Raw genomic sequence first — 69,751 nt, forward strand, 5'->3', positions numbered from 1 at the left:
GGTGGATCCATTCCTCTTCGATTGGTTCTTAGTATTGGTGAGGAAAAACAATGTCTTGCGGTATGATATGGCCTAGATCACTGGTCATCAGCCACAGGTGAGGCAGCATGGGAAGGCGTCTACAGACCTCCCCTAAGCTCGACCTTTGGCGAGAAGTCCATGGCCTCGCGGCAAGCGCCAGGGAGGCCGCACGAATCGCCACTTGCGTCGCCACTAAAGTGTGAAAACCTTCCCACTTCCTCTGGCTTTTTCAGCAAACCTGAGATTTGATCCCGTGGATAGAGAGTATAACCCCCTCCACTAATCATGCAAGCAAAGGATTGGTTCTCGATCGTGCAACTGTTCTGGATGTGTGGTTGGGTGCAAAAACGAGTGCAAGTGTCTTGAGTATTAGTCTGGAGTTGGGACGATCGTCTTGGAAAAGAAACAAAACGGCCAAAATGTTGCACTACTCTGAACTGCATTTTGAGCCAGAAAACCAAGCAGGGATGAAAATTGCTCACAAATTGATCATGTATCTCCAAATGAATCCAAATGGTTATGCCATTTCTGATTTACCCCAACGCTTGTGGGTCCAGTATATAACGAACAGTACGCACCCGATGTCTGTTTGTATTTTCACACCGTCACCCATGCTACTAATATCGTCTCACATCTCAATCCTTATGAACAAGTAAACATCCTTATAAACACTGGTCAAGCGAAAAAAGTGATGGATAATTGCCCTTTCATCTGCAGAGCTAGCTAAACTTGTCGCAGCGAAGCGGCCGTGCTCCTCAAATCTGGCCACCCGTTTGCCTATAGCACCCTGCCGTCCATCCCGTCAAAAAGGCCTGACCACATGCCTTTCACCGGCGGTAGCTGCGCCACGAAGGCTTGCCACGGCGGGTAGCCGACGCCGCTGCCGCGGACTCGCCCGTCCATCCGGAGCGAGAGGTACCTACAGCACGAGAGTAAAATGTTCAGAAAGCATGTTCATTGTTCAATAAAAGTGTGCAGAATCATGCGAGTTTTGTGGTGCTCACACGGGGGAATCAGGTGGCACGCCGGCCAGCTTCTTCTGATCGTCTAACCACCTGCATCATGTACACGAAGTGGCATTCAACGCGAGGCTAAGGTTATGGATGTGGCTGTGGTAAGCTCAGCGTGTTTCGTTCGTACTGTGCCCATTCAGCTGTGTACACCGGCGTGAGCTGCCAGAGCCTCCTGCTCTTCTTGGCAACGATGTCGTCTTTGTCGTCGCCGTCCTTCTCCTCCCGCTCACCCTCGTCGAAACGGAGCTCCAGCGTGTTCCCGTCCGTGGCGAAGGGCACCGCCAGCACGGCCCTCTCCGCGAGCTCCCTCAGGAACGGCTGGCTCCTGCGGAACGACTCGGCGACGAACTCGGCAGGGCCGGCGACGATGACGAGCCGCGCGGTGCCCCTAAGCTCGCTGAGCTGGAACGGCCTGCCGCCGCCGCTCTCCCCGTCCCCAGCGCCGACGCGGAGCTTGAGCCTGGACAGGCGCTCCTCCCGCGCGAGCCTGGCCACCTGGGCGTCCTTGGCCTTGCTCTCGCGCGAGTAGAGGAACGCGAAGAGCGAGACCGCGCCGACGTCGATGCCCAGGCCCTTGAGGGTCTCGGCGGCGCCGACGGCCCTCGCGGGGTTCGCCAGCGCGGGTAGGAGTTGCGTGAGCGCGATGAGGCCCCCGAGCGCGCCGCTGGCCATGAACGCGAGGTAGAAGAACATCCGCACCGACCGGAACGGGGACAGGACCTCACTCCTTATCTTCGCCATGGAGCTGCAACGTGCAAGAAATACCCAGTCTCCCGGATGACGGCGACTCCAGAGCCAAGAATTGCTCGGTACAAAGCGGAAAGAAGGAGAGGGGGTGGCTACCTTACCTCGCTGTCCGGAGTGGATGGAGAAGGAGAGGGCTTGTTTACGGCGGAGCATCGGACCCCGCCGCAGCATGCTCTGTTATAGGAGAGCGAGAGCAATGGGTTCCGAGAGATCGGCCGCAAGAAGAGGACAGGAGCGCGGAGGGCGCAGGGGACGGAGACGGTGGACGGGGATGGAAGGGTCGCCGCCATCTCGGGACAGCAGGCTTGGTTTGCTTACCTGCCTGCCTGCAGTCTGCAGAGTGCAGTGCTGACCAGACTACCAGAGCGTCTGGTCCGCGTCTGGCTGACTGCTCGCGCGCTACGGGTGTTAGGATTTCTTTTTCTAACCGTCACTTGATTTGTGGCGGCAATCGCAACAGCGAGGAGGCAGGGAGAGGCTCAGCCGTGGCCTTACGCAGCCGCATCCACTCTTCTGCACTTGTACGGTTGTACCACGGGCTAAATCTCAGGCTGCTTTGCTGAAATGCGATTAGTTTTTTCAGTCCAGTAACCTATTGGAGTCCGGGGACTGGTAGATGATAAGCGTTTTAAGATCAGGTACTCAACTTCGTCAAGTCGTCAAATCGTCAGCAGTCTAAGATGATTAGGTGGGTGACGCTTCCCGCGAGCGTCGACGACGAACGGACATGAACCACCTCGTCGCCGGGCGGTACCCGAGCGCGGCGGTCCGACAGCGCCACTTGAACGACGACCGGGAGTACCGGGACCTGACCCAAAGACGCCAGGACCTGCCCACGCAGCGCGTCGTTGCCATCGCGCCTGAAGACGGCCCACGCCCCGTGCACGAGCTTGTCGCCAGGAGGCAGGAGCCCAGGACGGGGCCTGTGTCATTGGCCTTGAGCTCGTACACCGGGCGGTCAAAGGTACATGGCAGAGCTTGCAGAGGACAAAGCAAGGGAAAAATCACTTGACGTTGCTGCCTAAAATTGTCTCATATCACCCAGTCGCACACTAGCTGCCAGAGGTCTCTTATACAATGGGTAAATTTTACATGAGTCCAACAGTTCATCTCAATGCTTACACTGAAAATACAGAAAACCATGCTGTGATGAACGCCTGCTTCCACACCTGACAGGCAGGCAACATCAAGAACTATAACAATCAAGCTGACGGCTGCACAATAAGATTTCATCAGAACGGACCGGCACACCATAATTTAGCCAAGGAAAATGGGCCAAAAATTACTTCCACAAAGATTCTCCATGAAGCTACACTTCCCTTTCTTTGTACAGTGTATGTACTAGGTAGTACAAATGAAGCCGAAAATCAAAACACCCTCCACAAGCTAACGAAGAAAACCCCGGGGGGTGGGGGGGGGGATACATAATCACACGGATCAAAAGCCAGGATCTCCCTATACAGGGGATGCACATGTTTATACTATACACATACACAAACAACTGGGGAAAAAATAATCAGCCTACCAAAGCGCTAGATCACAAATAATAACAATGTTACATCTCATTGGTTTGAGCCAATTGGTTTACCAGACCTTGCCTGTGAAATCCGGTTAGCGTAGATAGTTACTAGGCGCAACTGCGTGCTGCTAAGCCCTTCCAAGTATGGAGCGAATGCTTTCCCAAGAATGATATAGATATCCACCAAGCAGAACACAACAGTCTAAAATAAAATTTTCAAATGATCAGATATGAATCGCTGGAGCAATGGATTAGGAATTGATTCGAGGTAGATGAAAATGCCAGTAAGCAATTGAAAGGTCAAGTACATGATAAGCAAGGGAAAAACATCATCTTATCAAGAACCTCGATTGTACTCACCTTTCGAACATCTGGACTTTGGTTATTAAAAGCATCAAATAGTGCTGGCAAGAATGTAGGCAATTGATCAATCAGTTCCTCTTGAGAAAGGCACCCAACAAGCTGCACGATTATCAGAAGAAAACAACCATCAACAATGTTTGTATAGATGTGTTTAGTTACTACTTTCTGATAAGCCAGAGCTACTCTAACACTAACACATCGAATTTTAAGTAAATTTTGATACCCATGATTCCTTCCACTGGATTGATTTTCAACTAACATGATTTGTCACACTTGCCTCCAACCAGTAGATGTGACACGTACCCAAATGAGTGTCATATATACTCAAATCACAAGTCAAAGAAATTGAAACACGATGTAACTAAAGTTCAGAAGACTGTGAGGTTGAGTATTTAAACATTCAGATTGGTTGTTGTTAGTTTAACGCTAATACTGACAAAAGCTTGCGAGCAAAGGACACAGTAGGATTATGGAACTGGGAAGAAAAACACGGGCACAACTAGGGAGCCTAATGGAATAAGGGTAATAATATATTCATTCTGGTGCAGCAAAGATAGCTGGTAGGACAATGTTGGGTCCATTTAAACTAAGCGGCATTGTCACCTCAAAACTCCGAATTGAATTCTCAGACAGTAATATATGTTATGCCATTTCAAAATTAGTGGGAAATGCTCAGACAGTAACAAGAAGGAACTGCATATATGAAATACCTTTGTCAAACAGTTGATACACACGACAAGTATCTTCTCATCATCACTGACCAATAGAGGTACTATAACCTGCATTAGAACCAAAGACCATTGAAATCAAAGCATAGTAAATTGCACTAACTAGAAAGGGAAGTAGCAATAATACATAAGAGAATATTTGTACATACAGCAAGACATCTGGAAGGATCATATTTTCCAAGCAGAATATTTAAGCATCGGTTTGCCTCATTTGAAATCTGCACAGCAACAAAGAATATTTTAACACAAAATGATCAAGTTTACGGGTTACAATGGGAAAAATGAAAGTAATACCTTCACCACCACATCTTTAGTCACATGCAGGAGTTTTTCTAGAACAATTTCGATAGAGTCTTCAATGGCATCTTTCTGGGAGAAATAATTGTTAGTAACAAAAAAAAAAGGAGTGTCAATCAGTTAACCTAATCTTGTTCATGTGCACAAACGGTGAAAATCAGACCTGATTGTTGAGCATCTCAGCAATTAAAGATAAAGCAAGCTCCCTCGTGGATGAATCAGAGACATCCAGTACCTCAAGCACAGCCGTTAAGATTTGATTGAAGTACTGTTGAATGATTGAAATGTTGGCATTAGACTGCAAATAATATAGATTGATATGTTCCATGTTTGTCTTACTTTGTACTTAAGCTATGTAATTCAACACCTCTACTACCACAGGTGGTCATAAAATAGTTAGCTCACACAGCTAGACAAAGAGAAAAGGGAAAATGGAAAAGGATAAACACAAGTAGGAAAAGTAACATAATATCCTCTCGTGGGATTCGCACGTGCATCTGGGGAGAAACTATTAAAGATAGTTCAAATAAAACCCTGTCATTCACTTTTCCTCATTCAGGTCCCACTGGAGCACAATTTCTTTCAAGATGAGGCACTTTAGCTTCCAGGTTCAGCCTCTCAGTAGAGCTCGGCCGAGGTCCTGCTACATATGGTAAGGTCCATTGGAGATCGGAAGGGGCCTGCAAAACTCCTACAAGGTCCAGAAGTGACCAAGGTTCATCGACAATCTTGGTCCATGGTAGCGGTACGAGCTGCCAAGATCCAGAGACTGCAGCAACAGTCACTCATGAACCAGTGAAGTATCAACTTTCGACCATCAGGTGCTATAATAGCATGACATGATGCATATAATGGGGCACTCTGGAATAGCATGGCAAATCCCTTTTCGCTTTTAATACAGGCGATATCCCATGATCCCAGAGCCCCATCCTACACCAATTCGAGTAGGATGACTTCAGATGGGCAACCACACCGTTCCTTCATACCCATATTACTATTTTCCATCCTCTCTTTCTACCACCCTCCCTAAATAAGTCATTCCAATTAATACTCAGTAATCAATCTGTGTGCGATGTCTCAGCCATTGCTGAGCTATCTGTTGCTTGATAAGGAAGCTTCGCATGGAGGTCCAAGCGTGGAGCTATGATGGAGGTTTCTTTGTTTCTGTTTGAAGAAAAGGGAAGTTGTGGATTTGGACAAGAGACCAAACTCCATTAAAAAAAAGCGATTGGGGTATTGAACAGATCAGCTTGTACAACAGAATCAGAAGGTCAGTATAGATATAAACCAAATCTGCTCACCTAAACCCAATTACTTTTACATCAAATAAATTTTCAAAAGAAAAACTCAATTTTATAAGTAAACACAGCCTTTAGATATCCAAGCTACATAAAACGGTGAAAAGGTTTTAACGGTTATGTCATATTCGGTAGGGTCCTCCCCTTCTGTTCTCATAAAAAAGGTTTAAAGATTTCATCATGAACTTAAACAGTAGATGGTTCAGGAGAACAAACTCAGAAAACCAAGGGTTAACATAAGGATCATTTTGTGTAAGATAATCAGGTTGCAAACCTTTGCCCAAATGGAGTTGTTGTTATCAAGGGAAGCATTAACCAACTGTTGCAATGCTTCCCGCTTTTCCAAGCTTGAAACTTCAGTATCATTGCTTATCTAAAAAGTTGAGATTAGTAAGTTACAATAATTGACACAGATTTTAGGTACGAAGAGAAACAGTCCCAGGCCAGTGATGGACTGACAGCAAAAGGATTTTTCCATTGGTACCTGATGAAGAAGTTGTGGTATGCTCAGCCCGTTGTCAGTATGTAGGCTGGCCTTTATAGAACTATTGTCAGTATGTAGGCTGGTCTTTATAGAACTAAGACTCACAATCGTATCTCCCTCTTGAACACTTTCTCCAGTGGTTGAACCAACAGTATTATGCCTGTCAGAAGTGAGAAGCCGGCTGAAGTCTACCCGAGGAGTACCAGTAGCAGGTTCAACATCCAAGGAGACATCAGATTTTTCAGGATAGTTTGTCCAAGAACGTGCAGCTTCCACAACTGAGCTACTACTGTTCTTTGATTCTCTACTTCTAGTTAAAAGAACTTCATTTCCTGTGGAGGGTTCCAAGCTTTGAATAGCATGATCTATGCTCATATCAGAAGTTGTTCTACCTATAGAGACATTATGCAGCGTTGATTCCTGTGTTGCACCCATCTTCTTTCCACCTTCAGCATCAAGGGAACTAGAAGAATACCGCCCAAAATGATAGCTCTTCTTGGATGTCAGTGCATAGCCATCATCTGAAGAAGTTCCAAAATCTGCCTGGTCAAAAGATTTAGGGCGTGGACGCTCTTTCTTGCTCTGCAAGTAGTTCACTAGATCAACCTCAATACGTGGGGTGTACTGCTTTAGGGCTCTCCTCACTAGGTTTTGATCTTCAACTGATAAACTCAGAATAAAATTTAGCACAGCTGTTGAATCAAAGTGAGAATAAACAGATATGATACCATTTATAGATGCCTCCTTCAATTTAGCGTTCTTTTCATTTACTAAGGGTGCCAATTTCGAAAGCCATAGTTTAAGGAAGCCGCTGTTACTATAACCATCAGAATCTACAGTGTACTTGCTGAATGATTTATTTGCAAACTCAATAACAGCCAATTTTGCCTTTGGGGACCTCTGTTCATCTAATGAGCGTACTAGCGCAGGTAGCAACATATCAATAGCATATGTTCGACCAACAATCTCCAAGGTTGAGGAGCATGGCTTTTTCACCAACTCCTTTGGATCAATAAGCCGGGAAAATACATATGGCAAAATTCTTTCGACGTAACTTTCAAATGGCTTCTTGCAAGCTGGAATAATCTCTGCAAGTGTAGAGAAAGCTGCCTGTGCAACCTTATGATGAGGATCATCCAAATGACGGAAAAAAAGCTTCATGACCTTTTCAAAATTTTGAGTTATTTCTTGAATACCTTTCTGGCCTTGTTGCAGTAAATTCCGAATAAAATCAAAAGCTGAAACTCTTGCTACCCAGTCTGAACTAGGGCTGAGACCCTCAGAAAGTGCATCATTTAGAGAAACTAGAGAATCTGCATAGCCAGACACATCACCCAACGGTACATGGCTATCATCAAAGCTGTGCCTGCCACTTGCAGAAGCCCTTGACATTACTTGCTTCCTTAGGAGAGGTCTCTGGAAATTCGGGACATGGTTATTATGTGAATCTCTGTGGGTGGCATCCCTATAAGGCATATCAACATAGTTTTTCTCCATGTGCATTTGTGGGATTCGCCTAGTTGAGCGGATATCATTACTTTCGTCCATGCGGCCTCCTTCTTGAAGCCTCTCTGAAGATCTTCTAAAGTAAGGCAGAGATAAGCCAGACATGGACTCGGACGATATATTACTCAAATATGGTGATCTTGATCGCTCTTTGGTGGCCAACTGTGTTGTCATTGTATCCAATAAGCGGGAACCTCCATTTCGTGAAGTAGCACCTGTGATGGTAGGAAGGGATGAATCCAACAGTGCTGAGTTCTGCAAGGAGAGAAGATTTGAAGCTGGTGCTGCAAGCGGCACAGGAGGATCACGAGAGGATGGAGGATCAACTCCTGCACTAGGATTAAAAGTAAATAAGAAACTGAAATTCCAATAGGATGATTGGAAATCAAAAACAATTGTCAGGCAATGTCTAGAAAATGCTCCCTCCATTTCTTTTTCAAAGGAGTATAATTCTCATCTTCTTGCATACTCCCTCCGATCCCAAATATAAGTCAATTAGGACATTGGCACGGTCTCCAATATGGCACTTTGATTAATAATATCTACAAAACTACATTACTTCAAATAGAAAGAGTAGTATATTATGAATATATTTTTCATGATTAATCTAGTAACATCAAACTTATGTTGTCAATCTATGTGTTTTTTTAGCCATTGATGATCAAAGATAAAAAAAAGTTTGATTTAGGACAAACCTAAATGGCTTATATTTGGGATCGGAGGGAGTATAATATAAGGTGTGAATGCAAATTTATTGATGTTTTCTCCTATTTCGCCCTTATTTATCATGTCTTCTCTCTCCCTCATTTATAAGTAATGCTCTCATTTAACTATTCTCTCTCCTAATTCTAACGTATTCAAATAGGGTAGCATAGTCATTTTATCTTCTCTTTCTCTTTGTTTCATAACCCCGTTTCTAAAATCCTTGTACTACTGAGAATAGACCTTATAATTTGCAGTGGACGGAGTATATCATAAAAAGAGTAATTCAATTTCTTAAAAGCAGTTTTCAACTAAGCAGTTTAAAGAATACCAAGATCAAAGTTTGTTGAGCGTGCAGCAGAGAAATTTTGCCTATCCGATATGCTGATACCTTTCAGCAAACTTTCAATGGCAGAAACTTTTTCTTTGCTGGAGTTCAGCACACTCTCCAAGCTTCTTTCAGAACTTCTGCCAATTGTCTTTGACTGTGATAAGCGAAGACTGTTTGATGAAAAAGATGAATCTGAAGAAATAGCTGCACTCTTGTCCATTGCAACAATAGCTGAAGTGCCATATCCAGGCATATGTGTACCGCTTGCATGAGATGAAGCACGAGAAGGCTGCACAACCCTATCACGCAACGAGGGAGAAGCATACCTTTTGTGCACACCACCATCTTCATCATTTATTATCTGCATTAATTCCCCAATCAGACAAAGCAATGCAAGTGCATATTTCCATGAAAAAGGAACCTAAGAGGGGAAGAGCACAGAACGAAGAGTGGAATGGCATACCCTCTGTATAGCAGGATCGAATGACATAAAAAGCCGCCGTGAGCGCTCAGGCCATGTCTTCAAAAACATTCTATAGCAAGTTCTTGCAGTTGCGCGGACCTAGAGTTGTGAAAACACCATGAAACACAGGAATGATCCAAAAAAATACAAACTGAATCATTGATCCCAAAGAATGTGTGCTTCCACAAGATCAGTAGCACAGAGAACAAAAAAAATATATGTATATTGAACAAGAACATCCTCCATTAAACAATAAAAAGGTTTAACAGCATTCTTTAACAATATAGTATGGACTTGGAATAGGGAACTGCTGTTTGCCACATTATTCTCCCCCACAACCTTTTTTTGTAGCATGCAAGGCTGGCATGGCCAGTCTGGTCAAACAGGACGGAAGGAATCGTGTACACATGTGTGTGAGGGCGCACGAGTGCACATGTTAATTTTTGAACTGGGTTCTGGGCATTTGATCACTGCATTTCTATATTTCACATTGTGAACAGAAATCAATATGCATTGTTCTTTGCATGCCAAGCAAACTAAATTATTTCTGAATGGATTTCGTAAGCATATCTGCAGGCACCAGGCAAAGTGCAAACCAGGACAGCATACAATGAAAGATCAGGCAGGCGTGCAAACGTAGAGGGAAGCATTGAATAATTCATTTTCAGATAAATGATTCAGTTTTAGTGAGAAAATGAACAAGCCATGATATGCAACAAAGGCCAGAAACCTGATCCTACCTCACTCATCGCATCTGCCACACAGCATTTTATCATATCTTCGTATAAATCAGCTGAACGTTGTATTTCTGGGGCATCCGCCCAATACTCCAATATTAGAAGTGCATACTCACAGCACCTGGTATAGTGGCAAGTAAACTTGAGTACCTTGAAGACACACGGACACTGGACAATGTGAAAACAGTCAAGCACAGGTACCTTGCACGAAGGATTGCACTTCGGTCATTCTTTGCTGTATCAGCTATGCGAGGTAGAATTCGTGCAACCTTGCAGTTCCGTAGGATCTGCAAGATATTCCATATTAGCAAAGAGATGAAATAAATCACAGCCATGAAGTACAAATATATGGACAGACATATAAATAACTCACAGTTTTTATACATGTGTCCGCAGATTCCGCGATTACAAGCACAGTTATGACAACAAGCTTAAAAAGCATCTGAAAAATTCACAAACATGTTAGGTTTATTTAAGAAGTATATGGAAGGATAAAAAACTGCCTTTTTTCAAACAAAAGACAGAAAACTGGACATGCAATTACCGGGATGAATATTTCAGCACATGGCTCAAAGTCACCAAGGAGTTCTTTGGATAGTATATTAAGTAGATGACATGCCTGGGCATAAAAAAAAAAGAGTGAAGAAGTTTACATATTGACGAAATCTAACATATCAAGTATTTAATTCATCTTGGACAACAAAATAGGGGCAAAGGAGCAGATTTTGAAGGGAGGGGGGGGGGCTTCAAAAGCAATTCTTTAATAAAAGAAGGATAATTGGGAAAAGAATAATACCTGTTTTACAATGCTAGAACGTCGATCAGACAGCTGAGTGGACAATGGTTGAACCAGTTGCTTCAACAGCACAAGAAATGATGGGCAATCAATAGCACCTGACAAAAGGCACAAAACAGAATTTAAAAAAAAAAACCTTGAGTATTAAAACTAAGCATACAAAATCATATTAGCAATGATAGAGTGTTGCTCTCAATGGTGAAGGTTCAGACTTCAGAGTTACAAATTTCCCCAGCTTCATTACATGTTGTAAATGGGCGGTGATACTTTATTTTTCCAATTTTAAATCAAGCAGAGAAGGCCTTTTCACAATATTAAGCTTAAACTTGGGTTACGTCTCTTTTTTTTGGGGGGGGGGGGGTGGGGGGATTTCAGTTACATCCTCAAAAATGCAAGTTACACTAGGAAGTATGAATAGATCTTTTCTTCACCAATATTACTACACAAAGGATGTTTACTGAGTGAAGGATATCTCATTGATTCTAAAGATGGAATTCCCATTTCTAAGTGCTTGAAATCAATCAGGACACATATTGTTGTAAAGAAATAGAAGGAAAATGTTGCTGCACTTTCCATTCTAGACTGCCTAGCAATGGGGCTCCCTTTTCTGGCCATATAAACATTTTCTAAACTTTGCAGCCAAGACATACTGCGAAATCTTCTCCATAGAGGTAATTATGGCCTAGCAAAACTGGATAAAGCATTATTTAGGAAATAATGATATAGATGCACAAAATCAACCTCCATAGACCAGGGCTTCAATCCTTTGCATGGCAGCAATACGTAAAGACCAATCCTTTTCTGGAACAAGGGTAGCTGCAATCTTCTCAAACTCCCGAAGTAATTCTTTCTCGGAATGAACTTTCACTGGTTCCACTGGTTTTTCTGTTATATCGGTGTCACCTGTAAATGACACAATAAATTGCACGTGAGAAGCATGTTGTATGTGTGGTAGGGTGTAACTATCAGAAAACACACACCAACTGACCAGCCATAACTTGAGATACAGAATAAAACAGATCAATTATTAACCAGAAAACCACTAATTGCTAAGAAAATATCAATATTTTGTGATAGGATGTGTACTCCATAAAGTTCCAGCAAAGCCAGCTCTACTAGGGAACTCCTGGTTATAAGAAGATATTGTTCCCATGTTCACTAACCGAACAAAGGACATTAAAGCCCTCAACCATAAACCCCCATCCCCTTTGGCAAGAAACGTCTTACAAGGATTATTTCTCAACATGATTCCATATGGAGTAACATGCATGTACTATGTTGCCAAATTAAGAATCTAGGATATATCCTGGAAGAAATTGCAAAATATCATAACAGTGAAGAACACTGTGGCCTTTTCGGATTTTTTTAGGGTGTGTTTTATGAGTTTTGATGCAGTGGGCGCTTATTTGTAGAGGGAGGACAGCAGAGATCATAGTTGAAGGAAGTCGTAGGGCGGGGTTGGATGGCCTTCTTGTGCCCCAAAGTGGCCAGCTGCAAGGAGGGAGAGGAGGTAGCGTGCGGCAGTGCTGGTGGTACTGGTACTGTTCACGCCGGTGAACAATACCTGTGAGTGGAGAGGGTGAAAGATAAGAGATGCAATCTCTTCTTTCTTAATTTCCAAAGGCTAGCCCTGGCCCTGGTGCTGGCTGTCGCCACCTCCCTGCTAGGCCGGCCGAATAGGCCCCCATGGCCTGACCCATGACATCTCCTCCGCCATTGATTTCCAGCGCGTCCTCGCACTAGACGTCCATGCTCCAGCCTTTCATGTCCTGGCGTGGTGATGAAGAGTTGTCTCGAACCCACACCCTGGAGCGCAATTTGCCCAACACTTGTGCATTAGTGAGGTTGCGGATGGTGTGGTCGATGAACAAGGTGAACTCATATGACACATTGCCGATGTAGCCACGAAGAGCTCGCCAGATGCCCACATGGCGGTAGAGCTCGCTTGCCGGTGGAGGAGAATCGAAGAACTGGTGACGGAGAGCGGCATTGGGCAATAGAGTCACGTCCAAGACGAAGAGGAACGTGTCTATCGGAGTCAAGCGGCTGATAGTCCAGTCAATGCAATGACCAAACAGCAGTCGAGTGTAAACATCTCCGAGTGGTGCAAGAGCCAGGATGCCAGAAGAACTGCAAACCCCATAAACGACTTGGGCAGTGGTGATAAACTCACAACCAGTATGATCAGAAAAAATTAAGTCTACGCACGGAAGAATGAGGCATCTCCTGAAGAAGCAAGACGGACTTTGAAAAAACACAATGGGCGCCCACAGAAGAAGGCATATGAACCCCCATAGCTAAGTGACGAACGAGGACCTCATCACCCAAGTCAAGGAGAGCATGTACAAGGTGGTGAAGAAGTGATGACAAAATAGGCATGTAGAGGCAATGGTCAAACAAGATGATATCGTCGACTACTACCCAAGCTGGTGCGGCCTCCTTCTATCATATGCGTGCCCTGAGGTCGGCTAGCTCCAGGTCGGCCCGGACCGTGCGATAGACATCATCGAGAAGGCCCCAGTGATGTGAGAGAACCTCCATGGTTGTTGCTGAAGTACGATTGCCGCCCAGTCTGGAGAACGAGCCCGTGCAGCCACCCGATGGTGCCGAGAAGGAAGCAAGCAAGGCTAGCACAGATGTTGGCGACTATAGTGCATGGACAGGCGCCGCCCAGAATGGCGCCTGAGGAGGTGGAGGTGAAGTAGTGTCGATGCCGAGGAAACAGACAATCCGGTTGCCGCAACGGAAACTCATCTCCAAGCGAGCGAAGTCCCAAAGGATAGGACCCAGGCTGCAAAGCCATGGAGTCCCCAGGATGATGTCGTTGTCGCTCATCAAAGGGAAGGTGTAGCCGTCGATGGAGAAGATCTCTCGCTCAATGACAAACGGTAGGTCACGACAGATAGGGATGAAATCGAATCGGATACGGACGGATAGTGTTGAACACTGTCGAACAGTGTCGGAGTCGGATAGATAGAAATTTTTTACTTCATTTGCATCCTCACACATCACATTAAACAGTATAGAGGTGCAATCAAAGTGAGCATAGGAAGAGAGTGATCAGTGAGATGCGAAAATAAGAGCATTCAGTATTATCTGTCTACAGATGTGTGACAATCTACCTATATATTATCATGTTTTTAAGTGAAATCACAATATGTTTTCTCATAACACCTAAAATTCGAATACTTTGGATATCAGATCGGATAAGGACGGATAGTGTCAAACACTGATATCGGTTATCCCATATTTGCTTCAAACCCCTTCGGACGGTGAATAGTCAAGAAATATCTGTCTCGTTTTCACCCCTAGAGGCAGAGGCCACAACTGATGATGCGATCACCAGTGCCGATAGTAATCCACATCTGAATACGGCGCAGTGGCAGCCCTAGTCGAAGTGCGAGGGACTCGTCGATTTGTTGTGTATCGCGCTAGTATCTACAAGAATGCGGAGTCCGTCCTCATGTAAGGCTGCCAAGAGCCGCACAGTGCGGCCACAGGGGAGACGATCCTCCTGATCGCCCCTCATCATCATGAGGGACACCGCACCCTCGTCCTCTGCGTCCGTATCGCTGTCGAAGAGTTCCAGGAGGAACAAGTGGTTGCACTTGTGCCCCTAGGAGAACTGCTCGTTGCAGCTGAAGCACAGGTTGAGTCGGCGGCGCTCCGCCATCTCCTCCGATGTGAGCTTCTTGAAGACCCTAGGGTTGGCACCTCCAGCTTGGGGCACATCAAGCGAGGCACCACCCCCCAGGGGTACCTTCAGTCATCGTCGTTCCCACAGCCATGGCCGCCGAGGGTGTAAAGCGTGAAGAAGATGGACGGGCAGCGAACTTGGATGTCATCTAATGCTGCTCGGTTTCAGCCATGACATGGGCACGCCTCTCATAGGCATGTGCCAAGCTCATGGCCTCCTCCATGTCCTTGGGCTACGTCAATCCTGCAGTATAGATGTTTACCTGTTGCATTACATCCAAGTTCCCATCGCGAGCAACAAGCGCAAGGAACTTCTCCGTGTACTCATCTATGAAACCTGTCTTCCGCAGGGCAGCAAGCTCTCCCAACAGATTATGGAGTGTCAGAGGGCCAAAACGGATGTTAACGAGGCGAGAGAAAGATTCCCATGTGAGAGGGTCGTGGTCCTTGGGCAGGCGCATGTACCACTACTGCGCGATGCCTATCATGTGGTAAGAGGCCAGCCAAACCCTCTCCACATCCGGAGTGTATTGCTCGACGAAGAAGCGCTCACACCTATTGAGCCATGGGAGTAGGTCGTCCTTGCCATCAAAGGTGGGGAACAACTTGTGGTACTTAGGTACCATGAAGCCATAGCGGGGTGGTTGTCCATCAAGTGTCGTAGTGGAGGAAGAAGTCGGGATAGACATCCTAGATGACGGTGAAACGATGGGCGTGGACAAGCCAGGGAGGATGGTGTCGATCATGTCCGCGGAAGAGCTGTCGTCGGGCACCCCCAAGGAGGCGGCCATAGACGCACAGGCAGCACGTCTGGCTGCTGCCGTGCGTGCGGCCTCGGCCTCCTGTTGAGTGGCAGCCTCGCGTGCCGCAAAGGTGTTGCACTCCTCTTGGCGTTCCATGTGGAGCTGCAAGTTTTTTATCATGGATGTCAAGTCGTGGAGATCCTTTCAAAACCCCCGTGAGTGCTTCCGTCACAAACTTGTTGAAATCCTGATTACCAGCACTGCGAGAACCCATGGTCTCTAATACCAGATATAGTGGGCGCTTATTTGTAGAGTAAGGACAACGAAGATCGTAGTTGAAGGAGGTCGTAGGGAGGGGTTGGATGGCCTTCTTGCATCCCAGAGTGGTCAGCTGCAAGGAGGAGGGAAAGGAGGTGGCGTGTGGCAATGTTGGTGGTGCTGGTACTGTTCACGCCGGTGAACAGTACCTGTGAGTGGAGAGGGTGAAAGGTAATATAGAGAGGATCTATCTTAACTACCAAGCAAACTATGATCTCTTCCTAATTTAAATCCAAAATATTCCTTAGCTACCGATAAACCATTCCTATTCAAAAGATATTTATTTCCTAATCTGAAGATAACTTGATGATGACTATCTCGACGATTTGGTGGCGGCGGCGGCTGGCCCTAGGGCTCCTGCGCCTTCCACATGCGGTGGAGATCAGCGGCAGCCCTAGCCCTAACTGTCGCCACCTCCCTGCTGAGCCGTCCGAACAGGCCCCCATGGGCCTGACCCATGACATATGATCAGCTAGAGTATTGCTAGATCATACCAATGGTTTGATATCAATGGTCTAAAACAAGCCAGCTATACCTTATACAAGGAAACAGGCAGCCCTACATATAACAATATAATTGCATGTTAGCCTGCATAACAGGGCTGGTTAGGTTGTATAATCACTATTAGGTGGGTTACTGAGCAAATGCTTCTTTTAGAGCATCGATCGAGACAAACCTATGTGGTCTAAAAACTCGTCAGTCATAATATTAGGTTGGGCTAGATCGGGACGAGTTGTTGCGTCCCAAAAGAAAACCTAGCTCCGATATCATGTTAGGAATAGCAATTTGTATTCCCTAAAAGCCATAAGCCTGTAAATATACATGTACAAGTGAGCAATATGCAGAAAACCCCTTATAAGATAGGGTATTACACAGGCACAATAAATCACAATATATCTATAACATTAACTACGCGGTTCAAACATATTTCAGTATGAGTACCATATTAAAATTGTAACTCAGAAACTGAAATTCAGTTTTGTCGACAAAATTAAGAGTCGCTAGTACAGGATATGCGACGCAAGGTTGCCTATCTGATTGGTGCTGCTTGGAAAAGGTAGCCTCTTCATGACTGACTTCATCCTATTATCATGATGTGTTGGAAGCATTAGGGGCATTTGCAAATGTCCGAAGAGGTACAAAACAAGAAAAAAAGTATGGACCAATGATATTCTGTCTTGCACTTACAGTTGGATGAAAATACACTCAAATGCTCGTGTGCAAAGAGAAAATTTTAAATAGAAAAGATATAAATTACCACCAAACAATGTACTTTCCCTTGATGAGCTTTTTGTCCTTGGGCTGCCTCTTTTCGGATTAGCACTAACTGATCTAGATTCTGCAACCTTATACTGCATTACAGGATCAGATGATCGAACCTTTGGTTCTATTTTATCCAGCCTTGAATTTATTTCTTTTAGCTGCATGCATCAAACAATACAAATTAGCTTTGCAGACAATTATAAACATGGGCACACAAATCATCTAAAGTAAGGAACTTCTAGCAATAAAAGTACCATGTACGAAGGCAGATTATGGCGCTGCAATTCTTCATGAAACTGTGATCCCATGTGCTTGTACATCTCCTGTAATAAATGAAAAAAATGTAAGGATTACGGTTACCACATAGCTTTATGCTACCAAGACAACAGGTGCATGCCCCAACTAATCAGTGTGACCAGTTTCCACTGGTTCTACCACCAGTTTCAAAACATGGGGCGACCTAGTTAAACAAAAGAATATATGTAATACATTGAAGAAATAAAAAAAATGAAACTGTGCACAAGGGATTAAAAGAAATTAACAAGAAAGATAGGGGCGTGAGCTACATTCAATGTCTAAATACAATAACTTGTAAGAAATAATTCGGCCTCTCGAGCTTCCAAAAGTGGGATGGAACTATTGAGAAATTAAACAAGACAAAATTAAAAAGAGAAATGGTGAACATACAATTGAACACAGAGCATAAAAAAGAAAATCATCAGCTGAAGCAGGTCTATATAGTATGGACTATGGAATCAACTAACCTCAATACAAGAGATAGCAGCTTCTCTAACGCTTTGGTTCGAATCATTCATCAATTGCAAAACCTGCGAAGCCAGAAAATCTTAGGGCATCTACGTAGAGACCACAGAAGGAGATAATATTTGGGTCTATGAATATAAAGAATAAACAGCAACCATCTCAAAGTATTGACTTACAGGTGAAAGCAAAACTCGTTGCAAGGAGATCTCTGTAGAAGCAAATAGCCCAATTGCAGTTGCCACAGTACGTACAAACTCGTCCCGCACCCTCCAACTCTTATGAGTCCATGCATAACTTCCAGCTCTTTCAACAATGATTGTTGGCGAAGAAACCTGAGATTTGCACAAGATAAATATATTGCATGCTAATAATCCAAAACTTTAGGACAAGTCAAACATGGTTGGCTTCACAGTCATAGGATGTAAAGTAGCTAAGTAAAGATTGTTTAATAATGGTAACTTAGCAGTTAGCACTGTAATCAAGCACTGACTGGTCAAAAGAGAAGAGGGCATCAGGATTCAGAAGTTTTTTACATTGCGAAGATTGAAGCACTGAGACATTTTATGAAAAATTCACAGCTTCAACGTACATTCTAGAATCCAGTGGTAGAGGGTAAAAACAGTAAAGAATATCATTATGTGCTCCAACATCAAACTGCATACAGGGAAGCAGCTGAAATCTTTACTTGAATCCCAAATTTATCTTTGCTAAAACCAAATTCACCCAAGAATAAGTCAGACGCACCCCTGGAAGTTCAACTTCGGAACAATACTCGAGCTCAAGAGCACGCAATTCCTGCAAAAAGTAGCCTATTGATCCACTTAAATGTTACACCTATCAATCTATAGTGTTCGCTAGATAGAAATTTTCACTTCAGCTCAGCTCTGCAGCTCTACATCTACAGTGCCGTACCCGAACTAGCCAAAACAAGCCCCAATCTCCAATCTGATCCTGCTCAAGCTATTACGGAGTAACTTAAATTCGCAACTTATTTCAACTTCCAAAGTACACACATTTCCCCGGAGAGATAATAAAATAATGGGAGCACCGACGAAGGGAACTCACCTCCATCAGGGTAATGAGGAGCTGCCGCGCGGCATCACGGACGGGCTGTTTGCCGTCGCCGAGGCGCTCGACGGCGGCGGGGACCAGAGCGTTGAGGTGGATCTTAAAGTGCTCGCCGGCGACCACGGCTGCGGCGGAGAGCGCCTGGAGCCCGCCCTGCGCGACGCGGAAGTTGGCGTCCCGCGTCAGATCCAAGCAGGTGTCCACCAGCGCCGTGACCTCCGTGGCCGTCAGCCCCCGCCGCGCCGCCGCGTCCAGCGCCTCGTGCAGCCGCTCCAACCCGGCCAGCCGCTCCTTGGTGCCCTTGGCGCGCGCCGCCTCCAGCGCCGCCTCCATTCTCTTGGCGCTTCGGGGTCCGGCGGCCGCGCCACGGAGCAGACGCTAGGGTTTCGAGCCCGGGGGCGGGCGGCGAGTCGAGGGAAGTGGCCGGATCTGAGGAAGGAGGGCGAGTGGGGAGTGAGCGAGCGCGCACAGCGAGACGAACACCAGATGCTAGGGTGGTTGGGGCTTTAGGTGGCTTTGTGCATTTAGGCCCCTGACGTTTTGTATCCTTGCACGTCGGGGGCCTTGCCGTGCAAGTCTCCGTATGAACTGGACTCCGGGAGACTGGAACAGTAGAGCCCGCCGCGGAATTGAATCAAATATTGGTGGCGCGCTGAAATTTGGCCATATTTAAACAGTATTTTTTTATCGCAAAAGCCACAATTTAAGCTGATGGGATCTGAAATCACTTTTGAGAATGGTTATGTTTTTATTTGGCGAGAACGTTAGACTACACTGTACATATATACAATCCAAACAAAACATAAACACCCATAACATACAAGGCGTGAGAAAAGATTGCGATCCACTCCAAATCATTCCCACCGTGATGTTGCGGGCTTGTGGCCTCGCTGTCTCCTTCAGTTGATTCATTTGAGTGCAAGCGTCATTTCAAACTTTTTTTTTTTTGAGGTCAGCGTCATTTCAAACTTGAGTGCCATGCCATGCCATGCCATTGTTACGGCATCAGTTACTTCAGTTACAAATGATGTGCCAATATCTTTGTAAAATCTGAAAAATTGCAATATCATCAGATGTTTTCACATAGGTTTGTAGGACACTGTTAGTCGAATTAAAGAAAGCGTATTTTGCTTAGCTTCACGCTCTAGCAGTATGAATGTACGATGATTTCCAATTCATGTGTCCACCCCCAGCATCTTTACGCCCTACTTCGAGGTGATGGCGTCAGAAAACGAGTCACGCCTAGATTTATCACGGACCCAGCAATGCCCTGCTGCGACCACCAAGCGAGACGAGGAAAGCCCGCCAAGACCCAGCAATGCCCGTGCCCGCGAGCCTCGCCTATGTTGATAACAACAGGATGAGATGATGCGCGCGCTCGCACCCGCACCAGCTGTGGCGATGCTACGCCTCAACTGATCCTCTCCTGACCCCAACTCACTGCCTCCGTTTCCGTGACACGAATTGCGTTCGCCTCGCCCAAAACGCAGCGGAACGAGTTCCAAGCGTGCGTGCAGCTCATTCATTGCAGATGCGGATGCAAGGTCCTGGCGCCAGGACCTCTCGCAGACTTGCAATCACGCACCCCCAAGTTCCAGTAGTTCAGGTGCGTTTGATTGCAGAAGAATAAGGTTGCATAGTAAATATATGGTTATTTATATTTGGCCGTATAGGGTGATCTAATTTTTTGATTAGTATAGATATCGTAATTCAATTTCTTGTTTGGTTAGATGTGGTAATTTAATTTTTATTTGGTTAGATGGATAGAACTTAGATTCGATCAATTAAAATCTTGTGGTACCCATTTAGTATATATTTAATTTTTTATTAAAATATAATCATATGAGATCTTATTTATTGATTTAATTGTAATAAATACAATAGTATAATTAGATCGCAGGTCAAATAAATAGTTTAAGAGATAATATAATTTAAAACGTGCTAAAAAAAATAAATTTATTCTAACCAATCAAAATATATCACACCAACAGTGATAAAGCTCATCTAGAATATGGATGACTCCGTCCAATAATTTTTGACGGATGAGTTCATAAAAAAGAATATTAGCTCCAGATGGACAGATGAGTTCATAAAAAAGAATATTAGCTCCAGATGATCATCCATCCAACTTACCCTCTAACTGTAACCTTGAATATTAAATGGACTCTTCTATCCAAAATATCGCTTGAACCGAACACACTCTTATTTGCTAACCTTTCCTGGGATGATTACCGTCTTACTGATCATAATTGACGATTTGGCACGGACGTATGCCGTCGTTTTTTTCTCATCTCTCAATGCCAATATGCAGACAAATGATATTCCTTTGCTGAAAGCTTACGACCGCTTGAAGGAAGCCAGTGTCCTTGCTGGCGAGCCAAGGAAACACTTTCTTTTCGTCCGTTGGGCTTAGCCTTGTCCTGGAACAATGATAATCTTTTGAAGCCTGAGAGGGAGTGGGCCATCAACTTATCAAATCACCTTTTGCTAATAGCGGGGCACTCGTGCTGTCGCACGCCATCACCCCGAGAGCAGAGCACGAGGTCACAGTCCGGACTCTGCAGGAGAGGCACACATGCACGTGATCGATGGGTTGGTTTGCTCTCGGCGTCCAGTCCATTGCCCATCGGCATCGCTGGACTGGGCCTCGGGTTGCAACTTGCAAGGCCACTGCCCAGGTATGGTATGGGACCAGTGCGGCCGGTCACTGTTTAGAAACCAATCCCAGTAGTGCGGCCGGCCTTGTGCCTCACGCACTGACGCACCGTTAGAGCATTGAATCCTGTCAGTTTTTCTTCGTAATGGCCAAATTGCCCTTGTGTTGACCGGCCGAGTGGACCCATGTTTCAGCCTCGTTCATCCTCTGCCTACTGCACGTAGGCCGCGATGTGCGTGAGTGCACCAGCTTGGCCAGCCAAGTCGCATGAGGCTGACCGTCCCGCCGGCGTTGCCACTGTCAGTACATGGCGGTGATCTCCCCCGTCGGCGTCGGGAAGAGGAGCCCCACGTGCACCTCCGGCCGGCAAGAATCACCTTGAGCACAAATCAATACACAAATCGAAGAGCACGTGGACTAATCACGCAGAATCACAAAGAAAGCACAAATCAGCTTGGAGCCCTGGACACAAATTTGTCACGGTGACCCGCAAGCTGCTGCCGCTGAACTGCTTCGTCCACCACGCAACCGGGTACCGCCGCGTTTGGCTTTTTTCAAAATTAATGTCTTGAATTTTGGGCGAAGGGGGTATAAGTTAGTATGCTGACCTCTGACTATTTATGCAGTGCAAAGGCCTAATCAAGAAGTGAGATCTCGCCTACGCTGATGCTTAGTGACATGATGGCAACCCGGCATCTTCTACAGCCAGTGTACGATAGAGTTGTATTTCCGAGAACATACATATCGCCTCTATCCTGTTCTATATACATGAAGCTCAGATCCTCTCGGATCTGCTGCCTCAAGAATTGCAAGGTCTTCCACCCAATTCAGAGAGCAAAGCAGAAGATGACGCAGCTTTCCGCACTATATAATTTATGATTATTGGAATAGACAGGCTTTGGAGCAAAAATTGTTGGTGCTAGACGTTCAGGCTGTTCTGAGGATTCCTTTAGGGCGTATGGACACTGACATGTGGGCTTGGGCACATGAACGACATGGCATGTATATGGTGAGATTGGCATATCGCTTACTCGTTGGAAGTGCAAGAGGAAAGAAGCCTATGGAAAAGGACATAGCATGTTCATCATTTCAGGATGACGATCCAATATGGCAGAAACTTTGGAAACTACAAGTCCCTCCAATGGTTAGAGAGTTTTGGCGGAGAGTTGTGAATGATTTATGCTAGTCAGAGATGTAGCTGACGTATTGAATAAGTTGCGTTCTGTGTTGACTGTCGTGCAATTAAGCAAGCAAGGAAAGGAAACTGTAAACAGTGGGCGGCAATGACAGACACGGTGCAGGTTAAATTAATGCTGCACTTAAATTCCTTCATGTGAGAGATTGTAAAGCTTATAAATACGGGTATTGCTTCCCAACAGACGAAACATGAGAATAGAAGATAAAGTGCCTCTTTATGTTGTGAGGCTTGATCTGCTGACGACTCGTTACCTCCTCTGGCACTGGCAACTGCGACGACTCAACGAACTCTATGTGCTCCAGTGCCTCCTCCTGCCCCTGCCCGATGGCACCCCCTCAACAAAAGATCTTGATTTGGTGAAGCTTCACCAATTAGCAAATCGCAATGTAAACAGTGGTTGCGTATCACAACCCTCCACAGTGGACCACGGGCCCAGGCTAGAACAAAAAGAGCCAGATACGCGTGAGGTTCGAAATGGAAGGCAATCTCTGGCATCAGGTTTCAGGTTTGTCCGCTCGGAGTCCTGTATAAGTCAACCTCCAACTATATTTTTTTCATTTCGTTCTTTCCCAATTTTTCTCTCCATTTCTATTACTTTTATTTTCTCTTATCTTCAACAGCTTATTTTTAAAAAAAATCGTGAAGAAAAAAAGAGAGAGAATTCTGAATGACTTGAAAATCCTTTCGTGGTGGGAATTATGAAGAAAAATCATTGGAACACTGAAGGAAAAAAAATCTCTACATGAAGGGAATTTGGCCTGACGGGAATCGCTTGGAGATTGTCTAAGAGTGTGTCCAACGGTTTCTCTTCAGGGGCTAAAATCCCTTTACGACGGGATTTTCATTCCCTTCAGCGCTCCAACGGATTCACTCCACGGTTCCCGTTGCGAAAGGATTCCCAGGGTCATTTCCTCCAGCCTGGGATTCTCTCTCCTTTCCCTTCGCGATTCTCCTCGAAGGAAAGCTGTTGGAGATGAGAGGAAATAAAGGGAATGAAAATGGGGAAGAGAATCAGAAAGGGAACGAAATGAAGGGAATATTGTTGGAGACAGTCTAATGGCGGCAAGCGGTAGCCGAGGTGGGCAATAGCCGTACTTGCCTTGTAAAAACACTTGACAAGAAGATTAGAGTGGGGTGTGGATTGGGAGTAGTGCTAATGGGTAATTACAAGTGCTGAGCTTCGTGCTGATTCAGGGTTTTGCGGGGGAGGGGGGTCATATGCCCCACGCCCTTGTTTTCATGCGTCACATCAATAATCACGAAAGTATCATATATGCAATAGCTAGGAGATTTTGATAGAGATACAATAATCACAAAATGGTAAGTGAATGGTCAGGTCTCAGAAAATGGTAAGTGAATGGTCAGGTCTCAGAAAACATAATGATCATTTAACAGAAAAATGTTGAAGCAACATCTACTATAACATTGTATAGAGATACAATAATCACAAAATGGTAAGTAAATGGTCAGGTCTCAGAAAATTAATTATCATTTAACCAAAAAAAATTGTTGAAGCAATATCTACTGTAAAATTATTGAATATACACTTTAAAAATGCTGAAAAATAATTCTAAATAAAAAATTGCTAAGAATGTTGAATCCAACTATTATCATGCCCATGCACTAAAAAAAAGGTTGCCGCCCAACTACTGAAAAATAGAAAACAATAAATTACACTTCATATTGATATATATGTATCAAAAAATATGGAGGAAAAATGATAAGAAAAGGAAAAGGAAGAAAGAAGGAAAAGGAACAAAAGAGGAAAAAGGAAAGGTAATATTGACTCAACAGTTTTGTAAGTGTAAATTTGTTGACTCAACCAAAAAATATTGGAAGTCAACCATTGCAAAAAATAAAAATAAAGATATGAAAAGTGTTGAGTCATGAAAAAAATCGAAGCAACATGTCTTGCGAAAAAAGTTGAGTCGCCAACAATAAAAAAAATGTTGAAACAAAGAATGTCTAGCTCGGTATGATGATAAAAATAAATGGGTTGTGATTTCCTATTTTTTATTTGGCAACCAAAAAACGAAATGGCCCACGGCCCAATGCTGAGCCACATAACTTAACCCGAAAATGAGCGAAAATACTATACGCCACACAAAGGTGGACGCACACTCCCATATTTACGTGGCCTCGTGTTCTTTTTCTTTTTTCTCCTGGTTTTTTCCGCATCATCTTCACGCTCCACCTCCGGCATCCCCCAGCCTTCCCTCCCCATGCCTCAGCAACGAGAAAGCGGTGCGATGGGAGGTACGGACGACGAGACGAGGAAGCTTTGAATCCGAAGGAAGCCAGGAGGGATGCTTGTTTATCTAAAACGGTGCAACAATTTATGTGCACTCAGAAAACATTTCTTTTGATGAATCGTAACATTTTGTATTTGCACTAAAACATTAGGATTTGGATCGTGGACTATATTTGTTTTGGGGGAAGGGACTCGTTGCTGCTGAAGGCGAGCTGAGAGGTGGTGGGCGACAAGGGTAGCCATGTGCCGCAGCAAACCATGTGGCGGCGGGCCGTATTGAAATCAAACGAAGCCTTTTTTTAATATTATAGATATTTCATTAAGAGTATAAAGGTAGTCTAGAGGAGATAGGTGCTGTGATGTCCCATTGATGGTTTACAAGTGACAGGTGCACGGAACAGGCGACAAAGTAACTGCTTTGTCTAGTGCAAAATACGTACCATTCGTCTCAGCGACCATCGGTTGTGGCGGATAGCGCACCGGATCAAATTGCTGTTCCAGTCGATTTTCGATGTGGTACCTCGCATCAATGGCATATATGTCTTCAGCAGGGACCAACGATGGAGGCACAGCATGTAACTCCAAGGGTGCCGTGACGTTGACAGTCTTAGGGCCTCTTGTGTGCTCGCCGATTGACCTGCCACCGTGAGGTTGCGGTCGGGACACCAAAGACAGTGCCACCCTGCCTGGCGGGCGCGAGCAGGGATCACTCTACGAAGCCCACTCGCGACTCGCGTCGCCAGATGCAGATCGCGAGGCAACGGTACGGTACGGTACAACTCTGTCAGCTTCCTGCCTGCTGCTGCGGGTCTCTGCATGCTGCTGCTAGTTCGATCGCCTCAGCTGTTGCCGTCTTGCGTACGGTCACCGGGGGACGTTCGACTGTACGAGTACGACCGAGTAAATGCATGCTCGCTATTGCGCGCGCTACGTACGCACGGGCGTACGGGCGGTGGAGCAAGATCCGATCTAATTGATTACGGCTACCTGTTTCGTTTTCGTTTTCGTTTCGACCGAGTTCAACAGGGCGCTGCGTTTGTTTGTTACGAGGTTAATTTCTCTTCAGTAATTTGGTTCTTGGAGAAGCTGCAGCTGGCTGTTCATCGGCGCGGAATGAGGTGTGCGTGGGCAGAAATGACTGTCCAGCGGTCCAGCCTGCGGGGGAAGTTACAGTTCCAAGGCATCAGGATGGATGCACTACTGGCTAGGTCATATGCCAAGAATGCTTTCGAGAAATTAAGAAGCTAAGTACAACGCTACTAGCACATGATTGTTGCTCTCTCTTCCGTTTGAAACTGATCGATCGAGAGGGAGCACTTCACTTCCTCCTCAGAGCGCGCGGTTGTGTGCTGTGTACTAGTATAATGGAAGCTGTACTGCAAGAATGCTTCTAGTAGCTTGCTGTAACCGCAAGGCCTGTACAATTTGCAGGAGCATACCACGAAACGAAATCGGATCTCGGATCTCACCTTGGTCGGCGTCTCTTTTACGCCCCAAGATTTACCTATCCCTGAGCGCGTGCGTCTGCCGTAACCATAACCCCACAGCTTGTTGCCGTGGTAGAGGAGCCCATTGAAAATTTTCTACCCTACACTGGCTTTATGGGTTTCACATGCCCTGCTAACCTGTCGTCGCGTCACTCGCGTGCATGCGCTTCCGTCCCGTCCCGTCCTGCCGTCCTGACACTGCCTCTCGATTCGGCGATATACTATGTGCTTGTCTGGTGTATTTTGGGCTAGTTCTGTTGTAAAAATAGCATTTTCAAATTTAGTTTAATTTAATTTAATTTTTAATATAATATAAATAAAAAAGTACAGATAATTAATATTGATTAGGTTTTAAATGGCACCGATGAGTAATTGAATTATGAACGTGCAAAGCTTTTCCAATGGGAGTTAGGGTACAAAGTTTTGGCTTACCTGCCAACCTCTCCAAATTAAGTTGTAGGTATGAGACGAGTAGCTAGGAGCCTAGGAGGGCTGTTTGGTGAGAATGCTTCGGCGTGCTGAGTTTGTCGCGGTGGAATCCATGATGATGGATGTGACTTGCGAGAGTTCACTTTGCCTGTACGTAGACACGTAGTACGTAGTGATCCAAGTAGGGGATTCAGATCCCGATGAAGGTAGAGGGAACATTATTTTGCGAGAGGAACCATTTATAGAAGCAATGTAACATTAAATCGTATCTATCCATCTTAGATTCAACAGCTCAATAGAGTGAAGTCAGAGTATTTGAAATGGAGTGAAGTCGGAGTATTCGAAAGTCCAGTATTCTACCATGCAAGGTTTCAAAAAAACTTGCATAGAGGTAATAGCTTAGATTAAGTGGGTGATGATTCATAGTACTGACCCTATCATAGAGGTAATAGCTTAGATTAAGTGGGTGATGATTCAGTTTAAATTGGGTACGTGCGTACTCTACCCTTGCTCAGTTTGGAATTAAATAGTCACTAACTCCGGTTTTAATCACGGAATAGCGCTAGACGTCCTTTCATCGGATTACCGATGAGGCACTGAGCTGCCCATGCCTATTGTCTTCATGCTTTCTGCAACGCCATTACACCATTTTTAGTGGAGAATCAAAGTGTGCTAGGAGTGTCCCAGCCAAAGAACACCATTTCCTCACATGGACATCTATATAGAACGCAAATCTAAGGCCCCACTCGACCATGATCGCACCATTTCTTGTACGCACCGAGGTAGTATCTCCATCACGCCCTGACGTTGACACCCCGGGCCCCAGCTGCATCCTGGAAGGGTTTCCATTACCGCGCCGGCTTTGAAGTTTCAGCGACCCTCCTCTGGCACCGCCAGTGGCACCTTCCCATCTCCTGCACGGCCACGGCCGCACATGATCCGAGGCATCCCGTTAGCCAAGTCACGGCCGGCCGCGCCTGCATAGGCGCCAGGCTAGCGCCGCATTTAGCTGCCAACCACCGTGCATCTGGCGCGCAGAGCGACGCGAGCTAGCTTACGCCAGATCTGCTCTCGTGATGTTAGTGCTCCGACCGTACTCCTCCGGTCAGTTTCCATGTGGTCCTCACGCGAGCAGCCGAGCACAACGCAATTGCTCACTGCTCCGCCCGTCTCCGGCCTCCTAACCCACTGCCCCTTAGGTTGGATTTAGTCCAGCAACAAAAATTGATAATAGTAAGTATGACATAAAATGTGAAGGACTAATCAGACTAATTTGTTGAGCTAACTCAAAATCTTAATCGTGGCTCCGGTTAGGCTTTTTTTAATAATAGTCTCATTGATATATAGGCTAATTAGGGGACGTCAACTTATGGGTATAGCGAATTAAACCAGACTGTATGTTACGAGTGAGCTCCTCAACTTATGGATAGAGAAGATTGATCAACTAGGATGTGTTTGATTATCTGCACGAGGTCTTATATAGCTGCATCATATATCCTGGATGAGAGGAAGCATGATGGGGGAGCTGTATTTTAGAAAAGAAGAGTGTTTGGTTAGTTGGATGAGCGGATATAGATTGAATTTGAGTTTATGTTGGTAGGCTAAATCTGAGACTACATGAGAGAGTTCGCTGTCGCTGACGAGTGGGTCTAGCTCCACAGCAGCTGCATCCACTGAGCCTGCACGAGAGTTACGGCTGTTTCCCGTGTAGCTTCCATGCTGCACGAGCGAAGCCAAATGCACGAGCGGGTGCAAGCGCACGAGACTCGTCCTGACAACCAAATGATCATCTCCGGGAGTTTATACGACTGAGCGAATGCGAGCCAAGCGGAGTAGCCCAACCAAACACGCTCCTAGTGGATATAGCCAGTTCAACCAGACTGTTGCACACCCTGACACCCCTCTTCAACTCGGCGCGCGCCCTCAGTTAAGGTGCCGAACGACCGCGGCCTCTGTCTATAAGAGGGACACCGCCACGCCACCTTTCCGGCCCCGTGCGCCACGCCCCTGCCAGAGTGCCACTTGGCCGCTCGTCTCTATCAATTCGATCTCGCCTCTCAGTGTGAGTGTCCGAGTGAGCCCCCCTGCCACACGCACACGATGGATGCTCTGCTCGTGACCTTCCTCGTCGCCGTGGCGGCGCTCACAGGGGCGGCGTCCGCAGCACCGCGCGCCTTCTTCGTGTTCGGGGACTCCCTCGTCGACAACGGCAACAACAACTACCTCATGACCACGGCGCGCGCGGACGCGCCGCCCTACGGGATCGACTTCCCCACCCACATGCCCACGGGGAGATTCTCCAACGGGCTCAACATCCCCGACATCATCAGTTGCGCCTCGACCTCTAGCTCTACCCTCGTCGTTCCAATATCGCGCACTTAGCTCGTCTAGTACGCGCGCAATGCTGCACTCGCACAGATTTCTTAACGTTGCTGTTGTTGCATCTGCACACTATCTGCTGCAGGTGAGCATCTCGGTTCTGAGCCTGCATTGCCGTACCTGAGCCCCGAGCTCCGCGGCGAGAAGTTGCTCGTCGGCGCCAACTTCGCCTCGGCCGGCGTCGGCATCCTCAACGACACAGGCATACAATTCGTACGAAACAATTGAAACTCTCTCTCTCTCTCTCTCTCTCTCTCTCTCTCTCTCTCTCTCTCTCTCTCTCTCTCTCTCTCTCTCTCTCTCTCTCTCTGCGTGTGCGTGTGTGTGTTTTTTTACCTCTATTTCACTTCACTTGTCGCCGGCCTTTTCGTCGGTGGTCTTAGCGTGTGGTTGTGTTTTGGTGGCTGGCATGATGCGTCATCAGGTGAACATCATTAGGATCGGGCAGCAGCTGCAGAACTTTCAGGAGTACCAGCAGAAGCTGGCCGCGTTCATCGGCGAGGACGCGGCGACGCAGCTCGTGAACCAGGCGCTCGTGCTCATCACGCTCGGCGGCAACGACTTCGTCAACAACTACTACCTGGTGCCCTTCTCCATCCGCTCGCGCCAGTTTGCCATCCAAGACTACGTCCCCTACCTCATCTTCGAGTACAAGAAAATCCTCGCGGTAAGTTCCTGTAACTTTAACTTCCAGTCATTCTTCCTTCAAACATATATTAGCCTTAAAATTGTGCAATTCGAGGATAATTTAGCAAAATGAAACAATTAAACATGTTACCTAGTAATATTCCAGTAGAAACTTAGTCGAAGCCGATTTTCGTGCCTCACTTACAAAAAGGAAAATAAGAAACGCTGCAAACTGGGTCTGTGGCACAAACAAAAACACAAATATATGGGTCGGGTAGCTAGTCAGGGCATCGGATTTCGGGAAGGACACACCAACAGTAACGGGCAATCATTTCTCGGTGGAGTGAATTTTTGGGCAAGTATGTTCTGCGTGCTAGACAGGTAACTGACATGGGCTATAGTTTCTCCGTACCAAAGTACTAGACAGTTTCTGCACACGGTTTCAGTAGCTTCAGCCTTCAGGCATCAGCCCATGAGAGGTGACAAAAACCTTCATGACCATTTTGAGTGGCAGTCTCATTTTCCTTATTGAAGCAAGAATCCAAACAGTTTTAGTAAGGGTGTATTTAGTTGGTTAAACAAAATTAAATAGGATAGATTCGTTCGGATGATCTGGATGAGGTGGTATAAGTACGTTGTTTGGTTAGTTGTAGGGATAGTACGCGAATGTGTTTAATTGAATATATAGGATGGTATGAAAGCGTGTTAAGTTGTTTAAAAGTCATGTATTATATCCATGTATAACTTAATTATTTTACCAAAATAATAATTTTTATATTTGTTATTATTGACAAACTATGCTAATTAGTACTAATTATCACTAATTCCTATTAATCATAACTTAAGTTATCACTAATCATCACTAAATACCTACAATAATAATTAGTTATGGCTAATAACATCTAATTGTAACTAATGTTTAATTAAAAATCCTTAATAATCACTAATAGTCATTAACTAACCGTAAGTGATTAGTGGAGTTGACAAAATCTGTAAAGGATCTTTTGGACGATTTTACCGCACGTTTTGATACAACATCTTCTAGATATATTTTAAGAATCTGAACCATCTCATTCTAGACAGAATGATACAATTCAACAAATCAAACAGCTGGACCTACTCAGATCTCATACGACCTCGTATATATATAAATTGGTTTAACCAACCAAACAAACCTTAAGTGATTTAAAATGCGGTTCAACAGAATAAACAACTATATTCGTATGAAATTTCATATATGTATACTACGGAAATAGCAAGAACCACACACACTACTTTGAGATGGAGGAGGATATAATAATTCAGAACTATAGGATAATTATTTTTCCTTAAGCCTCGACATGACTCGGATCACAAGCCAATCTAATAGAAATAAATAATCATATATGATTTTAGTAGTCTTATCGCACAAGACATGTACTCTAACAAGAGCATACAAGACATGAACTGTAACAAGAGCAGAGCAAAAATTAACCAACTCGCTTAATCAGAATCACGAAACCTTCCACAAATAGCATACCAAAAGTAGAGAAATTTCAAAATTCAGCACACGGCGAACTGAAGGAAAAAGGAGCAAGCACATAGTCGTAACAGATCTCGCTGCCGCAGATCTACATCCCATCACATTTATGACGATCCAATCCCATCACATTTATGACGATCCAATCCCATCACATTTATGACGATCCAGGGTCCAATGATTCAAAGCCCTAAACACTTACCGAGCTACTAGTGCCTCCTAGTACAAAAGAACGCACAAAGTTTCCAAAGAGCAGCGAAGTTTTTATTACGGTATGTTGCGTGCTGTGCTGTGCCGGGCCTTGTTCTGGTGCATGCACGCTGTCACCTACCTACCACACTGCACACAGGCAATTAGTAGCTCACACCACCTATCCCTGCTGCACCCGATGGCTGCATTGCAGAACGCTGCTCTAATTTCGGCAGTAAGAACCAGCTGGAGGCTGTCAACGAGTCATAAGTGAACACACAGCAGGCACCAAGGGCCGCGAGTTAGCGTCACATTTACTGGTGTACCCGTGGCTAGTTGGGCGATGTTTACTCCCGCCACATGCAAGAACAGTCGTCCTCCGTTCTCGCCCAGCTGATGCATGCTTCGTAGCTAGGCTCGTAGACTCCTAGTCATAGCATGAGCTGTTATTAAGAATATCAATACAGTCTTTAATAAACACATTTGACTATTAATTTTAACAACCATATTTTAGTAAATATTGTTAACAATTAGATGACGTTAAAGTATTTTTCATAATCAATTTATTACTATCATTTTTATATGTAAAATTCTAATAGTTTTATATATATTATTGATTAAAATTTCTAAAATTTAACGATACATATCCTAAGTATGATATATATTTAACAACAGATGTAGTATCTATATATGTTTCGTTTAAGCTAGTAGCTAATTAGGAGAGGGGACTGACTGGCCGGTCGGCAACTGTACCGCACGATGTGATGTCCTGAGAGCACGGAGCTGTGTGCATGCAGCGGCTGTACGAGCTCGGCGCCCGGCGCGTGGTGGTCACCGGCACGGGGATGATCGGGTGCGTGCCGGCGGAGCTGGCCATGCACAGCATCGACGGCGAGTGCGCGCGCGACCTCACGGAGGCCGCCGACCTCTTCAACCCGCAGCTGGTGCGGATGCAAGCCGAGCTCAACGACGAGATCGGCCAAGACGTCTTCATCGCCGCCAACACCAACCGGGTCAGCTTCGACTTCATGTTCCACCCGCAGGACTACGGTACGTGCGTGATAACACTGCTGCTGCGACAATTCTGGGACCATCTGCCAGCCACTGTTTCAGTCTAGCTGATTAGTGAAGTGAGCTTATGCTGCCCGTGGTGACTTGCAGGGTTCGTGACCTCGAAAGTGGCGTGCTGCGGGCAGGGGCCGTACAATGGCATCGGGCTGTGCACGCCGGCGTCGAACGTGTGCCCGAACCGGGACGTCTACGCGTACTGGGACGCATTCCACCCAACGGAGCGCGCCAACCGGATCATCGTCGGCCAGTTCATGCACGGCTCCACCGACCACATCAGCCCCATGAACCTTAGCACCATCCTCGCCATGGACAACAGGAACTAGGGATCAATCTTCTCCTTGACATTCCTGTACCAGCTATACACATAGCTATATACTGTATGCTTGTTCTTGGTTGCACGAAGAGATTTGCTGTATGCTCCTGAAGGTGGTGGATTAGAGAGTTTTTGCGTTCTTTCCTCTCTTTTTTTGTGGTTTAAGTGAAGTGAAATTAATGGTGAAGTAAGCCTAGAGTGGATTATGGTTCTTGTTCCAGATTGTTTGGCAGGGCTAGATAGGAACTTTAGAGAGTGGTCTCTGTTCGACCAATCTAAGAATTTGTTGTACTAGCGGATCGTGAACTTCGATATGAGGCACTGCGAACTCATTGCGAATATTTTGGTGGTTCGTTCGTTGGCCTCAGTTACACACTTGTACCATTGCAGCGAAGTGGGTAGGAACCAGGAAGACGACCACGGCCAGAAGTACTGAATTCAAATACTTGTACAGGTATGATCTGTCGTAATGGGGACCGATTAAACAGAGGAGGGCAGTGGATTCAGACTTTCAGAGCAACGCGTCTCATCGCTTGAGAGCAGAGAATTGAGAGCAATGCACCAACGAGGGCCTGAAAATTTCACCCGCTCTCATGCCTTCGTATTATCAATTGGAATTTGGATGAGCTCGAACCTACATCTGTCAAAGACACTTGATTTCCAGTCAGATCACTCCTATGCTGCAAAACATCATTGCTGCTATACTCAGCGCTGGCCTTCATCAGTTCATCTCAGCCGTTTGAATTAGACAACACTGCTCCTGCACCACAAGGGGCTAGCTGAAACAGCAGGTGCCAGGTGATACATAGGACCAGCAGAACAGGATATGTAGGATATATAGGAAATCTAATGTAACCGGCTAAAATAGCACAATGAAATCGTACAAATTGTTTCCTCATTACAATTCTACTATCAGCGAGTTGCAACTAGGTTCCCCATGAACCCTCCACCAAGCTCATAGTGCTTGGCTACAGAGAACCCAGCTTCTTTGGCTAACTTCTCCAACTCTTCTCCTGCACAGGACATAAACAAATACAAGCTAAATGTAATAAAGGGAGAACGGTAAAATTATGATGCAGACTGTGACTGACAAAATGGCAAAGCCCACTCCCACTGTTTGGAACAAAAGAATGCACTTTTATGTAATAGAAAAAGGTGCTATAGTCTAGTGTGCCAAGAAAAAGAAAACCTATTGTCCCCAGTCAGTACAAGAGTGAGATATTTCTCTGTGTAGTTCTACCATCAAAATGACAGATGATACCTTGTTTTTTCATGGATGTGTTCTTGGAAAAGAATATATGCACAAACCTGTAAAATACTGTGCTATGGAGCTTTTCAAGTACTTGTATTCTTCAGTGAGTCCATAGCCACTAGCAAAAGGAACCACAACATTGTCGATCATCCAACTCTGTCCAAGAGAAAAAGAAAATATCAAATTGGCCAGTGAGACGATTATAGGACCAAGTTATCAGTCTTTTTTTTAGAATCAAGTAATCAGTCTTAAATGGGACTGGAAATCAACATATGGTCTGATTTTGCAACAATGTGATGGAGTAATGAAGATGCAATCTTTGCCAGGGAAATTGAACACAGACCAGATTCATTGGTGCAATATATTCAGTTTGGTGCCACTTCAAATAAACATATCCCTTGGCTGATATTTTACCTGTAACAATGCTGTGAATAGTGATGAACTCTTGTTAAAATCAAGAATAGACGCTCTTGATCCTGCAGTACAGTAAAACCAAGCTGTGAAAAATTTACTCGGATTGTTAAGGAGCAGACCTGGAACAATCTTGAAACCTGTACTGAACCTGGTTTCAGGACCCTAAATATCTCTTGCATTGCTTTGGATTTGTCAACCACGTTGCGTAATCCGTAACCAACCGTAACAGCATCAAAGTAGCAGCCCGTGAAAGGTAAATCAAGTGCATCCCCTTCGATCCATCTGCAAGAGCAGAAGTCGTAAGCAGCCATATGCTAGTTAAGCACATAAAAAGCACAATTCAACTCGAATCGCAGGAAATTCTTAATCTGTAAACCCTCACACTGAGGATGCTCACTTGATGTTCTTGTAGCACAGCTTCCAGCGTTGCTCCTGACGGTCAGCAGCATTTTGCAGTTGTTGCCTTGAGAAATCGACAGCCATCACCTGTATCATATGGTGCCTAGAAGATAAGATTTCCATTGGGAATAAAAAAACTTGATTGGCCATTCTGAACAATAGAAATGAATCCAACACTAACCTCTCCATCCAGGCCGACCTTCTGAGACAACAGGAACGCCAAATCCCCGCTCCCACAGCAGAGATCAAGAACACGATCCCCTCTCTTCGCCCTAACCCCGAAAGAACAAACTTTTTGCATCAAGACCACTCGTAAATAGCGTCCTTTTGATCCACATTACTAATCTACTACGGTTAGTGCGGTACCTCGACCAGGAGACGCAGATGCGCTTCCACGTCCGGTGCTGGCCCAAGCTCAGCACGTCATTCAACTGAAATAAACACGACATCGTGCTGTCGTCAGCATGGTATTGCTATCTCCAGCGCTATTTTTGCGAGAACAGCAAGGGGAGGAGAGCGGGAGGTACGATACGGACTTGGTCGTAGACGGGGGCGATGCGGCTGAAGAGGGCCTGACGCTCGTCGGCCGCGGAGGACGAGCAACGGACGAAGACGGGGCCCCGGCGGAGTCGGCGGCCGGAGGGGCTGGACGCCGCGGCCGCCGCTAAGGAAATCGCCGCGGCCGCGGTCACGGTGCCCATTGGTGGCCGTTTGCTTGCCCCCGCCACGTCACGTGATTGGGAAGGATAAGCTGCTATGGCGGGTGGATTTTGCCCCGCGCCGCGGAAGCAGTAATGCCTGTTTGGCACAGTACAAGTTTGTATAATAAAATAAATTAATTTAAATATTTATTTTTTTAATTTATTAACTAAATGATTTAATCAAATATCCTCAATCCATATACAATTCTAGATCCTGAATTTTTTGAGCTTGATATGACCATCTCTTAAAAAAATCTAAGTTCTGAATCGCTGCCAAGCACCCGCTAAGATGGGATCATCTCTTGTCTCTGTCGCCGCCAAGAGATTTGGGAATGGATTTGGGCTCCTGCTACCTCGGCGGGAACGCCGACGTGGTGGAGTTCTACCCTCACCTCCCGTTCCGCCACGTCCTCGCCACCACCACGTACACACTGCAGGAGCAGAAGCTGTACACCGAGAATGGTGAGTAGAGGAAGTAAATAAGCGCATCAATAATTTTTTTAAATAGATACTTTTTATTTTCACTTAACATATCTTAAAGAATAATCACTATAAAGAATAACACAACAGAAATCCAGATTCAAACCAGAAGTTATAATTCAAAACTAAATTTTACCAGATTCAAACCAGAAGTTATAATTCAAAACTAAATTTAAAAGTTTAATAAAAACTAGATCTCACAGTTAGAATCAAACCATATATTCTATAGCAAACTAATCCATGATTCAACCCCACATAAAAATTGGATCTTTAGGAGAAACACCAAGAACTTAAAGAGATGATCACCGGGTGAAAAAAAAAACCTACAAGTTGATGGATTAGAGGTAAATAAATTTAATACCCAATTATGTAATTTTGTACACAAATTTTATACATCTAGCAACTAGAAGATTAACACCAATAAAATAGAAAAATTTAGCTCAAACATGAAAACGAAAATCATGACCGAGATCGAAAACTTGCAAAAAAAAAAGGGAACAATAGAATGAAACTAGAATGAAGAAAATTCAAATATATACAAAATATAAACTTCATTACTCAAGATGTCAGTCCTATTTTAGACAAATTATAAAGATTTTCGTCTTAAAACTCACACTTATTACATAGGCTTAGAAAATTTGTCATCTAAGTTTCTTAGTTTATTACCAAAATACTCCTCTCTTATAGTACACTTCTACCTATCACTGAGGATATTTTGCTCTATTTCTTACTCCTTATATCGAACGGCCACAAAGTCTTCACGACTTAATTTCGCCTCGATGTAAGTTTCATGATGGTGCCACATACTCCTCCAATACTCTCACGGTTTTAAGATCCAACCATGAAACCCTCTGCATGTTTCTCAAAGCGTGACTCGCTATTTGCTTACCCTTAAGCAAGCGCTCTAATGACATGTGTACTCCATCTTCCGATCCAGACCACCGGTAAGTCTCTCCCGTTTCTGATCCCTCGGGCCATCTTGTCACATGCACCGGCATCTCTTTCGCTTGACTTTGCAACACGCCGTCTTCATTCTTCGTTTCATGTTATTACTTAACCTCCACGTGTACAGCTAGGATCATCCTTAACTCTGCTCAGCCTCCTTGATCATCTGGCACCAAGCACCCACTTAGCCCTGATCAGCCATCGTCGACCGTCAAGTTGCATATGCCACCTGCACACCATAAGACAAGCAAACACATTTTTTCAATTCCAACTCTAGTTAATTCATAATCAAAATACACAAACCAAGTTCAAGCAATCCAAAACTCGACAAACCAAATCGACAATCTTATCAATCACTAAATCAAGCCACATTCCAACTTAGTTTATCAGAAGCATGATCGCGCGGGCACCGTTTCGCTCTTCTCCGTCGACGTCGAAGCGGAGGATGCGTCCCGACGGCTTTAGCTGTTGCACACGGTGTAGACCGCTAGCGCCTTCGATATGAAGTGGAACCCACATCGCCTCTGCTGGCGCGGGCTAACGCTCACAGTTGCCTCGCGCTCTGGAACTTGGAGCAGGAGGTGGGCTCAAACACATGTCTTTCTTGTTCCTGCATTTATCTTAATTAAGAAAGAAGAATGATGTTTCTATTGAAAATGCATCATCAGTAAATGCAAGTGTTGACTTTAAAGGCAACTATATCTTACTTTAAAGGCAACTCCCCCTCATATAATGCCATAGAGATGGTATATACCAAGCTCTCATCTTAAATAGGAAAAACTAGTAGCATATAAAGGCTTCGTTAAAATATCAGCTAGCTAGTGTTAGATATCAATGTATTTTAAGTTTATATCCCTATTCTCATTGTAGTCTCTCAGAAAGTGGAATGCCACATCTATGTGTTTGGTTATGGAGTGCTGGACTGAATTATTTGCTAAGCTTATAGCATTGGTGTTGTCACACAAAAGTGACACTTCATCCGGATCAAGCATAGTCGAGGTAGCTATCGGTGTTACCAAGGACTTCGCGTCACTCATATTGAACTTCTTCAGCATCTCTTTGGTGTACTTCGTCTGGTGGACGAATACACCCTGCTTGTATTAGTTGATTTGAAGTCCAAGGAAGAAGTTGAGCTCACCCATCATCAACATCTCGAACTATGTGCTCATAGTTTTTACAAACTTGACCACAAGTGCATGAGAAGAGCCACAAAAAATAATATGATCCACATAAATCTAAACAAGTAGGAAACATGTGCCATGCTTGAGAATGAATAAAATTTTATCAACCAACTCCAAGACATACTTATGCTCTAATAAGAAAGACATAAATCTATCATACCAAGCCCTAGGTGCTAGTTTAAGCCCATACAAAGTTTTCTGAAGCTTGTATACTCTATGTGGGTATTTAGCGAGTTCAAAGCATGTGGGTTGCTTGACATATACCGCTTTCTGTATGAAACCATTTAGAAATGCACTCTTGACCTCCATTTGATATAGCTTGAAGCCCTAGGATGTCGAAAAACAAAAGGAATCATAATGGTTTCTAGCCTAGCTACTGGTGTAAAGGTCTCTCCAAAGTCTATCCCCTCTATTTGAGTGAAACCTTGAGCCACTAGTCTTGCTTTGTTTCTCACTACAGACTCATCATGTCCCTGTTTGTTTTTTAAAAACACATTTTGTACCTATAGTGTGAATATTAGGGTGTGGCTCTATAAGGACCAAAACCTGGTTTCTCTCAAAAATTTCAAACTCTTCGTGCATGTCATTGATCCTATTTAAATCAGATAAAACATGTCCAACATCATAGAGCTTAAAGGAAGCAACAAATACAGAAGCAGTAAATTGAGTATAGTAAGTGGACTTGGACCTAGTTACTGTTTCATCGATATCTTCGTTCATCATATGTGGGGGATGTCGCCGCTGAATATGTTGAGGGATCTCACACCATGAGAGAACCTCCCCCTCAAATGCAGCTGGTGCAAACTCAAGAGCAGCTGAAATGGATGTAGAGACCGCAGGACCCTCTGTTGGAGTAGAAGCAGGAGCCAGCTCTATAGCAGATGTGGTCAAGGAAAGTAGTGGATCAGTCTCATTATCACCAAGAGCTGGAAGGTCCATCTACAAAGATGCTCTCGCTCATCTCTTGATCTCCTGCACACTCAAAGCAGAACTAGCACATGGGGTTGTTTAATCCAAAGTCACATCATAGGGTTTCATGATGGTGTTAGTGTTAAGATTATAAACCCTGTAAGCATGACTATGAAGAGAATACCCTAATAAATACCATTAGAAGAACGTGACTCGAACTTATCAAGATTGCCACGTTTTAGGATGAGGCACCGATGACCGAAAACTCTCAAATGTGGAACCTTTGGCTTCCTCCCAAAGCGCAACTCATAATAAATCAAATTCAAGATCAAACACAAGAAAATCCAATTTGAGATGTAGCACGTTGTGCTAATAGCCTCAGCCAAAAACTTCCTAAGTGTCCTATGCTCATCGAGTATTGTCCTATCTATCTCCACAAAAGTCTTATTCTTTCTTTCAACTACGTTATTTTGTTGAGGAACGCGTGAGACAGAAAATTGATGCTTAATGCTATGTTCAAGACAGAAAGCATCAAATATATAGTTCTTCAACTTAGTGCCATATCACTTCGAATTGCTTTTAATGCACGTGGGAGTTCTTTTAACAATCTCAAAGCTAAGCTCCGAAAGTGTGAGAATACTTCATCCTTATTTACAAGAAAGAAGACATAAAAGTAGCGAGAGTAATCGTCAATAATAACAAGTACATACTTCTTTCCATTCACAGAACGAACCCAAGGAGGACTAATAGTGTCCATATGGAGAAATTCTCACGGGCGTTTAGTCATCACTAGATTAATTGATGGGTGAGGAGCAGCAACTATCTTGCCATGCTGACAAGGAGTACAAACAAGATTTTTTTCAAACTTTAGCTTGGAAAATCCTTGGAACAAGCCTAGGGCACTCAAAAGTATAAACAAATAAAAACTCATGTGCCCTAGTCTTCTATGCCACATCCAAATCTCAGAATAAGGTTAGACAACTAAACACCGAGAAAACTAGAAGACTCAGAAAAATCGACTCCAAACACTCTCTCAACTCGAGAAATCTTACAAATCAAAGCGCTAGAAGAATCAAGAACTCAAGAAGTATCGCGCTTGAAGCATATTTTTAAGTCCTCATCAAGCAACTGAGATACAGAAAATAAGTTTTATCCCAGATACTCAACTAAACCCACGTCTTTGAGAGTGAAACTCTCATTTACCTTTACCATTTCTTTAGCCTTCGCTCTACCTTTTCGGTCATTCCCAAATGTGATGTACTCGTGATGTTTCATTAGAGTGAAATTGGAGAACCATGATGAATCTTCGGTCATGTGACGCGAACAACCGGAGTCGATGAGCCATTTGTTCTCTAGACCTACGCTTGCCACCTACATATGAGAAGAATATAATGTGAAATGCTTAGTACTAGGGTTAGTCAAAAACCTCCTGGGAGTATTGGGTCATCCGTCTCGAAGTAGAAACAATAGTTGCATGCAACTTAACACCAACATGCTGGAGGTGAGTACCACGATAAGGAAAACATGGTCCGCCTAAATGTTAAGACTTAAAGCCTCTTACACGTGGACCAATACCATATGAGTCATGGTAAAATCCACGATAGGCAACACCTCTAAAAAGTGCTAGAGAGTCGTGGGTAGGAGTGAAGAAAAGGCTCATATGCACCAACAGAGGGACGATACATATTCTGGGTACTCTACTCCCACTCACACCGCTCATCTCTCTTACAGCGAAAGCAAAACCCAACCAATTGACCTTTCCTCTGACAGTAGGTGTAATAGTAAAGTCTCTCAGGAGTACGATTGTCAGTCACTCTAGGCTCTCTTATATGTGCTCTTATCTTAGTTTCTGGAGCTCTCTTGTGTGTGGATTTCTTCTTTATAGGTTGAGGTGCAGGCTTGTTCTTTTCTAGCATGGATTGTGAGGTATTGATGTTGACTTTCTCTGACTTTAGGGTAGTAGGTAAGGTGAAAACAGTCTTGCCAGAACTAGTGTAAGTAACTTTCTCAAAGCACAAATCCAAAGCTACAGCGTTATCAACACATATCTTGGTCTTGGCCAATATCAAATTCATTTTGCCCTTGCTTTTTGAGCACTTTTCCACAAGAGAAATGAGGTACTCATTCTTAGTCATGAGCTTTTCAACTTGCCATCTAACCCAGCTGAGCTTGTCCTTAAAGATCATACAGGTGAGACACTTTGGCTGCACATCCATATAACTCTCAGCACTCTCCAATATATATTCTAGCTCCTTAAGGCGCGTGTCTTTCAGTTCAACATTTTTTGCAAGCAAAGGACAATTCTTGCAAGCAACTAAGAGAGTAGACCTAGATTCGTCCTCAAGGATCTTCTTCTCGGCACTCTCAAGTAGATTGGCGACTTGAGCATACACATTTCGAAGCTCGACAAATATAGTCATGATAATCAAACAACTCTCACACTCCTCAACATCAGGCCTAAACCCTAAGCAATGCAAGTTCAGTAGACACAGACTCATACTTAGACTTAAGATCATTCAACTCACACACAGCTTTCTTAAGTAACTTATCATGGCTAACAAGAGCATTATTCAAAATATCGACTTGGATGAAAAGTTGGTCGTAGGAAGGCAATAACTCGGAAGGATCTAGCTCGGGGTCGCTGTTGTTGTCGTTGTCATTCGCCATGAAGCAGAGGCTGGTGAAGTACTTGGCCTTCTTCTTGCTCTTCACTTGCTCTTCTCGGTGAACTTGAGCTTGCTGAAAAGTTCATCAGAAGTTAACATGTCGTAACTTGGTGACTCTTCAATGCTCGAGATCTTCACTTTCCATATGCTGCGATCGAGAGCATAGAGAATTTTGATCGCCCTCTCATGACCAGAGTAGGGCAAAACACCAGTGGATCTAAAGTTGTTCACAATTACATCAAAATGAGCAAACATAGCATCTAGAGATTCATCGGGCCCATTGCACAAACATGATATTCTCGTTTGTATGTGTTTTGGCGTATAGTCTTAATCTGATTAGTGCCTTCATGAAAGACATTTAGAGGTAATCCAGATCTCTCAGGCAGTATGGATGTGCCGGATCCTATCAAACTCATTCCAACTCAGGTTTATGAACCAAATATTTATGGCCTTATTTTTGGCCTCATATTATTTGAATTGAACTCGAGTCGTGCGAGCAGTAGAGAATGCTTAGTTGAAATCAACTATTTCCCATATTGCACTTCCTTGACTTAGATGATAAGCTTCTATGCGCACCTTCGAGTACCAAAAATTTCAACCATTGAACAAAGGAATTTTCCCACTTCTCTCCATATTGTCTACAGATCATAAAGCTGATTAGGGTCAACAAGTGATCAAACTAGCTCTAATACCAATTATAGCACCGAGAATGATGACTAGAGGAGGGTGAATGGGTGACTCAACAAATTTCTTTCGAAATAAATGATCTTTTCCTATTTTTATTCAACACACTTGAAGAAGAAATCACCACAAAGAGCAACACAACAGAATTTAGCACCATGGCTGTTGTAACACCATGAGTTTTAGCATATAAAAATATAGCAAAATTCACTTCAAATTAAAACTTTTTTAATTATTAAACTAGTATAAAACAAGGAAATACATATTTGAATATGTATATACGTATACGTGTGTATTTAAATATATTATTTTGACTAAGTATTCTAGAGATCACCAAATTAATTTCTAAATTAATCATTGCAATAAATGGATAATATGCATTTTGGTTTAATTATTTTTTTGGTTCTTTGTGTGGCGATTCGAATTTGAATGTCCCTCAAATTCGAATCCGTTTAAGTTACTTTCGGTAACTTCCCTTTCCAAATCAATCCAAGAAAATCAATCTTCTAATCCAACTCAAATCTATAATTCAACTATTCAATTGAATTATCCCTAATTAATTTTGATCAACTCGAATTTAAATGTCTCTCAAATTTGAATCCTCATTCCAAAGTCGTGACAATTTTCATATTCAAATACAATTTGAATTACCCGATCCAATTCAAATTCAAGTCATTTACTTGAATCGTCCAAATTTGATCCAATTCAAATAACTCAATTTGAATTATTACAAAGTCATTTCAAACACAATTTATTCAATTTGAATCTTTATACATCCAGTTTACAAATCCATTTCAATTTCAAATAGATCATTTGAATTGTCATTCAAATGCTCTCTCTCACATCTCATCTCTTTCTCTGTATCTCTCACACAAACATAAAGCTCCACCAGCTCCATCGCACTCTTTGCTCACACTCTTTCCCTGGCCAAAAGCCACCAACCACGCCATGTGCAACTCCTCACTGTGCCATGCTTCTGGCCCTGATCTTTTCAGCAGAGCAGCACAAAAGAATTTCTCCTCTCCCTCGCTGATCTTTCACCGAGGAGCCCAAATCCAGTTTCCTTTCCTCCTCTCCCTTCATCTGCAAGGCATCCTCCACACCATACATACACACAAGCATACACACGAGCATGCACCATCACACAGCAGCAGCCCCGCCGCCGTTCTACTCCTCCCCACCTGCACAACCCGACACACACATGTACATCGCTACCACGCCTTATTCCCTCGCTGCTCCAACCGCGCGCAGCCTTGTGCTCAGCCGAGACGCCTCTCAGCCGTGCTTCTCGTGCTGCTATGAAAATGAAAATCAAATCTAAGATCGAAAACTTGCAAAAAAAGCAATAAAATCAATAGAGAAAAACTAGAAGGAGAGAAATTTAAGTATATGCAAAAAGATAGAATTCATTACTCAAAGAGACATGTAAATTACACATACCGCGAATGCAACGTCCTCGTCCCAATGGACCGGGTACGCCTTCGTAGTCGACGCGACGTGGGTTCAGACACACTCTGGGGTGTAGGTGACCCGTGTACGTGTACGTGGCACGTATCACCATAGATAGTCCTCGAAGCTCTGTGCATCGAAGGGATGCGCCTCCTCCACGACATCCTGAAGGGCTTGGGCCCATACTGAGAGGTACGGGGTCAAGCAATCTTCCCAGAGGTTGCCATCTGGCTGGCCCTTGCGTGTATACCTGCAAGTGAATCATGTTAAATATAATTGACAGTAAGACAAATGTTACGAATTATTGAATTCTTTATATTTACATGTGGACGTGCACAAGAACAATACGAATGTGGACGAGAGGGAAAGCCTGGTGACGGCCAAACTACCGCATGACGCGGTGCAGTGAGTACTCCTCGACGTAGATGTCGAAGACAAGCGGTGTCTTCATAAGCCAGTACTCCTCGTCTCAGGTACACAATGGCGACAGACCCAACCCGCACGGCCTTGGACAGCCAAGAAGCTATATGGTTGCCATATCACGTTATCCGGATGAAGCCGGTCGAACTGTGACCGAAAATGCTCATAAGCGCTACGAGGCTGCTCATCGCCCAGTGTGGCTGTGTGACAAACATTGTTATAATTCATTAGAAATAACATGTGTCAACTAAAGTATTAAAAAAAAATCATTCCTTAGGGTACGGGGAGCGGTCCACCACTAGCTGGCCTATGGCGAACTGCTCATAAGACCACAACTGCAGAAGAAGTGGGCACCCAGCAAAAATGGCAAGTGGCTCCTTCTTTGTGCACACGTCGCACAACGCCCGATACATCATAGCAAGGACAGCAGATGCCCAACTGATCTGCGGTATCTCCTCGCCAACAGCATCTGCTATCAACCTGGCATATGGCACAAGGGTTCTCGCAACCAGGTGACCTTGGCCGCTGATGAATATAACCCAGCCAAGCAGCCAAAGCAGATAGGCCTCCAAATGCGTGAACACTGAGTACGCGTTGGCCTGCGGGTGCATGTACGCCAGCTGCAAGTATGACAGGTGGAAATAAGGAACATGACTAGATACTCGAATAGTAAATGAGAGGTTGCATTGTACGGTACTTGGAGCTGTAGGATACACTTCTTCGTCGAGCCTAGTGGATCGGACAAGAACTCAGGCACGTAGGGGGTGCGTCGTCTGTCCGCTCAACCGGGCCAAAGCGCTGATGCATGACGTTGATCTAGTCAGCATCCATGTCGATGACCCTAACTGCATCTCCCGCGCAAGGTAAGCCTAAGAGGTAGGTTATGTCCTGCAAGGTCGGGGTCATCTCGCCGCAGGGCAGGTGGAACGTATGTGTCTTTGGCCTCCATCGGTCAACCAATGCTGCTATTAGCGAGTGGTCAAAATAGAAACGACGCGTCGCTACCTCGGGGTTCTCTGTCGATCGGGCCTCAATCAAACGGCAAAGCGGTAGGAATCCTGCTGTTGCCAACTTGCACCATTGGGAATATAAATAAACTGGGAGATGCAGTAAATAAATGAATTGGCACATGCGTATGAAAGTATCGACTTACATGTGCTTCCACCGATCGTTGATCGTAAGTAGCTCTCCAGGGCCACGTGGTCAAAACACTCATAACTCCGTCTGGTGCACGACAGACAAGAAGTTGTGGTGCCTCGTATAGTTTATTGTGTCCTGGAACCTTTGCTCAATAGCATGAATTATTAATCGTGGCTCATACCTTAGGTTGTTCACAATCTCCCCATACATAACATTAGCAATAAAGGCAGATAACACGTTCCGGTGGGCGAACTCTATTTCCTCAATGTGGCAATTATGTTTCTGACTATTGAGCACTGCCAGTAGTCTATCCATTTCTCTCTGAATGTGTGTACCCGCTAAGGACATTGATGCACCAAATACTTCACATCATACCCCCTTTTACTGTATTTAACAACATTGAACTGCCTCCGAAGAGACATCGACCAGAATTTAACTGCATCAATAATAGCCTCCTTTGTAGGGTACATAGCACCCTGAGACATCTCATTCTCATGATACTGCCACGATGTCCGATGAGTCTCGCTAACTATCAGCTTTGAAAATTCATGATCTCTCCACTCTGCATGCACTTGAGCATTACCCTCCTCGTCAGATGAATCCCATCGGCAACGTCTTCCTCCAGCTCTTGATCCTCCAACTCTATCTCTTCAATTATGCTAGGGATATGCCCCCCTCATCGGTTACACCCATCAATTACATCTCAGGAATATCCTCAATATCTGCCCTGATCCCGATATTTACCGAGTCTGATTAATCTTCCACTACCTCATTTGGTCCCGCTACTGCTTCCGCAGAGTTTACCTCTGTTTGATCTTTCAGGTACGTCTCAGCTAACAAAATCAGAGGCATGCCATGTTCACAAGATATATCTATATACTGCCTCCAAGTTGATGTGACTTCGATCGGAACAAGCTCGCCAAAGTATCCCTGACTAGCACGGCTCATGACAGCTTTCAGTTTAAGATCATGTTGCTGCGAATCCAGTTGGAAAAACCGCATTAGCCACTTGCACACACCAGCAATGGTCCTCTCATTAGCTTTACTAAAACCCTCCATGACATGACGAAATCGAGACAAATCTACACCGTTAAGACCATACCTAATTTTATCCTCACTATAATATATCTGAAAAATTAATTTATCTGCTATCCCTGGAAACATCCGCAAATATAACCAATGTTAAGACCGACGAACTATATTTCTGAGTATCGGAACTAAAAAATTTACCGACACCGATTCATAACTAATAATAGGTTTTTCAATAATACCCTTAACCAAACTTACCTACAAATATTACTCTATACAATCTATATTTAATAGCTATCCTACCATGTCGGAATTAATATTCACAGTATACTAGCATTTTCTAAACCATGAATCCTAGGTCATACCATTAAACCCTAGGTCATACAATGCTAATTCCTATGTCACACAATGCTACATACAGTTATTATTCTGTACAATCTATATATTCAAAACTACCATACTACAAATAATATTCTGTATTTAATTACTATCCTACAATATCGTAAGTAATATTGACAATATTATACTAAATACAATATTTTCTAAACCCTAGGTCATACATGTCTAAATCCTATGTCATACAGTGCTACTGTATTTATTAACAACAATAAAGTATACAAGAAATTACCGGAAAGTGATCTTCAAATCCGTAGATCAAATACAGCAGGGTTTCACTGTGCTCTCTTCCTCTTCTATTCTCTCCTCTCCTCTCCTCCCTCTTCACAGCTTTATCTTTTTTCGGATTAAAATGAGAATTTTTTCTCAATTTTGACCCTTTTATAGATAAGGGGGAGGTGGGCGGGCAGCCTCCTTACTGCCCTCTCAGAGGGCGGTAAGGGCCCTAACCGCACTTTCAAGGGGCGGTAAGGGGTCAGCGCGAGCGGAAAGGCTGTACTCGTCTTCTGAGGGGACGATTAGGCCACCCGTCTTTTCAGAGGGCGGTAAGGATCCCTCTCAGGGTCTGTATGTGTTTATTTTTATAATTATTGCGACGAGAAATCTATTTATTTAATTTTTTAATAAAAAATATAAAAATTAAAAAAACTCCTCTTCTGGCGGCGGAGCTCTGTGAACCCAGATCCAGCAACGGCCCACGCACACACGGCCCATGATCGCTTTCTAGGGCTCTGATCCATCGACAATCGCAGCCGTGCAATCCTCCCATCCACACCGTCCAATCTAACGGCACAAGAGGCACCATTATCCTAAAAGACCTCGTCCCCATCTCTCACCTTCCATTTGACCCGCCGCCTCCACGGCCCCCCCCCCCCCCCCCCGGTTTCTGGAAGGTTCTTCCTCGCATCCGCCATGGCAGGCGGCAACCTGTTCGGGCGGGCGCTGAGCTACGTCGTCAACGAGTTCCTCGTCGAGGGCCTCGCCAACAAGTACGCCTCCCTCTCCGCTCTCCCTCCCACCTCCCCCCCAGATCCGTCTGGTCGCTTCTCGCCCGCCAGTTCGTCCTTGATTTGACTTGATTCGATTCGATGCGATGTGATGCTATTGTTGCGCTTCGTCATCTGGTCCTTGGGATGATTGGTCTTCTGATCTGTTCCCAACGGACTCGTTCCCTTGAAGCAACATTATCCCGTTGTATCTTGGGCCTGCCCTTGTCATGTGCCCTAGGAGATTCCCCATGAAACAGGGCACATTATGGCTCTTACATACATGATATTTTGCTGTTCTTATAATGTTTTTTGTGGGCTTAATCCTAGTTTTTATCTGTATTTCATTTGAATTTTGTCGACGACGGTGATGAACCCTAACAGACCTGTAATGATTCTTGCGGGTATGATCGCTTGATTCAAGAACATTTAAGGGACTGAGTTGCTCTGGTGCCTTATTTGTGTGTCATGGTTGGAATGTTGGATTATCTTTGACATGATGTGGTACTGATAACAACAGTGGTGAGTCCTTACAGACCTTTAATGATTCTTGCGGATATGATCGCTTGGTCTTATGAGCATCTAAGGGACCGAGTTATGTTAGATTACTGTTCCGTGGTGCAGTCTGTATATAATGGTTACATTCGAAGTCATGTGTTCATTACAACGGTGATGAGTCCTTACAGACCTGTAATGATTCTTGCGGGAATGATCGCATGATTCAAAGAACATCTAAGGGACTGAGTTTTCATGAAGTCTATGCACTAGTTTTTTGTGTTCTAGCATGTAGGTTTACTGGCTTGCACTGCTTCTCGTGGTTCTTGCTTCTGAGATGGTTTTTTGCTTGTCACACCCGATTACATGCACGTAGTGACATCATAAGTGAAGTGAGTAGCATGCACACTATCTATTATTACAACGCTACTTTATTACATTAATGACCTAATGGTTTAAAAGAAAATTGCAAAGCAGCGGAAATAAACTCAGCACAACGGCCAACTACACATGCAATCGATCGAAAAGTCAGCCACCTAGAACCCAGCTTCATCTTTTGGGAAATCCTCGTAGTCCTTGTCTTCTGAGCAGCAACAAGGTTATGGGAGAGAGAGAACATGAGTATATGGAATACTCAGCAAGTGTGGGAAAGTATGACATGAAGACTAAAGTTAAGATAGGTTTAACTCAGAGGTTTATTTGTATAAATGCCATTTTGTAGTCAAACTTTTATAAAGACAACCTATTTACTAGGTTAAAATGTTCTTAAAACCTGAGCCAATATTCCAATCACCTTGCTCCACAACCAAGGTTCCAACCACCTCTAAACGAAGCTAACTCGAATCACAGTTCTCACCACTGTGATCCATTAGATCACACCTAAAACCAACTCGGAAAATCACGTGAGGAGTTCTTACCGCTTATGATCGTGAGCATAGCTGATATATCAGTTTTCACTCTGCAGAGGTTATACACTCTATCCACATGACATGTTTTTCTATTTTGTCAATTACCCATTGGCCGATAGATGACTTCCGAAATGTACGCTAGGAATCCGCTACAAAGTCTTTCTAACGCCTCTCTCATCATGTGTCGACCCGTTGTGGTTCCACTACCTTGGGAGTACACCCTCCACTCCAGAAGCCTCTTGCGTCTTGCGGTTCCAGGAAATACACTATTTCATCCTTGTATCACCAAATGATCTTTACCATGCTGAGAGTATAGCGAATTACTCGGCTAGACCTGTTCCATACCAGGCTTGTGGTTATACTATTTTCATGGGTTGTCGCTCTAGGAACCGGTCCTTAATATGATCTGGGCAAGACCGTCATCATCCAACATAGGGTAATAACTAAAATCTGACAAAGCCAACAATGTTGCATGAACACATCCACAAGCAAACCAACATGCCAAATTTGCCCAGAAGGCCAGAACCTACTTTCCAAGTCTAAGCATTTTACCAAAGTTACCATCCTAGTTCACATTATTAACCAAAAACATTATTTGCCTATGCTACCCATGAAAGCAACACTAAGCAGGAACTACTTATAAGACTATAACCAAAACTACGACTACAGGAAATATTGGGGAAATCCTAGTAACCCTCGCCATGAGATATCATATTTGACGTGCATGCAATTTGGAAAACAAAACTTTGTAAATAGGTGCAAGATGTGCAAGGACACTTGCCTTCTCCGTTGAATTGCTCAAAAGCCCCGAAGTCTTGATCGTGGATGTTGTCAAACTCCTCCGGGACAAACTTCTTAAACACAAACAAAACAAACAACACCAAGAACAAGCACTAGGCAAAGCAACACAATAAACACAAGCTTATGATGATTTGGGCGCAAGAACCACCCAAATCAGAGCAATGACGCAAAAACTATGGCTAAAAACGACGAAAACTATTTTCTAGAATTAAACATAATTTTTAAAAGGTCTAAAACATTAATTTAACCAAAATTATTTTATAGCGTAAAACTGAATAAAACAATTTTATAGAATTTATTTGCATTTTTCTAGAAATAAAACTAATTTTATATGCAAAAACACATATTAAAAGCATTCATTTTAGAGTAAATTTAAAAAACGTACAATTATTTTGACATATGTTGTAGAAAACTACAACTTCTGCTAACCATTTCAAAAGCCTACAACTATTTTGACACATGTTGTAAAAAAATAATAAATTTTTCATTGTATGCTAACTTGCCATCCTCTATGCATGTAATAGGAGGATTAATCGTGGGCCCATCTGTTGCCTAAGGATGACAGGTAGGCTCACGGTGAGAAAGTTGCAGTTTTTTTTAAAATATGTCAAAATATTTGTAGGTTTTGAAATAGGCACTAGAAGTTGTACTTTTTTGTAATATATGTCAAAATAGTTGTAGGTTTTTGAATTTACTCTTTATTTTATCAAAGAAACATTTTTAAAACATCATTAGAATTAATCTAGATTTTTCAAACCATTTTTAAACCAAAACATTTAATCTAACATTTTTGCAATAATTTTTACACTAGAAAACATTAAATAACATTTACAAACATTTATGTAACCCATTTTTAATTTTTGGAATTTTATCTAAAGCAAAAACCTATTTTTCGAAATATTCTAAATTACACGAATTATTTTCTAACGAGAAATTCTATTTACTACGCTACGCTGATGTCATCGCTCTGAATAGGCTGTTGACTTGGCGAGAAGGCTCTAACTAGGCCGCCATGTGGAACAAAGATGCTGACGTGGCAAGGTGACTGGCTACATCTATTTATAACACGTGCACACATTTTTGATCGGACGGCCAGGATTGACGATACGTGGAAGGGTATATACGAGAACGGACGATGGGGGGTGACTACCTTGGGTCCGGCGAGAGAGAGGACTGCGGCGGGTCGTGCATGGCAGAGGACGGTCGGAGAAGGGCGGTGACGGCGAGCGGCGAAAGAGGAAGCAGAGGTGTCGACGACTCCGTTTGATGCGGTTGCGTGCGTCGGGGAAGATCGAAGAGGCTTGGCGATGTCGGACTTCAATGATGGGAGTCGTCAACCTCTGGAGCTCCATGCGGTGGTGGAACCTCAATGGCGAAAGGCGGACGATGACCAGACGCGGATGGCGAGCGCAAGCGAGGACTCGGACAGTGTCGCGGAGGGCTGGAGCGGCACGGAGATGGTGGAGGGGTGCGGAGGAACTTAGGTGATGGCGCTAGGGCTTCTAGTTAGCTCAAACTCGACGGAAAGCGAAGGCTTGAGCGTGGTGTGGCAAAGGGAGGTTGGCCGAGCGTCAATGGTGGGTTTTATAATGACATGGAGAGGGTAATCGATTTGGCTGGCTCGGGTCTTAACGCGACGACAGAAATTTGGGGCTTAGTTTCCCCTTTCCCGTCGTCAATCCTTCATGAATTTGATTCTTGATGATAGCGGTCTTTGATCCGAGCATCAGTTACCAAACAATCGTGGCCTCCTTCCTTAAATGCGCACGTAAACAACTAGATTGAAACGGGCGGCTGGCACGATAGAAAAGGAAAGAGATTCGGGGGAGACAAAGGGGATGACAAACGGGGTCCACTTGACAGTGACAGAGATCAGAGGTGAAAGGGAAAAACGGGTGTGACATTGGTTTGTGCTTCTTCTTTTGGTTCATGCTCATGAGCTGGTTTCGGTTCCTGAGCTTTGGAAAGGTGAAGCAAAAGGCTCATTGGTTCCTCTCGCTATCTGGGGCAGAATTTCTTTTGAACGTTGAGGAAATATATCTGGCCAGTTTATTTTCAAACTTGCAGTTGTTTTTATTCTACGTTTTTCTGGGTTTCAACTTTCAACTTCCAACTTCCTGTAGTTTTGTGGGTGTTTCTTTGGTTGCTGGGGTTCTTACAGTGAGTCATCTCTTATTTACAGCCGTGCATTCCAGAGGTTCGCTGTGAAGACCAACAGGACTCTCGAGAACCTTTCGTCTAAAGGTAAAATTCGTGGTCTGCATGTGCAGACCTAGAGTATAGTGAGGGGCACATGCCCCCGCTCAATTTTTTGTTTTTAGGAGACTTCAGTGGATTTAGCTATTTTTTTATAAAGTTGTAAAGGTTCAGTCACTGGTATGCCCCTGCTCAATTTTTGTGCTGGGTTCGCCCCTGGTCTGATAGTATTTTGCGCTGGATTGATGTCATCTCTCCCTTTACTGTTGACCCAAACCAAGTACTGTTGAAATCGATTTGAGTACTTGTTTCCATTTTGTTGCAATTGTTCATCGGCATATCGTATTGCTTGTTTCAGGTAACTCTGTTTTTGTCATATGGGGTATTACAATCTTCTGAATTTGTGCAGTTGTGCTAATAAACTGGTTAACTTCTTTGCTTTTCAGTTAAGGAAGCTAGGGAGGAGCTGTCAGAGCAAATGAGGGAAGCTCGTGGCCATGATGATGTAAGTGTAAAACAAAAATTTTATCTTGTTCTTTGTTATGTTAAAGTGTAGTATCATCATGTCCTATAATTGCTTGCTTGTTTGAAGTGCTGTATCTGATCGATAAATTTCTGGTTGCAGCACTTCAAGAGGTGAAGCTAGATCTCACATTTCATGCCTGCACCAAGGCGATGCTAACCGTGCAATCTTGCTTCCAGTTTTTCTATACTTGGTCTGGGTCCTATTTTTGGATGTCATTCCATTGAAAGAACCATTGTATAGAATCCATATGGTCTTCAGCTTCTCTGAACTTGATTAGAAGACGCAGAACATTTGATGTCCTGCCCTTGTATTTCTTCTGTGCTGTGAAATGGAGAACAACCTACTGGGGCACCTCATTCATATATTGTTAATAAGATGTACCTTTGTTGTTACTCCTTTGCTGTATTTTGTTACCTGATCTTGCATCAAGATGGTCCAATATGATGTGGTCTAGTATTGAAAATCTTTACATGTCTGTTCAAATGTTGCAACTTTCAGATCGTATGTGTAGTAATGTTTCAGTCTGAAATGCTTCACTGTTGCGGGTGGGGGAGCGTTTGCAAACTGCTTGTTCTCGCCATCCTTCGTTTGTTTATCGTGTTAATGACTAGGCGATTCAGGATCGTTGCTTTGTTCTGTGTATACAGAAGGCATGACGATCGTTCATTGTTGACTTCTCCAAATTGAGCTGTGTGCGTCGCTATGTATTATCTCGCCATTCGTGTTCAGTGAGCTGCAAATCTCATCGAATTCTGATGTCGTATCAGTGGTAGTGGTGAACCGTGTAACGCTTGATTTCTGTTTGAATTTTCCGTAAGCGCTGTTACAATACTCATTCGCTTGTCCGATTACCGGTTTGGACGGGATCGCAAGATGGAGCAGCGATGAGAGAGCCGAATTTCGATTCTGCGGCGGCAGCGGTGAAAAGAATCGAACGAACATCGTCATGACCATCGCAGTTCGGCCGTGTTCCTATCCAAAGTTGTAAGCTCCCCTCGAAATTCGAACGGAATACGGGCACGCGACGCAACCAAGCAGGCAACACCGCAGTTCGCAAGTCGCAAGTCGCAACCACAGCGCTTGAACAGTAGGATCGGGCTCGTTTTCTTTCATTCGGCAGCCGGCTCAACCAAAAACCACGCCCCCCTCGCCCGCGCCGCTCCCTCCTCCCCCTCACCGGCGCGCCCCCACGCGCCGCGCGCTCCTTTACGCGGTCGGCTCGTGGGATGCGCCACCTGCTGCTCCCCCGCCGCCTCCTCTCGTCCCCTGCCATGTCTCGCGCTCCCGTCTCCAGCTCCGCCGCCGCGGCCAAAGCCCTCCACCCCTTATACCCCGCCCGCGGCCGACTCCCCTCCCCGCCCGCGCGCCTCCCTATCCCGGCCGGGCGGGTGTTCCGGGGCGTCTCGCTCCGATGCTACGCCGCCGCCGCGGTGGCCGAGCAGCACCGCATCAAGGTCCAGAACCCCATCGTCGAGATGGATGGTACGTTGGCTCCCGCCCCTCTCTCTATCTCTCTCCCCCCTTCCTTTCCGTCGCGAGGGTTTAGGCGTGTGGATGATGACTTGACAGCGTTGCTTTTGGTATTCTTCAGGTGATGAGATGACGCGGGTCATATGGAAGATGATAAAGGATAAGGTGTGTGCAATTTCTGCGTTTGATGTTTTCGATCAGTAGTTAGTACTACAGTTTTGATAGTTAGATGATGCAAGTGGGATTGGATTGGATTGTGTGCAGCTCATCTTCCCGTACCTGGAGCTGGACGTGAAGTACTATGATCTTGGGATCCTAAACCGGGATGCCACAGATGATAAAGTCACCGTTGAGAGTGCCGAGGCTGCACTGAAGTAAGTATACTGATTTCCCCCTGTTTTGCTCTGGTCCCGATTACGACCAGTGTGATCCTATTGTTTTGTGTTAGTAATTTGTATGGAATTTAGATTATGATTGTAGAAAGATGAATATACCGTGATAATTGTGGATGATTTTTATTGAGTCTTGTGGGCTGTTTATATAGAGTACATGGTGGCTTGGATTTTAAGCAATCCTAGAGATAAGATGGAAACTAATCCTACCCTACCATAACAGTCGGATCCTTGTGGATCATTTACCATATACTAACAATGATTTTCGTTACTTGAATATCATCCATTTCGGCCTCCTGTGCCAAACTTCCATTTCTCTTTTTGAGAGTTAGCAGTGGTCCAACAGGTACCCGATGAATGTTAACAATCCTTTCTTTTTTCCATGGGAATAGTTCACTCAAGTTTGAACTGGGGTCTGGTGAGCCCTGATCACAGAACCTGTGCAGTCTCAAAGTCCCAGTTCACCATACAGGCTTACACAATCCCAGTGCACCAGACTGAAGTCCTAAAATTAAGTGTAGCTTAAGTTTGGTATTCAGAGCAGTCGAAGGTTTTCATGGGGCATCTAATTTTGCTAACTTGACAACGGCTATTTCATCATGCATATGCCATATTCATGGATGTATTGTTCAAAGCATGTGAATATAGTGCATGCATAAGCAGCATAACAATTACTCTCACTTCGGATAAGGTTAAACAATAACATCATTTGATGTTCCTTATTCCCTTTTCCTGATAGTTTTCCATGAAGAGTCTATGAAATATCTTTATTTGCTCCACACTTTACTCAAGGGCAGGGCAGGCCCTTTGCTTGTTGGCTTTACTCAAGGGACCTGAATGTTTTTAGTTTACTCTTCATTGTGTAATGGTGGCTTATGATGCATAGTTTTCTGTCACTCTATTATTTTGTCTTAGAATTGCTGTGTACTCATTTCTAGTTTATACATTGTGGTGTATGGTGTTATCATTTATTATGTACCTAATCACTATAGATTTGGTTGATTATCTGAATTGTTACTGTTCACTTTTCTACTCTTTCTGGTAATCATGCCTAACAATCTTGATGTCCTGGAGGTGATTATAAATAATAGTTCCTCTCAGAATCATGCTGCACCTTTAGTGAACTTCCCTTTGCTTTCAAGTATCATTATACTGTTTTATTTGCAAAATCATTTTTACATTCGTTTCTCCTCTGTAATGATCTCTTTATTGTGCTGCCAACAGGTATAATGTTGCTGTTAAGTGCGCGACGATTACCCCAGGTAAGTCCCTTTAACTTTCATTTCCCGTATTTGATTATTCAGGGCATTAAGGTGCATTTATTTATATGCAGATGAGACTAGAGTCAAAGAGTTTAAACTCAAGTCTATGTGGCGGAGCCCAAACGGCTCCATCAGGAATATTCTAAATGGTTTACTCTCTGCTCTTTGTTATTTCTAGAAATATTAATTTAACATACTAGACAATTATATGAAATATTCTAGATCTTGATAGTTAAAACCTGGCATTCTGACTTCTCACAATTGCTCATTGTAACACACAGGGACTGTCTTCCGCGAGCCCATCCTGTGTAAAAATATCCCACGAATACTTTCTGGTAAGTAGATATTACAGTATGACATGTTCAGTACAACAAGTAATAAAACTGCCAAATTAATGAAATTGTGTTCTTTAGGTTGGAAGAAGCCTATTTGCATAGGAAGGCATGCATTTGGGGACCAGTATCGAGCTACCGATATGATTATTGATGGTCCAGGAAAGCTCAAGATGGTATTTGGTGAGCTCCGCTTGACCACTATTTATTTTTCCTATTGAAGCCCAGAGCTGCTATGGTAATTTGGTCTCCTCTTCTTTTGTTTGCTACTAAAAAATCAGTGCCTGATGGAGCTGAGCTGGTAGAGCTGGATGTTTATGATTTTAAAGGGCCTGGAGTGGCATTATCAATGTACAATGTGGACGAGGTATGGTAGAACGTTAATAAGACTTGTTGCTATCTTATCTTGAGTGCTATGCTAACTTCCTCTCTCTTTTTAGTCTATTAGGGCTTTTGCTGAGTCTTCCATGGCTATGGCACTTTCCAAAAAATGGCCTCTTTATCTCAGCACCAAGAATACAATCCTAAAAAAGTACGACGGGAGGTAGGAATTGCCATCCTTTGCTCTCTGTAGTACATTTGTTCTCCCCTTATTGCTGTTATTAAGCATTCTTTTGTCGCCTCAAGGACTACCATGGACCCTTCTCTCTGAAGTCTGAACTGTAAATGTATACATAGTTTCATCTTGTTCTTCGAATCTGAACTGTGAATGAGCAAGCATTTTGTCTGACATAGCTGACCAACAATTGTGTGTCTTCACTGTTATGCTTCCACAAGGCATTAGTTGTAGGCAAACTGATTATCATTATAATCTTTCCTTCAGTTTACAGTTATTGCTGCATATTTATCATTATAATCTTTCCCTGAAGTTGTTCTTTCCCTAGCCTCCTCGCAACCTATAAAATCTACAGAATCTGGGGGGCGTTAGGGTTCGGATATGCAGATCTCTTTCTATAATTTGTGTTCTAATGTTCTTTTTTTATTTGTCTTGTGACCTTTTCAATAAAACTCCACTGCAACTTATCATGTTGTCTTAGACCAGTCCAATCTTGACATCTGCAAATTTGAAATGAATCATAGGTTCAAGGACATATTTCAGGAGGTATATGAAGAGAGATGGAAGGAGAAGTTTGAGGAAAGCTCAATATGGTTTGTCCTAGTTTATCCATATTTTGATCATGATAGTTTCCCCCTGAACTACAAACAATCTTTACTTGGTGCATGCAGGTATGAGCACCGGTTGATTGACGACATGGTGGCCTATGCTGTGAAAAGCGATGGTGGGTATGTCTGGGCGTGCAAAAACTATGATGGAGATGTCCAGAGTGACTTCCTTGCCCAAGGTTTGCAAAAGTTTCTTCCTGATATTGCAATGTACTGCCATTATTGAGATAATGTGATATGTATTTCATGAAACTGCATGGTGATATTAGGCAGCATTCGTGCTCAAAGTATAATTTTCTCCATGTTTCCTGTTTCTTATTCGATCTACTTTTCTTACTGAATGTTTGTTTCAGGTTTTGGCTCTCTGGGTTTGATGGCATCTGTTCTGGTATGACATTTTATCTTCTACACTTGTTGATCCTATTGCATAAAAAAGCAAGAATATGCAGAAGGATGAACCGTGTATGTTCGATTTAAGGAATGAGAATGGGGAGTTGAACTGATGGCCTCAAACCCATAACTTGTGGTCTACCACAAGGCTGCGTAGACGTCCTAATATGCTTTATTATATTGGATCGCTAACTAGCAGGTTCTCTTCTACAGTTGTCATCTGATGGGAAAACATTAGAGGCTGAGGCTGCTCATGGGACTGTCACTAGGCATTTCAGGCTGCATCAGAAGGGACAGGAGACGAGTACCAATAGTATTGCCTCCATATTTGCTTGGACTCGTGGACTAGAACACCGGTAAGGCGGTAATAATACTTGTTGGTGTCAATGATGAGTTTTGCACTTGAACTTAGCAGACCTGTTAGAATCATCTTCGGTTTGCATTTGTTCATATACTTGTGTACCTGCTAATGTAAGAACTGGCTTATTGTCTGTTTAGGGCAAAGCTGGATAAAAATGATGCGCTGCTAGATTTCACGCAGAAACTTGAATCTGCATGTATTCAAACTGTAGAATCTGGGAAAATGACAAAGGATCTTGCGCTTCTTATCCATGGCCCCAAGTAAGCTGATTTACGTATATGTCTTCAGGTTTTTCATGTAGTTCAGACCTTCAATGTTCAATCTCTGATACCATTTTGTGTGGAAGGTCATGATGTGGAAGGCAAAATGATAGTAGTATCAGATTAAGGAACTGACATCACCTTGAACGATGAACAGCTAGACAGTTAAAATAGCTATAATCATTTGTTAGAAGGATCCATATTTTTCAAATGCTTGTTCTTCAGCATGATAATAGACCAAAATCTTCTTCATGGTTACACTTTAACTAGCTTGTGATATTTTTCTTAACATGGTAGGTAAACCAATAATTGCAGCACCGTGCTTACAGATGTCTGTTTCTGAATTTGTAAGCAATAGAGATGAGACTAATGAATTTGTAAGCTTGGATTTGCGTACATACAAAATAGGTAATAGGTAATCATGTTATTGATTATGTCATTGGGTAGGATCCTGCTATTTTTCTTGTTCTCAGAAGATGAGCCTTTTCGTTGCTATATCTTAGTATTTTAGCCCTTAGTACTTCATCCTTGTCTCTCATCTGTGCAGTAGGTAAATCTGTTTAACATTGTGTAGTTTCCCTGGCTTGAGATTTAAGAATCTCATTTGTTTACAGCAGTGTGTTATGTGGCTTGTCGCCTCTGCTGCGCTGTTTTTCCTTACCTGGTGTTTACATGAGCATGACATTTTGTTTTCCTCGTTTTGCTGTCGCTAGGGTTACAAGGGATTCTTACCTGAGCACCGAGGAGTTCATTGACGCCGTCGCTCAGCAACTGCAAGGAAAGATTCAAATACCAGCTGCCGTGTAATTTTGAACTTGAAGCCTGAAATTGAGCAAAGCAACCTTTTTTTTCCATCTCAAACAATTTTCAGTTACAACCCCATTCAAGGTTGGGTAAATAATGATCCAAACGACAGTGAATTCAGAGCTACCTTGAATTCGATATATTAGTTTAGCTTTCCGTCATGTTCTCTTTATCCATAGTTTTATCTAATAGATAGCAGTATTACATAAGTACTTCGCCTGATTCATGAGCTTGGTGAGTCGGTGCCATCTCTCTCTCTCTCTCTCTCTCTCTCTCTCTCTCTCTCTCTCTCGGAAGTGTGCTTGAGTTGCGACTTGCGAGGACTACATATGTACATGCCACGATGTATTGTAAACCCTTCCCATTTCAGATTCAAGTCCGTACAAACTGTTGCATAAAATGTAGCGTGTATTTTCATCGACGGGAAACATTGATGGTTGTTCCCGCGTCTGTATCGGGTGACGCAAACTAAAATTCCCCATCGCATTCCCGTCAACGCCGGCCGCGGAGCCCAACTGCCCCAGTAGACACCCAGATGCTTGATTTCGTGCCGTGAACTTGTAGCTTTAAACACGTGAACCCGTCGGGAGGCGTGCCAAGCTCGTCATCTCGTCGGGAATTCGGGATAGGACGCGCACGGCACACATCGGCAATCGACCTCGCTCGCGTGGTTCCCCTGATTCCACGAGTCACCAGTCCCCAGCTACCGCCGCCGCTCTTTGTCCCCCCACTTATAAAAGGGTAATTGACAATTTGCTACTGTTAAAAATAGTTTTGCTTATTTGTCATCTAACTCACGATGATAGAACCTGTTTATTATTACTATCTTTATTCTCTTTTACTTACTACTTAAGATATTAACAGTCTATAATAAGTATATTTAACTATTATTTTTGACAACTAACTTTTAATAAAAATTGATAAAAATTAGATAATATTAAATTTTTCATAACAAATTCACTATTATCATTTTAATATGTTAAATACTAATAATTTTATTTATATCAGTGATCAAAATTTCTAAAATTTAACTTATACATATTTTAGGATGTGACATATATTTGAGAACAAAGATAGTAACTCGGATGACATTATAATAAGAGTGACTTAAATTTTCGATAGCAAATCATCTATTTTTTGTGGCCTAGGCATGGGAGAGAGGGAAGAAGCCGGGCTAGTTGAGGTTAACCGGTTGGCTAGGCCGGCGAAAGGAGAGAGGGAGAGAGAGATTGGGCCTAGGAAGAAGGAAAAAAAGGAAAAGGAAAAAGGGGTTTGTGTTTAATTCAAATGGAGGTATTTAAATTTAGTTTTAACTTTGGACTTGGCATAAATTCAATTGGAGCTATTTGAATTTATGAAATGGGAGTAAAGCTCTGAGATTTGGAAGGTGACTCAAATAAAAAAGATTTTAATTCAAATTTGATTTGAGTTGAATAGAATCTAAGAATAGATTTGAAATTGAGAGACATTCAATTCCAAATCTCCACATAAATAACCATAAACCAATGCATATGAACCAATTTAATGCAGGAATTATTTTGAAGATAACTCTAGTGTATTTTAGAAATAATTCTAGTGCATCTTGGAATACCTAAGAAACTTAATACATTTGAATATGCATTTTTCCTTTTATTTTAGTTGGCTTAATTAATCATAAAAAGTTTTAATTTGGAGTGAAATTTGTAATTAATTAGTATGCTAAAACTCTAGATGTTACGAACTTACCACACTTAAACAAAATCTCGACCTCGAGATTCGGAAAGCTCGTCGAATAGGTGGGGAAACTCTTTCATGAGATCTTCTTCGTGTTCCTATGTAGCTTCTGCTTCCGTGTGATTACTCCACTGTACTCGGCAGAACCTGACTGCTATCCTTTGGTTTTGACAAGTTGCCATGTCCAAAATCCGGATGGGTCTCTCTTCGTACTGAAGGTCCTGCTGTAGATCCTTGACTTTCAAGGGAACTTGTTCCTTTAGAACCCTCAAACACTTCTTTAGTTGCGAAACATTGAACACATTGTGTACATAAGACATTTCTCTCAGAAGAGCTAGCTTATAAACCACTGCTCCAACCCTTCTCAGTACTTTATATGGTCCCACATATCTAGGTGCCAACTTTTCGTGAACTTGAAACCTCTGGATGCCTCTCATTGGGGATACCTTGAGGTAGATATAGTCTCCAACTCCAAAGGTCAAACTCCTCATTCGGTTATCGGCATAACCCTTCTGTCTACTCTGAGCTGGTTTTATATTCTCCCTACTCTTTGTAACTTGTTCATCTGAGTCCTTGATCGATGCAGGTCTGAAGAGCATATGCTCTCATACTTCTGATCACATTAGTGGTGTTCTACATTTCCTTCCATATAATGCCTCAAAAGGCGACATCTTCAAACTAGCTTGGAAGCTATTGTTATAAGAGAACTCTGCAAATGATAGACTTTTCTCCTAATCTTTTTCGTAAGTTATACACAAGCTCTCAGAAGATCTTCCAAGATCTAGTTTACTCTTTCAGTTTGACTATCAGTCTATGGGTGGTAAGTAAAACTAAAGTCCAATTTAGTTCCTAGGGCAGTATGCAAACTCTTCCAGAACCTTGATGTGAACTGGGGTCCTCGATCGGAGACGATCCTGCTTGGGACCCTGTGTAGCCTCATAATATTATCAATATACAAGCACGCCAACTTGTCTCCACCATAGGTCATCTTGACAGGTAGGAAGTGAGCCACTTTAGTTAGACGATCTACTATGACCTATATGGAGTCGTTACCCTTTTGAGTTCTGGGTAACCTGACTATTAAATCCATACCAATTTTATCCCATTTCCATGTTGGGACCTGTAACAGTTGTAGTAATCATGTGGGTCTTTGGTGCTCTACCTTGACCCTTTAACATGTGTCACACCGAGCGACAAACCAATTCTTTCATGTACACCTTATTCATTAAATTCATCCAGTTCTTTCATGTACACCTTATTCATCACAAATTTATCCAGTTCTTTCATGTACACCTTATTCATCAGATTCATGAAGTATTGCCAGGGCATTTGTCAGTCCAAATTACATGACTGTGAACTCATACAATCCATACCTTGTTACAAAGGCAGCCTTTTGGATATCTCTCATCCTAATGTTTAATTGGTAGTAATCTGATCTTAAATCTATCTTAGAGAAGTACTTGACTCCTCTTAGCTGACCGAACAGATCATCAATCTAAGGTAGTGGGTACTTGTTCTTGATGGTCATCTCATTCAAGAAATGGTAATCAACACACATCCTTTGACTCCCATATTTCTTCTCTACAAACAGAACTGGTGATCTCTAGGATAAAGAACTAGGCCTGATGAACTCACTTGCTTGTAATTATCTGATCTGCTCCTTTAATAGTTCCAGTTCATTGACTGTCATCCTATAAGGTCTCTTAGAAATCGGGACTATTTTGGGTAGAAGATCAATAACAAATTTTATGTCACGGTTCGGTGGCATACCAGGTAATTCCTCTGAGAATACATCTAAGTATTCACATACTACTAGCACATCCTTTATTGACTGAGTAGTCAAGTTGCATACTATTGGATCAGATTTGGGCCCATTAGGTTCAAACTCTAGTTTGATTTCTTTATGATTGACCAGGGTAACTCTTCTACCAGCATAAGCTATATTGCCTTCATGCTCAGTTAACCAATCCATTCCTAGTATGACATCTATTATACTTGAATTCAGAATAACTAGGTTTGCTAAGAACTGTACCCCACTTAAACAGAGTTTAACCTGGGGGCATCCTAGACGACACAAGATACTTCCCGTAGGGGATTGAATCAACTTAGGATTCTTAATAACCACAATTGACAACTTATGATGTGCAGAAAACTTGAAAAAACAAACGAATGAAAAGCTCCATAATCAAATAAGACTGTTGCAAGGGTTGAGTTGATGGGGAACTTACTGAGTATGAATTCCGGTGCTTCCTGGGCTTCTTGCGCATCAATGTGGTTGACACAGACTCGTCTATAGTTCTGTAACTCTTCAGTTGACTGGTTCCCTCCTCGTCCGGCTCCTACTGCTAGGGCTCTAGGGGCTGAACAAGCTAGAGCATTGTTCTTATTGGCATTGTGGTAGTTTTTCATATAGTGGTCTGGTTGATGGCAGATGTAGCATATTCTCTGCATAATGGTTGGCGTTGAGGTGTTGCTCTGCTAGTACTGCCCTGCACTGGAATTGCGGGGAGCTGATACTGCTGTGAGGGATGTTGTCGGTGACATGGGAACCAGGGGTCCCCGAGTCCCGAGGCCAAGACAGCGGAGTACCACGTGACGCCCTTCCTCAGGGATTATCTCTCCGAGGTCCGAGAAGTCCAAGTTCAAGGAGAGGGTGCTCGGGGCCATGAACAGTGGTCCTCGAGTGCCCGAGTTCCCCGAGGATCCGAGAAGACTAAGTTCTAGGAGAGGGCACTCAGGGCCATGAACAGTGGTCCCCGAGCGCCTGAGTTCCCCGATAACCCGTGCAGGCACAGTTCCGGGAGAGGACGCTCGAGGCCATGAACAGTGGTCCCCGAGCATCCGAGTTCCCCGAGGACCAAGAAAAGGCATATCCGGGAGAGAGTGCTCGGGGCTATGAACAGTAGTCTCCGAGCACTCACAGTTCACTGAGGACCTAAGAAGTCCTTCGCTGGTGGTCCCCATAAGGGCTCAGCGGTGAGGTGTCAATAGGTGAGGGGCCTAATGCTGCATTTAAGAGGGCGCGTGGCCTGTCACTTCCAACCACTCCCCCCACGTGGCTGTTAGCCCCTGCCATTCCCTGACAGGGAGGCGTGGGGACATTTAATGCAGCTGGTCCCATCGCGTGTCATCCAGCGCGCCTCGGGATAACGACGCAGGGCTCGAGGCATATCGCCTGCCGCTCTGCTGTGTCAGGTTCGCTCTGACCGGGCGGGCACGCAGGGTTGCTCGGTGGCTGCCCGGTGGGCCCTCCCCGCTGCACCCGTTGAAAAGCGGGATGATGACGACAGGATCGGACGGGAGCGCATTTTCAACCCCCCTTGTCACATCAGATTGCAGCCCATGATGGTTGCTTTCCATTTATGGCATCTTGGAACTTGCGCCATCCTTTCTTGGCACGCTAGGTCGCCCTGACGGGGGAATAAAGAGGGGCAGGCTCCCCGGAGAAGGGCAAGTCGAAGAACTGGAAGAACTTCAGAAGGTGAAGAAGAACTGGAAGAGCTTCAGAAGGTGAAGAAGAGCTCGCTGAAGATCGACTAAGCCAGTGAAGAACAAGACACACGAAGCTCTAGACTTAGACAGACATCCTTGTAACACAAGAGATCCTCAGAGAGGCATTCCAGAGCATTTATAGCACACACACAGGAGTAGGGTATTACGCTCCATGCAGTCCGAACCTATCTAAAATCCCCTGAGCATTTATTTCCTCCAGCATCCGATCATCCACTCCACCCGCATCTCATTTGCTCTCATTTAATTCACATACGAGGTAGACTCAGAATCATCCCTCCTGCCGAATCTCAAAGGGGTTCCCTCCGGATCCCGCTTGTGGAGTTCATCATTTGATAGATGTAGATCCTGGAGTCTGATATTGTATAGTTTGCTGCTAGCGATATTATGATCTCTGCCTATGGTTGAAACATGTTCCCTGAGACCTACTGCCTTGCTACCTCTGGTTAGAGAACTTACTATTTCTGCCTCTATGGGTGCACGAGCCTCCTCTAGAAGGATGGTCATGTTCATCATAGTGTGGAAGGCAGGGTAGATGACATATATGAGCTAGACATACAAGCTGCGTTGCAGTCCTTTTTTGAAATGATCATGCTTCTTCTTGTTTGTTGATACGTCTTCTGGGGCATAGTGGGAAAGACGAATGAACTTCCAGATGTAGTGGTTTACTGTCATTGATCCTTGCTTTAGGCTACGTAATCCGTCAGCTTTCATTTATGTGGTCCCTTCTGGCACATGGTACTTCCGAAACTCTTCGCAGAATTCCTCCCAAGTGATAGCATCGACATCTGCTGATGCCTCGCAGTAGTTCTCCCACCATTCTGTTGCTGATCCAGTAAGTTGATGGGCTGCTAGATTCAACATTTCTTGACCCTCACAGTTGATGACTTTGAGCTTTCTGGTGATGGCCCTAAGCTAGTCATCAGCCTCTAAGGGCCTTCGGTACTATTAAAAGTTAGAGATTTGATTCTCATGAACTCTGACATCTTGTTCTAAGGTCCATAACCTCGGTTATTATTTCTTGCTTATGCCGTGGCCTCTAATAGGCGGGTTTGGTTGGCTATCACCGCCACTAGGTCATTTTTCGGTGGTGGGTGCAGTGGTGTCCCTTTACTACTGTGGCAGCTTTGTTGGACTTCCTGCTCCATTGGTTCCCAGCTAACTTGGGAGTTAGCAACCCTACCTCTGCCTTTACCTTGGCCCATAGCGGCTCTCCTTCTGGATCCTATCGCACTTCCAGTTTTAGATCCACCCTCAGGGGCTACAATGACGAGAGCCCTATGGCATTGTTTCTGAAGGTGAGACGACTGCCTAGATGATTTCATCTGTTCTCTGTAGATAAGAGAGGAAGCAAGAGCTGATATACAGCTATAAGATGAGGGCAATCAAGATAGAAGCAAGGACAATACTTTCCAATCATGCAATCAAGAGCCAACAAGAATTAACATCATACACAAGCACCAACAACATATATTAAACAAACATAGGATAAACATACGACAAAAGCATGCTCACAGAGCATCTAACTACATGGTCATTTACAACAAAAGCTACTAAAGGATCTAGTCCTACTACTGACTCACCACTACGCATCATCCTCAAATGTCGTCTGCAGACCTGTCAGTAGCTTTGTCAGTAGTTGACTCAACCGGTGAGAGGGTCCCTGCTGGTGTCAGGGTAGAAGTGGGGTCATAAACCTTTTCGATGTCGTTGTCGTCGTTGTGGTCACTAACGAGCTCACGCTCTATAAGGACCTCCTCCTCCGAGTCATCGGTGGGTATCACCATATCTCCATCCTCGATCGTCTCGGTAGGCACTAAACCTTCTCTGGCTACCGAAACTAGTGAGGGGCCAATCCTGTCATCTGCTATGGCTGCTGCAATATGCGACAGTAGGAGAGGAACGCCCGCTAGGATGATGTGGTGGTTCTGACTCGTGAGTAGCGTGAAGGTACTCTTCCTCGTAGTCCTCCTAACTTGAGAGCTATCCATGGCATTCTGTCTGTTGAGATCCCTGAGATGCGCCTGTACTGCTCTCTGCTATCCACGGTTGTTCCTTATGGCGGTGTCTTCAGTAGCCGCAGCCTGGATTTTGGTCTGATCTAGTATCACACTGAGAGCTCTCTCCTAAGTCTCAGACTCCTCTACCCTTTAGTGGCTCTCCAGAAATAGCTGGTAGCTCTTATCATGCATGCGCTCTATGGCGTGGAGGTACTGTGATGTGACTGCTACGGTGGTGTCGTACTCCTCTTCATCCTATCCTGCATCCTCTATGGCAGTTAAGCGTGCACACCAAGCGGCTCACTGGCCAGCTGCAGCTGGAAAGTACCTCATGGGAGTATGTGCCACCTCTCTGACATGCATCCCGCATAGGTGCTGAAGTTCCTCGTAGGCCGCCAACTGGTACATGTTAGGGTACTGAACTCCGGTGGTGTTGACGTGCCATGGTCGCTAGCTGGGGTGCCTCGAGCAGTCGAAGATATGCAGAAGAACCTGACACTTCTATGAGCCATTCTCATCATACTCATGCCTGGTGTACTTTGAACGCCGGTTGTACCCCAGGCGACAACAAACTTCCCACAGCCACTTGGGAAAGCCCTTCACTTGCAGACAACGTACTGTGTTCCGGTCCTCGTCTTCCATCTGTCGGGGAAAAGGGGACAACTTAGAACTAACATAAAAGAGGTTTCAACAACAAAAAGACAGAAGATAAGTGCAGAAGAAGTTTTTGACAATATGGTTTTTAGAGACTAAGCTACAACAAACATGTCTATCCTAGGGGCACGTCCTACAACCAAACATGGCTCTGATACCACTCCTATAAGACCCCAAACTCAGGATTTCCTATGCATCATGTATCAGTCCCTGGATTAAGTAGCTGATACACATAGTACAACAATTGTAGTATCATAGTCAATTATATATATATAAATTAAGGTTCGGAGTACAAAAGATTTACAAACCATACAATATATTACAAACCCGGCCAAACAGCCAACAAAACACAGCAGCAAGCAACGACACATAGCCACAAGCAACTAGGGTGTGAACACGACTTCTATGACTACTCTTCATCCTCCATGCACCTCCGGTGAAGTCGGCATCAGCTTTCTCATCTAAATGATAGCAAGAGTGAGTATGGATCTAAAGTTTTCTTCAAGGTCTTGGTTGTAGTCAGGATCCTCCTTGCTTTTGATGCTTCCCACGCAGCACTTGCAGAATTCTGGCGGTTCTGCAATTGCGACTACAATCATCAACGAACTACACTAGAGAAGAATCAACTAACACAAAATAGAAAACCAAATGATCCCTAATGGATATCACAGTATGATGGATTGGTAGATCTCAAATTTAGATGAACTTCGGCGAAAGAATTGTCAAAATCGGAGCCAAAACGGAGAAGTTATGGCTTCCAGTGATTTAATCTAAATTAAAACCAGAAAAATATGAAATAATACTATTCATGAGTGGGCCCATGAGTGGGGCCCACTGAACAGTAGCCTGGGCCCACATGAATAGTAACTCAGTGGGACCCACATGGATAGTACTCAGTTGGGCCAAATTGGGCTCGGATTGTGCTGCATAGTACCGATGTATAGTACTTGGCCCGCTCGGGTCAGGCTGACTGGTTAGCGAGCTGTGGAGCTGGGCATACCCACTGGGATGCTGTCTTTGGGTGGCTAAGTCGGCCTAGAAGGCTGGCTGCTACCGGACTGAGCCACGACCTTCTCAACCGGGCTGTGTGGCATGTGAGCGATGGCCCGGCCACACACACGCGTGGGCATGCGAACGCGGAGCGAGGCGACGATGGGGGACAATGGCCGACGGTGAGCAATTGCAACGGAGCCGCATTGGTAAGCTCGTCGGAGACGTGTTCCCATCGGAGTTCCACAATGGGAAGCTCATGCCAGTGACCTAGGCACTACGGGGAACTCGGTTAGGGGCATATCGACAGTGGTCCATTTCTGGAGCGACACCAAACGACGGCCAGAAAAGATAGTGGCGGCGCAAGAAAATTAGGCAGCACCCCGCTTAGTCTATGTGTGATCTCCCTGCAAGAAAAAGGGGCCTAAGGCTTCGTGGACTACACGACACAATGGCAAGACCACACACAGAGGTATATGCACACCGGCGGCGAGCCATTGCATGGCGGTAGAGCAAAAACCACACATACACGCGGCTACGCGAAGAGAGAGAACATAGGGGCGACTATATGCTACCTAGGAGGGGGCGCTAGGGGACAGGAAAGCACACCGAGTGCAAGAACAGCAATGAGCAGGGCGGCGACTGGCAATGCATCGAAGAGGCAGTGGCAATACTACTTGGTCTTTGGCTCGGACGGCCTCCTAGTGGGCTTCTGGTCGACGAAGAGTGGCACAATGACGGCGATGACCTCCTAGGGCTCCTTGGCAACATTCAAGGGTGAATCGGCAATGGCAGAGCTACGGCGGAGAGAAATGGTGCGAAGGCGATGAAATGGGGAAACGGAGGAAAGATAGAAGTTGGGGCTACCCTATTTATAAAGGGAGAGGAGTGAGCAGCAAGGCAGTGAGTGCATCACGCTATCCATGAGGAACAGGACAATGGTGACGGTAATTTTTTCAGGTAGCATGGAAGCTCTGCGTCGTCCAGCACGCGCGGGTCGCAGAAGTCGTGGGCCTCCGGTGCTCGGGTTGGGGGGGGGGGAGAGAGAGAGAGAGAGAGAGAGAGAGAGAGGGGGGGGGGGGAAGTGGCTGGGCATTCAATGCAGGAGGGCGACGATATTTCCCAAGGGAAAAGCAGCTATCGTGGTGGTGGACGATGTAGCGCGGCGATGTGATGGAGGAGGAAGGAGAGGGCATGGGCGGGTGACCGCGGGATGGACGACGCGTGGACGATCGAGCTTGCATGTGCGCGGCCGAGTGGTAGGCTGGTCAGGGCGCGCGAGGGAGGCTAGGTTGGCGGTGCGCTTGCGACCCAGGCGTAGGAGAGGGGGAAGAAGTCGGGTCGACCGAGGTTAACCGGTTGGTTGGGCCGGTGAAAGGAGAGAGGGGGAGAGATTGGGCTCAGTAAGAAGAAAAAAAACAAAAAAAAAGGTTTGAGCTTAAATTCAAACGGATGTATTTGAATTTAGTTTTAACTTTGGACTTGGCATAAATTCGATGGG

At 44.3% G+C, this 69,751-nt stretch overlaps 5 protein-coding genes and 3 non-coding genes across 11 annotated transcripts; 5 read left to right on the forward strand and 3 right to left on the reverse strand.

Annotated features, from left to right (window-relative positions):
- Positions 1-525: 525 nt before the first annotated feature.
- Positions 526-2,188, reverse strand: LOC133889355 (protein LOW PSII ACCUMULATION 1, chloroplastic). Of its 2 annotated transcripts, none has more exons than XM_062329880.1 (4): positions 1,878-2,188; positions 1,162-1,779; positions 1,026-1,076; positions 526-940 (listed from the first exon to the last, which is right to left on the reverse strand). In XM_062329880.1, the coding sequence occupies exons 1-4, from the start codon at positions 2,069-2,071 to the stop codon at positions 799-801; spliced, it is 1,005 nt and encodes a 334-aa protein (XP_062185864.1). In that variant the 5' UTR covers positions 2,072-2,188; the 3' UTR covers positions 526-798. The 2 variants fall into 2 exon arrangements, with proteins under 2 accessions (XP_062185864.1, XP_062185865.1); XM_062329881.1 differs by having other exon boundaries at positions 1,883-2,030.
- An 846-nt stretch (positions 2,189-3,034) lies between these two features.
- Positions 3,035-19,377, reverse strand: LOC133889354 (CLIP-associated protein-like). 2 transcript variants are annotated; one of them, XM_062329879.1, is made up of 21 exons: positions 18,853-19,377; positions 17,964-18,119; positions 17,790-17,852; positions 17,280-17,348; positions 17,021-17,183; positions 11,747-11,908; positions 11,006-11,103; positions 10,754-10,828; positions 10,583-10,651; positions 10,411-10,496; positions 10,213-10,330; positions 9,473-9,571; positions 9,070-9,370; positions 6,471-8,305; positions 6,261-6,359; positions 4,852-4,956; positions 4,686-4,760; positions 4,541-4,609; positions 4,374-4,442; positions 3,661-3,762; positions 3,035-3,502 (listed from the first exon to the last, which is right to left on the reverse strand). In XM_062329879.1, exons 1-21 carry the CDS (start codon positions 19,186-19,188, stop codon positions 3,344-3,346), a joined length of 4,308 nt encoding a protein of 1,435 aa, XP_062185863.1. In that variant the 5' UTR covers positions 19,189-19,377; the 3' UTR covers positions 3,035-3,343. The 2 variants fall into 2 exon arrangements, with proteins under 2 accessions (XP_062185863.1, XP_062185862.1); XM_062329878.1 differs by having other exon boundaries at positions 9,010-9,370.
- A 9,364-nt stretch (positions 19,378-28,741) lies between these two features.
- Positions 28,742-33,535, forward strand: LOC133889242 (GDSL esterase/lipase LTL1-like). Its single transcript, XM_062329737.1, has 5 exons — positions 28,742-29,205; positions 29,341-29,468; positions 29,680-29,922; positions 32,388-32,640; positions 32,752-33,535. Exons 1-5 carry the CDS (start codon positions 28,977-28,979, stop codon positions 32,982-32,984), a joined length of 1,086 nt encoding a protein of 361 aa, XP_062185721.1. The 5' UTR covers positions 28,742-28,976; the 3' UTR covers positions 32,985-33,535.
- A 245-nt stretch (positions 33,536-33,780) lies between these two features.
- Positions 33,781-35,798, reverse strand: LOC133889243 (2-phytyl-1,4-beta-naphthoquinone methyltransferase, chloroplastic). Of its 2 annotated transcripts, none has more exons than XM_062329738.1 (8): positions 35,576-35,798; positions 35,406-35,470; positions 35,221-35,311; positions 35,038-35,126; positions 34,789-34,922; positions 34,641-34,702; positions 34,283-34,382; positions 33,781-33,987 (listed from the first exon to the last, which is right to left on the reverse strand). In XM_062329738.1, exons 1-8 carry the CDS (start codon positions 35,738-35,740, stop codon positions 33,887-33,889), a joined length of 807 nt encoding a protein of 268 aa, XP_062185722.1. In that variant the 5' UTR covers positions 35,741-35,798; the 3' UTR covers positions 33,781-33,886. The 2 variants fall into 2 exon arrangements, with proteins under 2 accessions (XP_062185722.1, XP_062185723.1); XM_062329739.1 differs by having other exon boundaries at positions 34,283-34,344; positions 34,641-34,651; positions 34,760-34,922.
- Positions 35,799-48,382: 12,584 nt separating this feature from the next.
- On the forward strand, positions 48,383-48,469 carry LOC133889859 (small nucleolar RNA SNORD25). Its single transcript, XR_009903941.1, has one exon. It is a non-coding gene; the product is annotated as a small nucleolar RNA SNORD25 (small nucleolar RNA).
- A 65-nt stretch (positions 48,470-48,534) lies between these two features.
- Positions 48,535-48,622, forward strand: LOC133889860 (small nucleolar RNA SNORD25). The gene has a single exon (XR_009903942.1). It is a non-coding gene; the product is annotated as a small nucleolar RNA SNORD25 (small nucleolar RNA).
- Positions 48,623-48,684: 62 nt separating this feature from the next.
- LOC133889858 (small nucleolar RNA SNORD25) lies at positions 48,685-48,772 on the forward strand. Its single transcript, XR_009903940.1, has one exon. It is a non-coding gene; the product is annotated as a small nucleolar RNA SNORD25 (small nucleolar RNA).
- A 5,261-nt stretch (positions 48,773-54,033) lies between these two features.
- Positions 54,034-59,544, forward strand: LOC133888509 (isocitrate dehydrogenase [NADP]-like). The gene is made up of 15 exons (XM_062328783.1): positions 54,034-54,430; positions 54,540-54,583; positions 54,683-54,792; positions 56,035-56,072; positions 56,144-56,221; positions 56,354-56,407; positions 56,486-56,587; positions 56,686-56,771; positions 56,845-56,948; positions 57,485-57,553; positions 57,632-57,747; positions 57,922-57,956; positions 58,172-58,314; positions 58,457-58,579; positions 59,293-59,544. The coding sequence occupies exons 1-15, from the start codon at positions 54,175-54,177 to the stop codon at positions 59,384-59,386; spliced, it is 1,452 nt and encodes a 483-aa protein (XP_062184767.1). The 5' UTR covers positions 54,034-54,174; the 3' UTR covers positions 59,387-59,544.
- Positions 59,545-69,751: the final 10,207 nt, after the last annotated feature.

This window comes from Phragmites australis, chromosome 13, assembly GCF_958298935.1.
Source record: "Phragmites australis chromosome 13, lpPhrAust1.1, whole genome shotgun sequence".
Classification (NCBI taxonomy): domain Eukaryota; kingdom Viridiplantae; phylum Streptophyta; class Magnoliopsida; order Poales; family Poaceae; genus Phragmites; species Phragmites australis.

Bases quoted from the DNA above. Each gene is read 5' to 3' on its own strand.
- LOC133889242 (XM_062329737.1), top strand. From the start codon at position 28,977: ATGGATGCTCTGCTCGTGACCTTCCTCGTCGCCGTGGCGGCGCTCACA. The intron at 29,206-29,340 runs GTTGCGCCTCGA...TATCTGCTGCAG, and splicing joins CAACATCCCCGACATCATCA to GTGAGCATCTCGGTTCTGAG. The intron at 32,641-32,751 runs GTACGTGCGTGA...GGTGACTTGCAG, and splicing joins GTTCCACCCGCAGGACTACG to GGTTCGTGACCTCGAAAGTG.
- LOC133889355 (XM_062329880.1), bottom strand. From the start codon at position 2,071: ATGGCGGCGACCCTTCCATCCCCGTCCACCGTCTCCGTCCCCTGCGCC. The intron at 1,077-1,161 runs GTACGAACGAAA...TACATGATGCAG, and splicing joins TACACAGCTGAATGGGCACA to GTGGTTAGACGATCAGAAGA. The intron at 941-1,025 runs GTGAGCACCACA...CTCGTGCTGTAG, and splicing joins GTGCCACCTGATTCCCCCGT to GTACCTCTCGCTCCGGATGG.
- LOC133889354 (XM_062329878.1), bottom strand. From the start codon at position 19,188: ATGGAGGCGGCGCTGGAGGCGGCGCGCGCCAAGGGCACCAAGGAGCGG. The intron at 10,331-10,410 runs GTACCTGTGCTT...CCACTATACCAG, and splicing joins AGTGCAATCCTTCGTGCAAG to GTGCTGTGAGTATGCACTTC. The intron at 4,957-6,260 runs GTTTGCAACCTG...ATCATTCAACAG, and splicing joins ACAACTCCATTTGGGCAAAG to TACTTCAATCAAATCTTAAC.
- LOC133889243 (XM_062329738.1), bottom strand. From the start codon at position 35,740: ATGGGCACCGTGACCGCGGCCGCGGCGATTTCCTTAGCGGCGGCCGCG. The intron at 35,471-35,575 runs GTCCGTATCGTA...TGTTTATTTCAG, and splicing joins TCGCCCCCGTCTACGACCAA to TTGAATGACGTGCTGAGCTT. The intron at 34,703-34,788 runs GTTCAGTACAGG...ACTGTACTGCAG, and splicing joins ATTTAGGGTCCTGAAACCAG to GATCAAGAGCGTCTATTCTT.
- LOC133888509 (XM_062328783.1), top strand. From the start codon at position 54,175: ATGCGCCACCTGCTGCTCCCCCGCCGCCTCCTCTCGTCCCCTGCCATG. The intron at 56,073-56,143 runs GTAAGTCCCTTT...ATTTATATGCAG, and splicing joins GTGCGCGACGATTACCCCAG to ATGAGACTAGAGTCAAAGAG. The intron at 56,949-57,484 runs GTAGGAATTGCC...AATGAATCATAG, and splicing joins CTAAAAAAGTACGACGGGAG to GTTCAAGGACATATTTCAGG.